Below are 72,089 nucleotides of genomic sequence, written 5' to 3'. Positions count from 1 at the left end.
TGCCGAGATGCGTAGGCAATCACCCTACCATCATGCATCAACACTGCGCCTAGTCCCTTATGTCGATGCATCACAATATATGGTATAAAGCCCCAAAATTGTAGGCAACACCAATACTAGGGCAGTAGTCAATGCAGTCTTGAGCTTCTGAAAGCTCAACTCACACTCGTCGAACCATCCGAAAAGAGCATCCTTATGGTTCAACTTGGTCAATGGGGCTAAAATAGATGAAAACCCTTCAATGAACCGGCGATAATAACCTGCTAAACCTAAGAAGCCCCAAATCTCTGTAGCTGAAGTAGATCTAGGCCAATTCTGAACTGCCTCAATATTCTTAAGATCTGCTTTAATATCCTTGAAAGATACAACATGGCTCAAAAAGGAAACCGAGTCCAACTAAAACTCACATTTCAAAAACTTGGCATATAATTGACAATCCCTTAGAGCCTGAAGCATGATCCGAAGATGCTGCTCATGCTCCTCTCGACTGCGGGAGTAATATATCATCAATGAAGACAATCATAAAAGAATCTAGATAGGTCTTTAACACCTGGTTCATCAAATACATAAAGTTTGTTGGGGCATTTGTCAAGCCAAATGACATCAATAAGAACTCATAGTGACCATATCGAGTCTGAAAGCTGTCTTAGGGACATCTATTGCCCTAATGTTGACCTGATGGTAGCCAAATCAATCTTGGAAAATACCTTGGCACCCTGAAGTTAGTCAAATAAGTCATCAATCATTGGTAACAGATAATTGTTCTTGATAGTGACCTTGTTCAACTGCATGTAGTCAATACACATCCTCATAGATCCATCTTTCTTCTTCAAAAAGAATATCGGTACACCCTAAGGTGCGACAATAGGTCTAATGAATCCCTTGTCAAGAAAATCCTGCAACTGCTCCTCAATTCTTTCGACTCAATTGGGGCCATACGGTATGGTGGGGTAGAAATGGGCTGAGTACCCGAAACCAAGTCAATGCAGAAGTCGATATCTCTATCGGGTGGCATCCCTGTCAAATCTGTAGGAAACACCTCTAGGAACTCGCATACAATTGGTTTCGAATCCATGGAAGGAACCTCGCACTAGAATCACGGATATAGGCCAAATATGCTAGACACCCCTTCTCGACCATACGTCGAGCCTTCACATAAGAAATGACCCTACTAATAGAATGGCCAGGAGTCCCTCTCCACTCTAATCAAGGAAACCCCAGCATGGCTAATGTCATAGTCTTAGTGTGACATTTCAAAATAGCATGACAAGATGACAACCAATACATGCCCAAGATCACATCAAAATCCACCATATCAAGTAATAGAAGGTCTACTCTAGTCTCATAACTCCTAATAGTGACCAAACAAGTACGATATACCTGGTCGACCACAATAGTATACCCAATAGGCCTAGATACATAAATAGAAGCACTCAAAGAATCATGAGACATATCCAAATATGAAGCAAAACAGGATGACACATATGAATAAGTGAAACCCGGATCAAATAGAATTGATACATCTCTATGGAAAACTGGAATAGCATCTGACGACCTACCTCAGGTCTAGCTGGGAATGCATAGAAATGGGGTTGAGCCCCACCACTATGACATCCACCTTTGGGACGACCTCTAATTGGCTACCATTCACCTCTAACAGCCTGGCCATCACCTTGGGCTACCTAACCCTCACCTTTGGCTGGTTGAGCAGGTGGTGGAGTAACCGATGCTGAAATTATGGCACGAGTAACCTGTTGTGGTTTACTTCTCCTCTATTTATGATAGTACCTCCTAATATGATCTGCGTCGCCACACTCAAAGCAACCCTGCAGCTAGTGTAACTACTGAGTTTAGATGATCCCTAATGACCTGAATGACCACCATAGTAACTCTATAGCAGTGGTGCACTAATAGGAGCTGAAGGTATACGGAATACTAACTGCTCAAGATGAGACCCATAAGAACGAAGACTACCCGAAGCACTATGTGCTACCTGAAGCGCAGACTGAATCGGCCTGGGTGGATGGCCTCTACCAAATGAACCTCTACCTCTAGATGAGGCACCACTGAAACCACTGGAATGACAAGTCCTCTTCTCAGACGCCATATCTTTGCCCTAACTACGAAAGAAAGAAATATCATCCTCAATCTCTCTAGCCATCTGTAGCCTGATACACTATGTAACGCCATCTATAAATATCCTTAACATATCTCTCTTAGTAGGGATCAAGATAGCTCCATACCATGATAGATCCACAAATCTGGTATCGTCAAACTAGCTGTGTAGATCCTCTCTCTAAGTAAAATAGATGAACTTCTCCAAAAATAGTTGTGAAAACTAATCCCAAGTGAGTGGAGGTGAACCTGCTGGTCTACCCCGAACATACTCCTGCCACCATCTCTTGACAGAACTAGTCATCTGAAACATTACGAAGTCAACTCCATTGGACTCCATTATGCCCACATCGTGCAACACCTCAGAGTGTGATATATGGGACACATATTCTCTACAGTGTGAGTAGCGGGAGTTTAGGCTCCTCCCCCATCCTGAGAGACAGCTAGTTCTATCGGAAATGCATCGGCCTAGGCCAAACTCTCCATAGGACCCACTAAGCGGACTAGTGCATCCTGAAGCACATAAGTAGTAATAAACCCCTCCAGGACCTGAGCTGGTCAACCTGCCATGCCCGGATAAGGGATCTCTTCCTCCTGCTCGATCTAAGGCTCTATAATCAATGTTGGTGTGCAGGCTCTAGGTTGAGCTCTACCTCTACCTCTAGCTCTGCCTCAGCCTCGGCCTCTACCCCTGGTAGTGCCTACAACATGGGGCTCCCGCTCCTGCTCGGCTATGGATGTTGTGTGTGTCCTCACCATCTGTGAGAGAACAAGAATAGAATGACTCAAACTTTAGAAAAAGAATAAAGTTGCATGATAAAGTGTTCTAACACAGTTTCTGACCATTGAACTATATCAGAGCACGTGTCAACATATGAATTCCCTATTGAACTTTACTGGAGGGAATTTTACTGGATTGGATCCCACCCTCAGGGGGTCGAGATCCAGTCTAGTAAAATTCCCTCTAGTAAATTTCAATAAATTATTTATATGTTGACAAGTGTTCCAATATAGTTTCAATGGCCGGGATCTCTTTGGTTTTTAACTATAGTTAAGTTTCTTCTCTAACTTTTCTCTATTCCTAATTTCCCTCTACGATTGTCTAAGGTAAAATTGGCTTATATTAAATGATCGAACGATAGGACGACACGTGGAACCGAAGATAGATGAAAGAGAAATCAAGTGAGAACCGGGACCGGGAACAACAGCTATAGTTGGCACTAGATAAACCCCGAGACAAACGTGATCAACATGAGCGGGTTGAATGTTTGTCACCAGATGGCATTTAATAAAGAATATTCCCTAGTATTAAAATAGGCAGCCATTGTAGAGAATTTTGGCATTCATAGCATGTCGTTACATATTCATCAATGACCTCCTTTATTGTCATTTTCAATCCTAGGATCTTCTTTCCTAGGTATAGCTATAAATAGTAGCTTCAACAATCATTGTAAGGAGACGAAATCTCTGGAAAACTTCTGCTATACTCTATTCCCAAGCTAAAGAATACAACTTTGCTTTATGTTTGATATTGTTCTTATTTCTGTCCTCGGAAGTGTCGCTCTCGGAGCCAGGCTTGCCATTTCCTTTTGATTTTTACACTAACTCTTATATTTAATCTAATTTATTTATCATTTTAGATCAGATTAATTCACTTTTCTATAAACCACGTAATAAATTCAATTGTACCGTTTTACGGATAAATAGTTTGGTGCCCACCGTGGGGCTTAGAAAACTGCGTAATTGAGTTGATCCTTGCATCTATTACTAACTGGTTTGATGCTTTGTTTCATAGCAAAAAAATAAATAAATAAATAGCTGCTAACAATGTCAACACTGCACACAACCTTGAGGTGCAAGAATATCTGCCTCAACATGAGGATTCAGTCATGACACCTGCAACAAGGGGGATGTAGCAACTCCAGTCTATGGCGAACAATATCCCCGACATGTGCGAGAAATAAATCTCGATGACACAGAGGACGAGCATGTGCAAAAACGGTAAGGATATTGAGAGATCAGCAAAAGTCCATCATGGGCCTTCTCTCAAGATAGGACCAGGTCATGACGGAACTAAAGCGAGCATTATCAGGCACTTCCGACAATGCAAACGAAAGAGGCCCATCTCCTCCCGACGCTCCTGCAAATCAAATAGCTCAAAAAGTTGATAATAACACCCCGAGGGGTGAGGTCAACTTCGACGGAGCTAGGGAGATCATTAGCGGATCCGCTAACAACAATGGTAATGATCCCTTCAATTTCAAACTCATAAGATTCATGAGGGAAATGAACTAGCGAGTGGATCAGAACGCGAAGGAGTTTCATGCCCGAATGGATCAAATTTCGAGCTCACCACTAGTTTTGAAGGGCCCATATTCGAAAATACACCCAGTTACCGTTTAAGCCGAGCACAGCATCGGAATTGATTCCGAAATGGTTCAATATGCAAGACATACCAAAGTATGATGGGACTTCAGATCCTCTAGAGCACATCACAACTTATACAATGGCGGTGAATGGAAACAACTTGGCTCAGTATAATATTGAATTGGTTCTGCTATAAAAATTCGGAGAAACCCTCACGAGAGGGGCCTTGACATGGTATTCGCTTTTACTCAAACATTCAATTGATTCTTTTGAAATGCTCGCAGATCATTCATAAAGGCGCATGCCGGGGCCAGAAAGGTCCAAGCTCGAAAGGCGGATATATTTAGGATTGCACATGGAGAGTCCAAATTGTTGCGAGAGTTTGTTATTTGGTTCAAGAAAGGGAGGATGTTGCTACCGGTCGTACCAGACGAGTGGGCAATGGAGGCATTCACTAAGGGTTTGAACCCGAAGAACTCTGATGCCTCCTAAAAATTGAAGGAAAGCCTGCTCGAGTTCCAATCGACCACATGGGTGGATGTCCATAACCGCTATGAATCGAAGATAAGGATAAAAGATGATCAGCTCGGGTACCCGACATCAACCAAGAGATGGGACCGAGACAAGAACAGGGATAAGGTCAAGGATAATTTGATACAGACCGGTGATCTTCCAAAGGACAATTCTCGCCTTACCAGAGAGCCTAAGGATGCGATAGCAAAGGGTTTCGGTCCTCGGATAGGTTTGCTGCTGGTAGAAGAACCAATCACGGTCAGAACAACACGTCGTTACAAGAAAAAGAGGTATCGGGGACTGAGGATTTCTCATATCTCAGGCTATCAGATTATTTCAACATCAGCGTAGTGAAGCTAGTATCGGCAATGAGAAACATCAAGGAAGCACGATTCCTCAAGCCAATCAGAGCCAATCCTAGCCAGAGAGATACCAACTTATGGTGCGAATATCATGGAACTCATGGTCACATAATTAGGTATTGCCGACATCTCCACGAGGAAGTGGCAATGTTGTTGATGAACGGCCACCTCAAGGAGTTCTTGAGCGACCAAGCTAAGAACAATTACGGTCGCAGCCAGGACAATGCAGAACCCTCAAAGATAAGGGAAAACCCTCATCACCTAACTATCAAGATGATTTTTGGAGGGAATGAAATCAACGGTGTAACTTTCTCGGCAGCCAAGAAAACAAAAGTATTAGTGACTCAAAGCAAGAGACTCTGGGAAATCGCCGAAGACGGCATCACCTTCATGGAGGATGATGCCAATGGACTTCTTCTTCCACACAAAAACACCCTGGTAATTTCTCTTAATGTTCTAGATTTCGAGATTAAACGTGTTTTAGTTGACCTGGGAAGTTTAGCCAACATCATTCAATAGAGAGTGTTGGAGCAAGCCAAATTAATCGGAAGTATCATTATGGTAACAAAACTCCTCATCAGGTTCAATTTAGCAAGTATGACAACCCAAGGGGAGATCCTGCTATCTAGAAATGCCGAAGGGGTCACAAAGACCACCTTATTTGAAGTGGTAGACGGCAACATGGGCTACAACATAATTCTCGGTAGACCATGGTTACATGAGATGAAGGTCATACCATCAACATATCACCAACTACTAAAATTCCAGACCCAGAGGGAATCAAACAAATAAGAGGAGACCAACCGGCAGCGAGAGAAATAAATGCAGTATCAGTTTCTAGCAATAAAGGGAAGGAACTCAACAAATAGAAATTAAAGGAACCGAAGCCTACTCCCATACCGAGCGAAGATGATAAAGGCGAGGAGTCATTGGAATCCAACCAGGTACCGAGATACTTTCAAGTATCGGAAGAGACAGATGCAACCAAGCCCATGACAAAAGAACTTGAACACGTGGCTTTGTTCGAGGAATTCCTGGAGAGAAAATTTCACTTGGGAATAGGACTCAATCCCAAGCTTAGGTCATGATTTATTAATTTCCTTAAAACTAACATTGATTATTTCGCATGGTCGCACACGGATATGATAGGTATCCCACTAGAGGTGGTCGTGTGCAAGCTAAGCCTAGACCCAAGCATCCCACCGGTAAGGCAAAAGAAGAGCCCAATAGCCGAGGTCAGAAACAGGTTTGTTAAATAAGAGGTAACTCGGTTACTTGACATAGGTTCAATCTGGGAGGTAAAGTATCCCGATTGGCTAGCTAATGTAGTTGTAGTTCCAAAAAAATAACAAATTTTGAATGTGCATAGATTATCAATACTTGAATAAGGCGTGCCCAAAAGACTCATTCCCACTTCCAAACATCGACCAAATGATTGATACAACAGCCGGGAATGAGGAATGAGTTTCCTTGATGCTTATTCCGGGTATAATCAAATTAAGATGAACCCGCAGAACCAGGGCTTAAAAATGTCGGAGCCATATTGGCACATATTGTTATAATGTGATGCCCTTCGGCTTAAAAACGTCGAAACCACTTATCAGAGGCTCGTGAACAAGATGTTCGAGAAACAAATAGGTAAAATAATGGAATTATACATAGATGACATGTTGGTCAAGTCTTTGAATGTAGGTAACCATTTAAAACACCTCCAGGAAACATTCGATATCCTGCGGAAGCGCAACTTGAAACTCAACCCCGAAAAATGTGTGTTCGGGGTTAGCTCCGGTAAGTTCTTGGATTTCTTGGTTTCACAAAGGGTCATCGAGGTAAATTCCATTAAGATCAAAGCCATAGAGGACATCCCAGACCAGCTGACAAACGTGAAAGAAGTTCAAAGGCTAACCGGAAAATTGGTCGCTCTAAGCAGGTTCATCTCTCGATCTTCCAAAAAATGTCATCACTTCTTCTCACTTCTGAATAAGAAGAAGAAGAAGAAGAAGAAGAAGAAGAAGAAGAAGAATTTTGAATGGACTTCAGTATTCCAACAGGCCTTAAAAGACCTAAAACGTTACCTACCAAACCCTCCGCTACTATCAAAACCGAGGGAAGGTGAACAACTGCTAATATACTTAGCGGTCTTGGAGGTAGTAGTAAGTGTCATTCTAGTTCGGTATTATGTTAGCAAAATTTTGTTAGGAGCGGAAACTTATTATTCGCACCTCAAAAAACTGGCCTCAGTTCTCGTAGTCGCCTCTTGAAAGCTTAGGCCTTATTTTCAGTGCCACTCGATAGCCGTTGTGACAACTTTTCCCTACGGAATGTCCTTCACAAACTTAAGTTTTCAGCGCGGTTGGCCAAATGGTCAATTGAAATTAGCGATATTGAATATAAGCCTAGGACTGCGATCAAATCACAAGTTTTGGCCAACCTTTATGGCCGATTTTAGTCCTAGGTTATTGGATTTGGCTGCAGAAGAAGTGGTTATGGTGTCGGAAATGACATCAGGAGATTGGACCTTGTTCATGGACGGAGCTTCCAATGTGAAAGGGTCCAGGCTCAAGGTGGTTCTAATCACGCCTTCGGGGAAAACCCTAAGGCAGGACATAAAAGCTATTCTATTGACTATCAATAAAGCCGAGTATGAGGCTTTGATTACAGGACTCGAACTGGCCTGGGGACTTGGCTCCGAGGTCATTGAAATCAAATGAGATTCCTAATTGGTAGTAAACCAAGTGTATGGAATTTTTATACAAAAGAGTAACGCGTGCAATAATATATGATTAAAGTTCAAACTTTGCTTACACGATCACACACATCCCGAGAGAAGAGAACGTAGAAGCAGATGCATTGGCCAATTTTGGGTCGTCCATGGAGATGAAAGGATATGACTCTGGTATTGTCATTCAACTTAAGCATTCGGTACTCGATGTGGACGGCTATTATGAAGTAAATACAACCAACCTAGTATGGGATTGGAGGAATGAGTTCATCGATTACCTTCAGCATGGCAAGCTACTCGAAGACCCGAGGGCATCCCAGGCACTACGCGTCAAAGCGGCTCGCCACAGCCTCTTGGGTAAACAGTTATATAGAAGATCGTTCCAAGGCCCGTTGGCCCGATGTTTAGGAGTGTTGGAGGTAGACTACGTCATGAGAGAGGTCTACGAAGGAATTTGCGGGAACCATTCCAGTGCAGATCCGTTGGTGATAAAGTTGATTAGGGTAGGACACTAGTGGCCCCAGATAGAGCAAGACACAAAGGCGTTCATTCAGAGATGCGACAAGTACTAGCGTCACGCACAATTGGTACACCAGCCGGTAGAGCTATTACATTCGGTTTTGTCTCCATGGCCATTCATGAAATGGGGGATGGATATAGTTGTGCCATTGCCACCGAGTCCCGAAAGGTAAGATTCCTTTTAATTTTAACTGAATACTTCACTAAATAGGTTGAAGAAGGTCCTTACCAAAATATCGGTGTGCCCGAACTGGTCGACTTCCTATGTGAAAACATAATTTGCCGATTTGGAATACCAAAGGATATGGCCTGTGATAACGAAGCACAATTCATAGGCTCCAAAATCACAAAATTTCTTAAAGACCTAAAAATCAAAAAGATTACTTCCTTACCATATCATCTGAGCGCTAATGGTCAGGCAGAATCAACCAATAAGGTGATTATTCAAAAGCTCAAAAAGAGGTTAGAAGCAGCTAAAGGCAAACGGCCGAAACAGTTACCTTAAGTACTATTAGGCATACTAGATGATGGCAAAATCAAGCACGGTAGAGACACCTTTCTCTCTCGTATACGGCTCAGAAGTTCTGATCCCGGTGGAAGTAGGAGAACCAACCTTACAATTCTTCCGAGCAGACGAAGATGCAAATGATGAGGCATTGCTGGTAAAGTTGGAATTGCTTGATAAACGCAGGGACTTGGCACACGTGAGGATGGTGGCTCAGAAATAAAGGATGGAAAGATACTATAACCGGAGGGCCAATCTCTACTACTTTAAAGTAGGAGACTTGGTTTTGAGGAAAGAGACTCAGAACATTAGGGAAATCAATGCTAAAAATCTGGGTCCAACTTGGGAAGGTCCCTACCAAGTTTCCGCTGTCACTAGAAAGGGATCATACCATATAGAGAATCAAGATGTAGTCAAATTTCAAGAAACAAGAATGTGACTCTTTTTAAAAGGTATTACTACTGATGAATCCTACTTATACTGAAAGTATGTGCTGCACTCTTTTTTCCTTCGACCAGTTTTTATCCCAATCGGGTTTTTCTGACAAGGTTTTTAACGAGGCAACAACGGAAAGCATACTACTTAAGGAACATCATCAGCAACGTTAAGACCTTTAAAAGACAAGGAACTGAAACAACAAGACAATATGGGATGGTTAGATAGTCTTTGGCTCGATAGCAAAGTTCCTAAAGGGAAACGAAGCTTGCCATCGGACCAAATATTATCCAACTGTTCACAAGTGTTTTTCCTCAAAGTAGTAAGACTTCCAGTGTTCCAATTGGTATACTTCGCATTCGAACACTAGGGGAATAGTATGAGAATACGGAAACATGATTACCACAAAAATTGGGATTGCAAGACCCGGGAACAATAATGTCTCATCTGGACCGGGGATTTCATGACCAGCCCTATAGAAAAAGTTGTACTAATTAGCCACATGTATTGGCAATTTCTTTTTTTAACATTCGAACGCTTATGTACTTTTAAAGATGAAAGGAATAAAATAAAGTCCTTTTGTTTTATCTTGTTTCTTGTCCAAACGGTGATTTAATTTTTCATTTGAAAGTTAACAAAAAAACTTCAAATGCTTGTGCCGGAATGAACAGGAGATATCCTCTTCAAGGGCACCGTAATCATAAGAGGGCCCTATCTTATGAAATCCTTATAGTAAAGGGTTGGTTCCGGAAGAATTTATGCTCAGAGCCCAAAAGCTATCGAAAGACAATACACACAAAGCCTTATTTAATTCGACGCAAAAGGAATGAACTTTGCGTAATACTTACACAAAAAGCCTTTTGTATTTATCAATATGCCAAACAGCATAAGTACAAAGGTACAAAGGGAAGACATCAAAAGAAAAAGAGGAAAAATCTTAACTTCATCGCCACCGAAACTTGGGGGAGAGAGGCATCTACGCTCCCCCCCCCCCCCCACTCCCCGGAGAAATGGGCGGGTCTGCCGCCAGTGTAGGATCTTGGCCTTCGTTAGCATCCTCTTCAAGTTCCTCCTAGTACTAGAAAAGTCAGTTGCGTCAGGCTGAGCCAGGAAACGTTCTTGAGCAGCTAACTCTAGTGCTCAGGCCTTGGTAATCTCATCATCAATATCAATAACGCCTTCTTTGGCCTCCTCCAAGGTTTTCCTCCTTATATGGTACATAGAGTATGTCTTTTCAAAGATGAGGGAATCTCCTTAGTGCTGGAGCTTTGCCTTAAGTCTGTCAACCTCGGCCAAAAGGCCATCCTGCTCGGACCTTGTGGCACCAAGGCTAAGATCAAGATCACGGATTGTAGATATGTGAACCCTATTTTGATCCATGATTTTATTATACCTATCTTCCATCCGAGCCCGCTTCTCCTCGGCAGCAGCAGCCTCTTCAGTTTTGGAGTTCAAGGCTGCCTCCAAAATATTTGCTCGTTCAATAGACGCAGACTTACGCTTGGTAGCAGCAAGAGCAATGCCTTGAGATTCAGCCATCCTAGCCTTGGCATCGTAATGTTGTGCATGTAGTTGAGTGGCTTCTTGACTATTAGTCATCGCCTCCTGCTCACTCTATTGCAACCGAGCCTCAAGCTTGGCCGCTTCAGCAGCCTTTGCCTTTAGTACCAGGACGCACACAACGAGATGATTCCTCTCGGCCAACAGTTGATCCCGCTCGGACATAAGTCCTTCTTTATCAAGGATCAATCTATGCATGCCTTCGGTAGTAAGGAAATTGACCTGCAAAACTTATACCAGAGTTAGAAAACCCATTATAACAGATAAACAAAAAATAAACAGTAAGTGAACAAGTATGTTACCGCTGCCGCATTGTGCATGGCGTTGTTCAACATACACTCCCTGGAAAGGGAATGTATCTTATTCTTATATTTATCTGAATCCAGCGGCTTCAGGTAATTGGCAAGCTCCACCGGCCTAGACAGCAGATAGCACTCCTTCGGAACCGAGAGAGTGACTCTCCTCTTTCCTTGGGGATCCAAAGAAGGGGTTGAATAATTGTGCCCCAAATTCCCGTGATCGGGAGACTGGGAGGAGAAACAGCTTCTTCTCGGACATCGGTGGATGTTGAAAGAGATGTAGTAGTTGCTAGTGATGAGGGCACAACTGGTGTGGAGGGGTATAAAGCTGATGGTGTTGTAGGTTGAGAAGTAGCTGCAATAGGGGCAGTGCTAATTATTGGTTGCTTATCAACCAAAGGTAGAAAAGTCCCAGTTTCCGACCTTACAGGACCGGGAGAAGCAACTGGGACCGAAAATCGAGAATCGACATTCTCTACCATCTCGATTTTTTCCCAAAGTGATCGAACCTCGGCATTCTCTACCATCTCGATTTCTCCCCAAAGTGTTTGGACCTTGCCTTCGGTTGGGGTTCTAAGCTCTCTAGATTGAGCATTCTGTTGAGCTGATGAAGATCGTTGTCTCCACTGAAGGGGAGCCTCTTCATCATTAGCTTTCCCATCATTATCAATGACCACAGTAGTTGCGGCTAACTCGGTATGGCCTTCTTTATTTTCTTATTTTTATCCCCATCCGAGGAAGAATGTCGTCTTTTTGGTTGCTTGTTATCTGGTTGGGGACTCTGGGTGGAAGCTCCTGAACCGGAGTCTAATCCAAGGGCACCACTCCGAGTAAGAGCTTTCTGCAACAAATCTCGCAGCCTCTGCAGGATCGGCCAAAACCTTGACTTCGGGGCAGGTAACAAAACCCTGCGGGAGCCCTAAATCGAGTAAAAATATATGGTTAGCAAGTTTCTTATGTACTTACAGAGGCGGAAAGTAGAAAGAATCAGTTTACCGTGGTTCTTGGCCTTCCACTAGTATTTGGGGCGAATTCTGTCCACCGACGGGAATTTGGCATGGTAAGATCCAGAATCTTCTGAACCCGTTGGTACAGGCCTTCTACCCGCGGTGGTCTCCATCGAGTAGCTAAAATAACGAGAAAAAAAGGGTTAGCAATGACAGGTAACAGTCTTTTTACGGAGAAAGAGTTAGATGAAAAACTTACCTAAACGACTCCATGATTCGAGAAAATATTGAGTTGTGGCCGGGATGATATCCTTGGTAACAATGAAGACAAACCTCTCCATCTACCCACGGTCATTGACATCATCCATGCTGGTAAGCAAAGCATGGTGGTCGTGCTTGCTAAAATTTATTACTCCCCCACGGAAAATTTTGGGGGAGTAGAGGTTCATCATATATGCTAGGGTTAGGGTTTTCCCCGTCTCCGTGCACAGTTGGCGCAGGCAAACTGTCGTTCGCCATACATAGGGGCCCACTTATACCAAGAAGACCTGGTACCGATGGCGAAACTCCAAGATCACGGGGTCAAGTCCCCCGCTCGAAGAAAACGGACCCAAAGTAAAGGGGTACGTACAGACATTCGTAAACCCCTTCTTGGTAAAGGTAACACACTCCACCAGGTCAGGAGCAATGATGTTTAGGTCATGGTAGTCACAATTGTACTTCACAGTAGAAATAATAGAAGGACGAATAGACGAGGGATACCTACTAACAAGACAAGTTCGAGGATTCGCGGAAGGGAACTTCTCTTGAAAGTCGTTAATAGTGCTCAAGTGTTTGGGTATGATTGTGCTCACCGTATGAGGATCAACATCAATATCAACCTCTTTGTCTTTGCTTCTCTTTAGGCCTCCACCGAAGGGAAGACCAGAGTTTTTAGAGGACTGAGTAAAAGAAGCCATGATAACAAAGTGTTTATGGGTTAAGAGCAAAGGAAAGAGATGAAAGCAGAAGAAGGTTAGGAGCAAAGAAGATAATAAACTTATGAGGGCTTTGGATAGTGAAAGAGGTAAAATGGTGTGTATAACTAAGGATATAAACGGCAGAAATCATGGCCATGATTACCTCGAGAACCGGTGAAAATATTGTTGAATCGTGGGGCAACAGATATTCGGGGTATTAAATGCAAACATACATGTGTCCTATCAAGCGTTAGAGACTATTCAGAAGGCTTCAAAAAGATTTCCCGCCAAGAAAGGAATCTTCACCAACTTCTTGATGACACAAAGATGTGTCATCGGAAAGCAGGGGGAATATCTGTATAAGGTAAAATTGACTTATATTAAATGATCAAATGATAGGATGATACGTGGAACTGGAGATAGATGAAATAGAAATCAAGTGAGAATCGGGATCGAGAAAAACAGTTGTAGTTGGCAACGGATAAACCCCGAGGGAAACGCGATCAACGTGAGCGGGTTGAATGTTTGTCACCAGATGGCATTTAATGAAGAATATTCCCTAATATCAAATAGGCAGATGTTGCAGAGAATTTTGACATTCAGAGCCTGTCGTTACATATTCATCAATGGCCCCATTTATTGTTATTTAAGAGGGGCTCGATCACAGGATCTTATTTCCTAGGTATAGCTACAAATAGTAACTTCAACAGTCATTGTAAGGAGACGAATCTCTGGAAAAACTTATGCTATACTTTATTCCCAAGCTAAAGAATACAACTTTACTTTCTGTTTGATATTGTTCTTATTTCTATCCTTGAAAGCATCGCTCCCGGAGCCAGGCTTGCCATTTCTGTTTGATTTTAGTGCTAAGTCTTATTTTTTATCTAATTTATTTATAATTTTTTTCGCTTGTCTATAAACTACGTAACAAATTCAACTGTAATGTTTTACGGGTAAATAGCAATAACACACACCAAGTCCTCTTCTTAATTTTCACTTTCTCCTCTTTTCATTCTTTTATCATCAAATCCTTTAGAATTTTCAGCCAAATAATTTTCCAATCATCTCTCTCCCTTCTTCAAGATCTGTACAGTTTATATTTCTCTCTTTATAGATTTGATAATTGTTTGTTCTCTTTCGTGCTCGAATATTCAAGATTAATTTTCCTCTTGTCATATCGAGTCCCATATCTGGCACTATTTTGGTTGAAGGTTTGAATGCAACATATTGTCCTTTCCTAAGAATATATTTATTCATTAGTAATATGATTTATTTCCATTTTACAATTGAATTACATGTAATACATGAATTAAATTATTCATAATTGTTAATTCGTTACGGAACATCTCGGAATTAGTAATGTCGAACATGCCGAAAAGTTAAGGAGAAAAGAGGTCCTAGTCTGGATTAGAGGTATCAAACGGGTCGGGGAGACCCGGGACCGGCCCGGCCTAGACCGATTGAAACCCGGACCGGCCCAGCCCGGTACTTAGGGGGCGGGTGGGCTGGGTTACTAGGGTTAGGGGGTTGGTCCGTTCACTTTAATTCATTCGATTAATCGGACCGGTCAAACCCGGTCAACCAAAATTCCTATAGAACTGGTTAACCGGCCCGGTCCGGTTTAACGGCTAGATTTTAATTTTTTTTAAAAGGTTTTAGAGTCTAAGGCAATGCAAAACCTTTGAATTTACTCTTTTTTCATTAGTTTACTTCTTGTTAAATGTAAACCTTTCAATTTGTAAGTTTGAATTTTGAAATAAATGTAGCACTTGCAATTTATAAGTGCAACTTTTTCCCATCTTCATTGTATTTTTTATATTTTTACTTTATATTAATATAACTTACAATAGTTATACAAAATACAAAAAAATAATTAAAAATTACACTAACCCAGCCCGCCCCTTGTACTCGTAACCCTTACAGTTCAATTTTTTACCTGGATAAACCCAAACCCGTTAGGTCTGGTAACCCTTAATCCGTAACCGGCCTGATTCGAAACCCGAACGGTTTCAACTTTTTCCTACCCAGCCCGGCCCGACCCACCCGTTTAACAACCTTAGTCTGGATTCTCCAGAGAGGAAAATAAAAGTTAGAGAATAATTAACTAAAGTTAAAGACCAAATAGATCCCGACCATTGAACTATATCAGAACACGTGTTAACATATGAATTCCCTATTGAACTTAACGGGAGAAAATTTTACCGGACTAGATCCCAACCCTTAGGAATCAGGATGGTTACCAACTTACCATAAGTTACCAAGGGATTATCTTCTTCTTGAAGGTGATCGAACTCTACTTTCTAGATACGGTGAAGGAAACACCACACCTAAAAAAATACAGAAGAAAAATATTTTCCGTTGCCCCCTTATTATCTTCCTTAGAAACCCAAGGATTGTAAACATATCGTGCATGATTCTCTTCAAAAAAATTCGTTGCAGAAAAAGTGCATAAAATTCTCGCTTTATGTTGCGTGCATGGTTTAAATTATGCTTTAACTACCCTCAGCTGGACAGAAACACGACAACTATACTATTTCATTTATTCATGTTAAATTTTACAAACTAGATCCACACCTAGGCATCTACATCATATACGTACACCTTTTGGGACGAAATGTCAATCGTTGGCAACCATGGCATCCATGTTGGAACCATTTTCAATTCTTCGTATCAACAGTCTCTTCTCGGGAAGAAGGTCCTTCCCCTGAGGAGAAGCATCAGCATCAACGATAATCATGTCTTCCTCCGAAAAATCTCCTCTTAAAACACCCATTGCTACTTCGTTCTCAACCATCTGCTGAATCACTCGTTTAACGGGTCGAGCTCCATAGTTAGGGTCGAAGCCCATATTTGCCAGTAGACTGATAGCTTCCTGCGTGTAATGAAGATCAATTTTCTTCTGTTTGAGTCTGTCTTTCACCCTTCTCATCTGCGAAGAGAAAAAGAGAACTAGTCGTCAGGTTCTAAGAAACTCTAATATCAGCAGTATAACTTCAGAGGGAGACCTTCGCTTTCTCACGATAGAGAGAAGGTTTTATAGAAAATGAAATAGATAATCAGCCGCATGTAATACATAGCACTCAGCAGTTCCACCTCGAATTATCTCATGAAACAGAAGAAAAATCTCTTCAAACAGAAAAGATGGACGAAAAAAAGATAAAAGAGAGCAACTAATATAGTAATGATAATGAAAACACAGAGTTTTGTTCTACAAATATTTTCATCAGTTAACGATATTGTCAGGTAGCCTCGGTAACTTTCTTTCCCATGAACCTCACCAAGGTTATGCTATGGCTGCAGATGCGATGATAAGGTTAAAATAAGAAATAGCCAAACACTTTCCCCAAATTAAGAACCACAAAGAACAGATATCAAATTATGTTTCATCTTGGAGAAAGCTTAACCACCAGATGAAATGATATATTTTACATTATACTCTGTTAGAAAACTACTGCAAGAGCAGACATTAGACAGGATGCGCAGTGCGCTGCAGTTCTCAAGCTTGACATACTCAACCATGCACTCATCAGAAAGCAGCAAGGAGGACAAACTAGGACGACGACCACCAAGCAAATGAGATGTACTTATGTGTAATTTTGAGATCTAATGCACACTAAAACATTTTTTTGTTCTCACACAGAAAAACTGAAATTTACAGAGATAACGCACAAACAGTAATCTGCTGTAGTGCTTATAAAACTCTTAAAGTCAAAGTAATCAGAAAGCAGATGACACCGCAGCAAACAGAAAACAACACAGAAGAAAAACATATGAAGTCAGGAGAATCAGAATTCAACAGATTACAGATCTGTATTACCTGGAGCTCAACAATTCTGCTAACTTGCTTAAGGTCCAGAGGTTGGAAAACAATGTATTCATCAATCCGATTCATGAACTCAGGCCGGAAAGTCCGTCTTGCCAATTCAATAACCTGCTTTTTCATCGCATCATAAACTGCCTCCTGGCTATCTCGAGTGTTTTGCAGCGTCTCAAGAATGTAATGTGACCCGATGTTTGATGTCATTATTACAACAGTGTTTGTGAAACTAACAGTCCTCCCTTGAGAATCAGTTATTCTTCCATCATCCAACAACTGTAAGAGAATGTTAAAAACATCATGATGCGCTTTCTCAATTTCATCAAAAAGGACCACAGAGTAAGGCCTCCGACGGACCACTTCAGTGAGTTGCCCACCCTCTTCATATCCAACATAACCTGGTGGTGCACCAACCAACCGTGAAACAGCATGTTTTTCCATGTATTCACTCATGTCAATACGCACCAGAGCATTTTCAGTATTGAAAAGGTACGCAGCAAGAGCTTTTCCAAGTTCAGTTTTGCCAACTCCAGTGGGACCCATGAACATGAAGCTTGCAATGGGCCGATTTGGATCGGACAGGCCTGCCCGAGATCGCCTGATTGCATCAGCCACAGATTTTACTGCCATTTCCTGACCAACAACTCTTTTGTGAAGTTCATTCTCTAGAAAGACAAGCTTGTCCCTCTCAGACTGCTGAAGGTTTGATAGTGGTATACCCGTCCACTTGCTAACAATTTCAGTAATATCAAGATCTGTTACTTCTTCACGAAGCAACGAACTCCCAGACTTCCGGTAGTCTGCCAGGTTTTTCTCTGCTTCTCCTAGCTGCCGTTGAAGGGAGATTAGGGTGCCATACTTGAGTTCAGCAGCACGATTCAAGTCATACTCACGTTCAGCAGCTTCCATCTCTAAGTTCACCCTGTCAATCTACGCAACGGAAAAAATTGAACAGTAATCATGAGAAAACAAAGAAAAACTGCAACTTTGATTTGACCTCATCAATGAAAGATGCAATTTACCTCCTCCTTTATAGAACGTATACGTGTCATCAGATCTTTCTCGCGTTCCCACTGTTCGTTTAACTCTTTCTGCTTTGCCTTAAGGGACTTCAAATCACTTTCTAGCTTGTTAAGTCTTTCTTTAGATGCTTTATCCGTGTCATTTTTCAGGGAGAGTTTCTCCATTTCCAACTTTAGCACTGCCCTATCTATCTCATCCAATTCAGTTGGCTTTGAAGTAATTTCCATTTTTAGTTTTGCAGCAGCTTCATCAACAAGATCAATGGCTGAAAAGAAAGAACTGAGCATAAGTGAAAAGCCCCAAGTAACGTATGTCAGATCACGCACAGCTAAAAACATTTAGAAGAAGCTTGAAAATCTGGACCCATTGATCCACTCAATGCAATAAAACATGTAAAGAAGCCATAAAAATAAGCTACTTGTAACCCTGTAACTTTCTTATTATGTAAAAGTAACATTAGGCTGCTGTATTATTTGAAGATATCATGAAAAACGTTCACAAGAATTTTATAGGAATGAAAAGCAAGTATTTCAGACAACTTGCAGTTCTAAGGATACATTAGCCTACCCTTGTCCGGCAAAAATCGCTCAGTGATATATCGATCTGCAAGAACTGCAGCTGATACAAGAGCGCTGTCTGATATTTTAACACCATGATGCAGCTCATATCGTTCACGCAATCCACGGAGGATGGAAATTGCATCTTCCACAGATGGTTGGCCACAATATACTTGTTGAAATCTGCGCTCCAGAGCAGGGTCCTTCTCAATGTACTTCCTATATTCATTCAAAGTGGTTGCTCCGATACATCTAAGTTCACCCCGACCAAGCATGGGTTTCAACAAATTCCCTGCATCCATGGCCCCACTAGTAGCTCCTAGACACAAAGCATAAGCAAACACAATGATTAGGAAGGTATAAACAAACAAAAGTTTTAGAATATAACGTATCAACATAATTTGACCAAGTAACATTCGCTGAATTAGTTACTAATATAAGCCAGCTACAAACAGAAACTATATCTTGGGTGTAAAGGTACCTTCTCCTTTACTCGGTTGCATACATAAAGGACATCATCAGTAATGTTTTATCAGCTTTATGGAACAGAAAAATAAACCTATTCCAATCATTTCCAAGGTCCAGGCTCAAATTAACAGAAAAGTAAACTTTAGTTCAAGCATTTCCCAGCTCCAGGCTCAAATTTAAAAATGGATCACCTAAAACACAATCACGAAGCAATAGTGCTTTTTAACCTCACTAGAATGAAGAACAAGTGTTTCCCAGTGACATCAAATGAATTAAATCATGAACTTTGGATTGTTTAAGATTGAATTAAGCAAGGATAAAAATCATCCAACAAAAAGAGCAGTCACTACTTGCTGTCCACACGCCATGAGATTTGAAAGCAGACAAGCAGTTTGAGTCAGCACTTTTCTTTAATATCGAACTCTATAAATAATAGAGATTTGATCTTAGAGAGAAAGAATACATTTGGCAAATTTTCTAACCAGTCGGTAGAAATAAACTTCTTCCTTCATGGAGAAATGGATATTAAAAAAAAAGTACCAGACCTGCACCAACTACAGTGTGTATCTCATCAATAAACAATATTATCTGCCCATTGGATGAAGAGACTTCCTTTAAAACAGCTTTCAGCCTTTCCTCAAAATCTCCACGGTACTTTGCACCAGCAAGCAAGGCACCCATATCGAGAGACATCAACTAAATAAAATGAAAAGGAAAAAGGAAATCAAATTACAGTATTAGCACTTAAAAGTCGAAATTAACAAATCCTAGTAGACAATTAAGGTTCAAGCTACAGAAGGCTTTCCTCGGAATCCCACTCTCAAATTTGAAACTTCAGAAACTTATGTCCAACTACTTTACTTTAGGAGGCATCATAATTTAGTTCCACTCTTTTTAGAGAATGAGGTGGTTCGTTTCCTTTTCTCCTACCCCTTTGCTGAGTGAGGGGTTGGGGGTTTCAGAAAAGAGACTAACTCATCGGACTAGCTTAGATGATCAAAATTTAGTTTGACATTTGAGTGCAATGTTATGCATATCTCACTTAGTATCAAACTCGACTGAAATTGCTCCCAGAAATGATTAAAACAATATGTTACTTAACCACGGTCGTTCATTTGAGTAAAGACTGCATCAACTGTCTTTAGCAGACTCATATCTTGAAAAGAAAATTATGATCCAATAATACTGGCGTCATACAAATGAATCACTGCAACACGAGAAACAGAACTATTTGCAGTAAGCAACAAGTTACGGCTCATGGTTCTCAAGAGAAAGGCAGCAGGTTTTCAACCATTGATTTATTTCTTCAAGACATGCCTTTCCCAGATACTATCTTTTTCAAATTGAAGAGAAAGCAATCCAATGCACACTACGCAAAGGCCATCTTCCAAGATCTTGCATATGCACAATCACTTGACCTTTTCACAATAAAATAAAGTCAATCAAATTAAGACCAAGGAAGAGAAGTTATAACCTTCCGATTCATCAAAGGTTCAGGAACATCACCGCGGACTATCCTTTGAGCTAACCTGCATGGATGAGGAGCAGAAAGCATAATCATTCCGAGGTTAATTGTCATATAGATTTGGCTGATACCATCTTTCACCTCTCTTTTTCCTGATTTCTTTTAAAGACTAAAAACCGTGTTAAAATACCAAAAGAATCAAAGTAATTATAGGTTAATATTGCCTAGTCTCATTGTATCTGAATAGGAGAATATGTAAAATATTTTATATGATATTTTGGAGTATTCTTTACTTAACTACAAGAGAAAAATCACTATTCATATCATTAGCATAATATAAATACTTAAGCTTATATCACTAGAATAAGAATCCTTTATAAAAAACACTCTCATTGTGTCAATAATCAAGTCAATAAGTACTCTCTTCTTTTCTCATGATACCAAAACCTCTATTCTCTTAGTAGAGACTCAATAACTTCTGTCTACCGGCAGCCCAACCCGCCAACATTTTCTTCGGTTGCTGCTCCACCCTCTCTGGAGGCTATTCTAGCCGTTGTGTGCATCATTCCAGTCAGTGGGAGTAGAATATGTCCTAGTCCTATATGTAGTAGGAGTAGAATATATATTATATATAGGGCTCGTTGTATCATATATTTAAAAAGATAGATTTTTCTCCCATGCATTCTCACAATCCTTACCTTCTCCTTCCAGGATGGTGGGAGAGAAATATCTTATATCAAAGGAAAGGAAGAACAATTTCTTGTTCGACTTCTTTTTAACATGTTAAGAGCATCTTTGCCTTAATAATAAGGTTGATTTTTAAAATTTGGATAACTATATCAATCATTCTAATCAATACCTCAAATCCAACCTAGTTGGGATCGTTATATGAATCCTCTATCTATTTTGCTCTCTTTTGAGATAACTTAAGGGTGTTTGTTAAAACTAGAGGGTCTCTATATCTCACATTTGATATACAAATCTCTAACCAAATTAAAAGCTCCTGGAAAACACACAACCTAATGTAAGAGCAATAGCGACTAGGCTTCAACTCTAGCTAATTACTATTGCATGCTTTTGATAATTTGCTTTCATTGTGCTATGTTCATAATGAATCCACGCAGATTCTGTGAGATTGTAGGTGATTCTAGATGACTTCTCTTCATGTAATTTTAGATCTAGTTCATACCTTTTCAACAGCTTTAGTCATCATAGTCTCACCAATAAACCAATGCACTTGGAAGGCCTAGGAAAGACATGATGGAAATGTGGCCATCTCTCAATTTACTATCACTGTGTGCTACATGCACCTTCACATGGACACAACCATTTTTGGTGTGTATACATCCATCTGACGCAACATATTTGCGATGCTCATCTTGTCAATGTAGTGACTTGGACTCAACCATTTTTGGGTCGTATAGTACATCCATCTGACACCACATATTTACGATGCTAATCTTGCCGATATTGTGGGTCTTAAAATTCCAGCCTTTACTCCTATATAACCCTGTTTATATCACCAGTTTCCATAGACCTTATGTTCTACTTTAGTAGCTATATCATTATCGCAAAGCATTTCCATGGGCTTCCTTCAATTCGGCCATCATATTATTGTGTTACATATTCATCTATCATGTCATTCTATTGAAAGATCGAGTCTAGATATCTGAATTTTTTGTCTCGACACTAGTATCCTATCTAACCTCACTTCAAAAGCTAAACTTGCATTGCATATCTTCTGTTTAACTTCTACCTATTGTAAAATCCTTATTCTCTAGCGTGCTTCTCCATAATTCCAACTTTTGATCGGCTCCTAACTAATTTCGTCAATTAACAATTGACTCTCTCGGGTATGATTGTTACTTTCTTGCCCTGCCCATCGTCAAATAACAAAATATCATCGACAAATAGCATATCCCATAATGCCGTCCTATTTGCTACTGAATAACTTATTCCATAGCCAGGGTAAGCAACTATGGGGCAGCTCCCTATTATGGACTCACGGTTACAAGGAACTCCTCAATATCTCCGCCCACTGGTCCCTCACTTGTGACCACTCCTTCATATATATCTTTTATGGTACTTATATATTTTGAGTAGAAATTTCTTTGTTCTCAAGCACCCACTAAACGACATTTTTTCCCAACTCATCATATGCTTTCTCTACGTCTAGAATTATTCACTTCCGGTGCAGAAACACATTCGTCTGGCAGTTAAACCAAACTAATTATTCCGATATGTAAGATAAGTAAGTTACAACTAGCACAACTGATCTAATAAAAAGTAAGTATTGATTAACTTTTTAAATATCCAAACCACAAAGGCTCTAAATCTCATAACGTACTGGTAACAAGTAATAAATAAAAAGCCTCCTTTGCTGGAAAAAGATCATTACAAGAGACAGAACTGATTGACTTTTATCAGTTAATCTGTCAAAAACACATCCCCATTTCACGAAGGCTGGAAACATAACATATTGCATAAAGTAGATGACGTGAAAAATGCCACCACTTGAACAGGACTCTTAAGTACACGCAAATATTACAGCTAACACTACCTTGGACCTATGTAAAAAGTTAAAACGAGGTCACACAGAGGCTCTACAAGCTGCCACAATTTTGGCATTATATTAATTATTAAATAGAAATTTGATCATTCAAAGGCTCTGCAAGCCACCTCAATTTTACAGGCTTACGGGTAAGGTAGTTTCAAATCAAAGGGAAGTTAACACAAATTCAGTGATTCACTAACAACAGCATTATTTTGATATATATTTTCAAGAAATGTTGAATGCATCCATCAGAACTCTTCACTGAACCTTGTCAGCGATCCTGATTCTGCAACATATAGGCAGACCCCTTAGTAAGAAGTTCTATAACTACATTTCATTACCACGCCACTGCTCATTAAAAATAAACACAAGGAACCATGGTAAACAAAAAAGATTATAATTGTTTCATTCCATCCTACAATTACTAATTTTCAACAACTCCACATAACACACCCTGACCCATCTCACAATTCAAATAGTTAACAGGAATAACGTATTGTCCAGAAACAATATGTATTAGCAATGATTTTTTCCTGTAAACCCCACATACAGTCTGCTAAATATCACAAACCTCTCTGAGTGGATAATCATGCTATTCCGAGCATATCTTTTCTAGAAACATAACTCTTTTAAAGTTCAATGTTTGGTTTGCCAGGCAGCATTATTCAACAAAACTAATTAAAACAGCATATCCAACCAAAAGAATATCATTGTAGACAAGTAATAATAAAAATGTCCTCCACAGATCTGCTATTCCATTACTGTTTTTGGATTGTTTTCAACTGAACCAGGATCCAGACAAATAAATATAAGGAAAAACATGTTCATACATCACCCCGTGAGACCAAAAAAGGCTAGAGATCATACCCTTCGGCAATTGCAGTTTTCCCCACTCCAGGCTCACCAATAATAACAGGATTATTCTTTGTCCTCCGACTTAATATTTGGATGCAGCGCCGTATTTCATCATCTCTTCCTATCACCGGGTCAAGTTTTCCACGTCTGGCAAGTTCAGTTAAGTCATTTCCATATTTCTCAAGTGCCTCATACTTTCCCTCTGGGTCTGAAAAGAATCAGAACGCTATGTATTAATAGCAGCAAGAAAAAATGAGTGACACCTCAAAAAGCACTTTCAGCAGCAATTTCAGTATCTAGTAGCAGACATAATGAACCAAAGGCACAAAGACCATTACATGTTTCATTATGTCATTAAGGTTTCACCCTACATACAACTTTTTCCCGAGCCAATCAGATAACATTATGTTCCTCTACTTTTGGAGAGAGAACAGACTTTAGAAACTGAACATCAGGCATTGTCAAGACTGCTCAGTTTCATTGGACTTGGTAGGAAACCATAATCTACCACAGTGAACAGCTGAATGATGGCAAAAACAAGAGCAACAGCAACTCTTTCCAATTTAATGACCATCACTTAAATATATTGTCATGATTAAGGCAGCGAAACTTGTTGAAATTGATAGACTTGGATTTGTCGAGATCGTCCAGTCATTTGCATTTACTGGGTTAACTCAGTTGCTATGAATGAGTCACATTAGGAGAATTACTTCACCATATTCTGTATTTTACCAACATTGTAACTAGTTTAAGTTCTTAATCAAACTTGAGGAAATAATCAAGTTTTTCCATCATTTTTCATTCTTTTATTTCTAGTTTTCATGACATTAAAACCAGGGAAGAAACTACTTACTGAAAAGCTATAGCGGCAAAAAATTACAGAGGCTGACAGAATGAGTCATAGTCACTGACTGTACCACTCAATTCTCTTTGCATCGACTTCTAGACCTCACCGCCACTCGAGGAAGACTCATAGAGCCCCAACAAACCCATTCACCCTAGAATCATGTTGCTAGAAGCATTGTTATCGATGGCAAATGTACAAATCAATCTTTTCTATGTTGCAACTTTACTGTCCACACTAAAATTTCCAGATCAAAATCTCCACCATCTACAATTGGAAGTGCTTGGATGTACTTGCTTCCTTCATGATCACACTACTGGAAAAGACAGACCTCAATCCTAATCAGAATTGTGTCTTTTTTTACTCACCCATTTTCAAGAAAAGTTGCAAATGTTTATAATCCCCCAAAAAGTAAAGTTCGTCCCAGCAAATGTAACCTCCCACTCATCTCTATACTTTTCACCAAATTCTATGAAATAAAATTTCCCTCCTGACATCTACTAGTCCCTAACTTCTTAAAACACAAGTTTGTCCTGTCCGAGTCTAATCAGTTCATAAACATCCTCCTACTAATACAGATGAGATTTTTCTCATGATACAAGTACATCGCCAGCATTCAATGACTTTCTCCTCCTCCTCCATCACTAATCCTAATCATGCCTTCAACAGACATAACAACTCCATTCATTACCTCACGCAAAGATATTCGTACTTCCCGTATCATTTTGTTACTTTCTTAATCAATGTGTCAACTTTTTCTAGTGTTTCCACATTTAAAAGACGTTGGAAAATTATTGATACATCTAATATGGAGTCATTCCATGATAGAGGAGATTGTTGTTATTCATACCAATAATTCGTAGGGATTTTTTTTAATAACCACGGTGTTCTGGCGCTTGCGCACACCTCCACTAATTCTAAAGGATACCTGCTACCTCCCACCAGCACAGATACGGGCTAACTCTTATTAGAATCTTGTCAATATTCTAGAATATTCTAGGATCTTGTAAATAGAGTATAGCTTGATTGTATTTTCATTGTGATTAATTCTCTTTCCTTTTAGTATAAATTCACACACAACTTTGTGATTGAATTTCTCTTCAATGTATTAATTTGGTACAGCGGTCGTACATTTATAGAGATGAGTATATACTATAGGATAGGGACTAAGGAGATCTAACTACATAAGAACTTCAAAGTATAACTAGGTTTAGGTACCCGACTATATCCTAAGTTTACCAGGACTCAAAGTTGATACAATACTCCCTTGCAAGCTGAGGTGGATAAACCACATTGAGCTTCGACCAAAGGAACTCAAATCTAGAGGAAGCTAGTGGCTTTGTGAAGACATCACCAAGCTGATCTTCGGAGGATAAAAATTGAACTGTGAGATCCTTTCGAGCTACTTTGTCTAACAAGGTGAAAATCAATTTCCGCATGCTTGGTTCGTGCATGAAACACAGGATTACCGAAAGATAGGTAGTCAAACCATAGAATTGGAGCTTTGGGAAGTTAAACACCAAGCTCAAACAAGAGAGACAGAATCCAAGTCAGCTCGGCAGCTGCATCTACTAAAGCTTTATACTCTGAACCTGTGGAAGATCTACTACAATGCGCCGCTTTTTGAACGACCATGAGAATAGCTTCACCCAAGATAATGGCATAACCGTAGTGGACTTACGATCATCGAGTGAACCTGCCCAATCTGAGTGTGTGAAGGCTTGAAAAGTGAGTGTAAGAGACCTAGGAATGTGAAAACACATACGTTGGGTATGCATCAAATAGCAGAGTATGCGCTTGACTGCTGCCCACTGACTCATAGTAGGATTGTGCATGAATTGACAAGCTTTATTCACCACAAAAGCTAAGTCCGGCCAAGTGAGAGTAACATACTGTAAGGCCCACAATATGACAGTACAAGGTAGGATCATGAAAGCTAAGACTTTCTCCATTGTGAAGTTTGACATTCACTTCCATGGGAGTAATTAAAGGTTTGCAGTGCTACATACGTGCTCTTGCAAGAATAGTCTTAATGTGTTCAGCTTGGGACATAGAGATGCCATGGTGATCACGTGAAACCTGAAGACCAAGAAAGAAACTGAGAGGACCAAGATTACATATGGAAAAGACATCTCCAAGTTTGAGGAAAATGGATTCTAAAAAGGAGGTACCACTGCCAGTGACTATGTATCATCAACGTATACTAAGAGGTAGGCGACAACACCATTTGAGTTGCAGACAAACAGGGAAGTGTCCGATCTAGAGGTGATGAAGCCTACGCTGAGCAAGAACTTATGGAGACGCATATACCATGCCTTGGGAGCCATTTGAGCTCGTATAGTGACTTCTTACGTTGACAAACATGATGAGGAAAAAGAGGATGGATGAAACCTGAAGGCTGGCTCATGAACACATGGTCTTGAAGCTCACCATGTAAAACTGCATTTTGCACATCAAATTGTTGGAGAGACCGCCCATGTGAAGCTGCTAAAAATAGAACAATGCAAATGGTTGCAGCCTTACAACTGGACTGAAAGTCTTAGAGTAGTCCTGGCCTTCAAGTTGATGAAAACCTTTAGCCACAAGATGAGCTTTTCATCTCTTAATTGCCCCAATAGAAATTTTTTTAAATGAGAAACACCCATTTGCATCCTAAAACATTCATTGAAAGATTATGAGGAACCAAAGACCAGGTATTATTTCGTAGCAAAGCATTCATTTCAGATTGTAGTAGGTCCTAAGAATCTGCGTAAGTACTCGTTGATGGGGGTGACCAAGATGAAGATGTCAGCATGAAGGTGATGTGTTGATGGATAGAGAAGCTGTTGGAGAGGCTGGAACTGGCTGGGAGATGGAAGAAGAAGAAGACTTGGATGGAAGTGTGTATAAATCGCCATCACTCTGCCCTGTAAAAAGAGGTGTCCTGGATTGTAGATCCTTGACAACAAAATGAAAGGGATGAAGTTCGAAGACATTATTGTGACGAGCAAAAGTTGAACAAAGAGTAAACGTTTGGTAATTGAAGGAACATGAAGGATATTCTTAAGATAGAGAGACCAAGAGGGTGATCAGAGAGAGGAGTTACCAGTGCGATGGATAGAAAGGCCATGTCTATAGCCAATTTGGACCTGATCTGAACCCCTATAATCTTCAACTTGATGAATATTTGTGAGATCCAAAGTGATGTAGCGAGTGGCTCCAATGTCCGCAAACCATTGCAAAGTTGAGGGTAAAGGAGCTTGGTTAGACAAATAAGCCATAGGGTTAATCAAGTGATTGTACCTCTGGAAGCAAGTTGATGCAAGATGGTTGGTACCATTGCATATTTGACACCGGGTTCGCTGATCATATTGAGACCAAGATTGTCCATTGTTAGAGAAATTCCTTGAGGATGAACAACCACCTCTACCCCCTCTTTCACACGAAGATCTGCCTCGTCCCCTATTTGAATTGAAACCATTATTACGATCAGATTTGTAGTTCGTTGATTGAAGTTAGCTGTGGGTATTGTTGAAGAGCAGGTGGTTTTGGGGTGGTTAAAGAAAGTGAGGAGATAGAGGAACCATGTCTAAATTGATGGTTAAGCAAGAGGCTGTGAAGTTCTGAGAATGTGATTGGTTCATGTCGTTCTGAGAGAGTTGTAACAATGTCCTTGAAATCAGATCTCAGTCCCTTAAAGATGTACACATTTTGATCGGCAAGACGAAGGGGCCTTGCAGCAACTGCCAACTCGTCGGAGATGAGTTTGGCCTTGTGCAAGTATTGAGTAACCGAAAGATCTTCTTGCTTCAAGTTTTAAAGTTGCATATGAAGATTGAGGATTCGTGCATTTGAAGGTTCGGATAGGGCTGCCTCAAGTGCATCACAAACTGCTTTGGAGGTATTTAAACCAATTTTCATGGGCAACATTTCTTTGGAAAGTGATGAAATCAACAGGCTAAGAATCAATTGGTCCTGTTAGATCCATTATACATAGGTTGTATTTGGTATTTCTTTGCCTTCAACCGTAGTGTGTGATGGTGGGCAAGGATTAGTTCCATCAATATAGCCGTGGAGTTTTTGTGGAGATTTTGTCCTCGAAGAAAATGTAATAGTTGCGTCTTCCAAAAAAGAAAAATTTTGGTAGAAGTTAATTTAACTGAAATGAAGTGATGAGCATGGTCAAGGGGTGCATGCGAGGAAGATGACGAAGAAAGAGGGTTAACGAGTGTAGGTGATGGAGGGGAGGAGGAGGAAGATATCGACATGGCTTCTGATACCATATAAATTCACACACAACTTTGGGATTGAATTTCTCTTCAATATATTAATTTGGGACAGCACAGATGAGACTATACCATTAGGATAGAGACTAAGGAGGTCTAATTACATAAAAACTTTAGAGTATAACTAGGTTTAGGTATCTGACTCTATCCCTTTTCCTGTGGAAGTTTACTAGGTCTCAAACTTGATCTAATACTTAGAATATGTGCACTTAGCTATTTAAAGCCCACTGCTTAAGGTAATAATCAAGCTGAGTTCTCTCTCAAACTCTTTCTTTCTCACATATGTTCACCAAGACTTGGACATACAAAAAGAAATCACCTAGTGTCTTTTGCCTCCGCAGGAATTTGAATCTGAAACTCATGCTAATTCTGGTAAGTGTTTTTTGGACGTCGCTACTTATATGGTATCCACCCACACAACTGTTTAACTTTTTAGCGTCAATGTTTTAATGTACACTTTATAAACAGGATATCTGAAATGCCTTCTTGCATGGAGAATTAGCCATGGAGGTGTACATGAAGCAACCACTCTAGCTTGTTGCTCAAAGGATTCAGGCTTAGTATGCTGTTGACAGTCACTTATATGGTCTAAAACACTTATAGGGAGTGTGGCTTGGAATTTCTCTAATTCAGTTCGTGGTCCAATATCATGGGAAGTGTCCAAAGTGAAGCTGATCGTTCAATTTCCTTTCATTATTGTTTACCCTCAAAATCGGATAACAATTGAATTTATAAGTGGTTTTAAGGATACGCGGATTAATTTGACACAAAGCTATAAATTGGATTAGATTGAACTAGTAAAGATAAAATGAATTCAAACCATGCGAATAAGACAGATTCAACCTTAGTAAAATTGTTCACCCTCGATCCCGGGCTTGCTATAGTCAACACTGATGAACAAGTGAAAAAAGCTAGATAAAAGAGAAAATGATAATATATTTCCTTGGAACGCGTGTTTTCAATGTGTTACATGAATTATCAAACCCCCTTTATATAGTAGGGGAGTCCTACTTTAGGTACAACTCTGTAAAAGGTAAAAGGTCTTCTGATTAACTGGTTGAAGGTTCCTTATCGATACGTGCCGAGATCCCCGTCGTGATACTCGGCCGGTCATGGATATTTCGGCTTTCTGTTGGCTACGCTTGATCGTCCGATAATGTTCCTCGAAGTTGTTCGAGGTTAGGACCGATTCTGTAATTATGACCTCGATATTCCCGAGGGCAGGCATCGTGTCCCAGGGCTCTGGCTCAATGGGACTTTCGGCTTGATATTTGTCCCTTGCCATCACATCTCGAGCCTGGCTTCTCTTGTCGGAAATCGAGGTGCATCATGGGCTCGGTTTTACCCGTATACAATTATAATGGTCATGGTTAATCAGTGTTTAAAAAAGCGTCCGCTTCCTCGCTTTAAGCGAGAAGCGAAGCAAGAAAGTGCACGCTTCAACAGGGTGAAGCGACTTAGGTGTAGAAAAGCGACCGCTTCCCACTAAAAAACGAGAAGCAGGAAAGCGATGCGATGCGAGAGAAGCGATCGCTTCTGTGTTTTAAATCAGACTCAACCCTATTTTATTAAAAACAAGATGTCTGGTCTTTCATTAAACGAACAAATGCGACTAGGGTTTTAAAGCAGAGACACTAGTCGACTTCTTCTTCTTCATCAACTTCTGAAAGCATCGACAAGCATCGACTGGGGTTCTTCTTCTTCTTCAAGAGTTCAACTTCAACTTCAAGTTCAAGTCTTCAACAGCAACAGGTATGTTCTGATTTTCCTCCTTCTTCTTCTTTTCTTTTTCTTTCACTGTTTAAACGTCCAAAAAGCAGCGAAATGCTGGCAAATTTTTTTTTTTAACCTTCGGTTCTTTCTCAGAATTGATGCCAATTTTTAACAGAGAATTACTGCCTAGTTTTTTTTTTTTAACTCTGCCCAATTTTTAAAAGAGAATTACTGCCCTTCCTCTAATTTTTATATCCTTTATTCTTAGTTCTTATTGTCTTTCTTATGTGTTATGTAGTTGTTCTTTTAATGGCACCAAAAGAAGATAGGAAAGATCCGGCTTGGACTTACTCTGAAAGAGTTAGCGAGACCAACAAAACAAGATGGCAATTAGATGTCTTTTTTGTGACAAGATTTCAAATGGGGGAATCTATCGGTCAAATAGCGCATCTAATCGGTGGTGATCCAAATGTCGCATATTGTCCTAAAGTTCCATCGCATGTGAAGGCAGAATTGAAAGCATTCCTTCAAAAAAAAAAAGAGTTAAAGACTCAAATGATTCATGAACAAGAACTGTATAATCATGATGATGACGATGATGAAACAGAAGAAGGTGACGATGCTTCGTCGCTTCCACCAAAATCACAAAAGCAGGGAAGGATGCAACCAATGTCTTCTAGCTGTGGATCTACTGGCAAGACCAAAGGTCCTATGGATTGTTACTTCCCGCAAAAATCTGGGGATAAGGGAGGAAAAAGTGGTAATCCTCAAATTGATGCCAAAGCGATTTTGAGGGTTCGTGCAGTCACAATGTTTGCGTGGTGGATGTATGATGCAGGTCTTCCTTTTAATTGTGTTAATTATACTGACACTTTTTCTGCTTTTATTGATGTCGTAGGCCAATATGGTCCAGGAATGAAGCCTCCAACTTATCATGAAGTTAGAGGTCTATATCTAAAAAAAAGAGGCGGCAGAGTTGAACAAAATCGGGGAGGATCACAAAGTAGAATGGAACAAGTTTGGTTGTTCCATTATGATGGATAAGTGGACGGCGAGAAATGGAAAAATGATCATCAATATCTTGGTGAATTCTCCTAAAAGAAGTATGTTTCTTGAGTCCGTTAATGCAAGCGACTCTTTGACTGATTCAACCAAAATATACTCCTTGTTCAAGAGTACAATAGACTCTATTGGAGCAGAAAATGTTGTTCATGTTGTCATGGACAACGCCAGTGAAAATGTTAAAGCTGGTGATTTGATGTCTGTTGGGTACGCGCATATTTATTGGACTCTGTGTGCAGCACATTGCATTAATTTGATTTTCGGTGACATTTTCAAGGAAAGACCCATCAGTTCAGTCTTTAATCAGGCAATTAGAGTGCATTCCTCTATTGTTCAAAGGCCTTTGTTATTGAATATGATGAAGAGATTCACTAAACAAAGAAGCTTGGTGAAACTGCAAAGACAAAATTTACTACCGCTTTCTTGACTTTGCATAGGATGTATGAGCAAAAAAGCAATTTGAAGAAGTTGTTTGTTTCAGATGAGTACACTAACGGTGCCTATGGAAGGGAAGCTCGAGGGAGAGAATTTGCAGATATTATACTTTCTCCTTCATTCTTGAACAATGTGGTTCATGCATTGAAGATTGGTGGTCCTTTAGCTAAAGTGCTTTGTTTGGTGGATGGGGAGCAAAGGCCACCAATGGGCTACATGTACGAAGCAATGGATAGGGCAAAGAAGGCTATTCAAGTCTCTTTTAGTGATCAAAGAAAATACAAAAGTGTATTTGAGATCATAAATAAAAGGTGGGATAGTAAGCTTCATAGCTCTTTGCATGTAGCTGGACTTATTTTGAACCCGGAACTGTTTTATGACAATGAAGAGAGGATTCTAGGAGATGAACATTTGTGGAATGGATACTATGAATGTACTGAGAAGTTGATACCCAAAGAATCCGTGCAAGATAAAATAACAGAGCAATTTAGTATTTATAGGAATGCTGAGCAACTTTTGGAAAAAACATGGCGATTAGACAAAAAAAGACGAAGTCACCAGGTGAACGAGTGCTTATATGTTGTTTTATAGTTAATAAGTTATTAATTTATCAATATTATGTTTTGAAAATTTGTTCTACTTCTACAGTTGAATGGTGAAAGCAATATGGCCATTTCACCCCAGATTTACAAAAGTTTGCCATTAAGGTTCTAAGTCTAATATGTAGTTCATCCGGGTGTGAAAGGAATTGGAGCGTGTTTGAACATGTAAGAACTAAGAAGAAAGATTTAGTATATTGAGATAATTAAATTATATCTCAATTGTCCTAATCTTACTAATTACTTATTATTTGCAGATCCATACCAAAAAGAGGAACAAAGTAACCTTGAAGCGTCTCAATGATCTAGTCTTCATTAAGTACAATAGAACATTGAGGCGTAGTTACAATGCTCGCAATGTAATTGATCCAATTAGTTTGGACAACATCAATGATGCTAATGAATGGCTAATTGGAGTCCCGGAAGATCATGCAGATGAAGAAGTATTTGAGGAAACTTCTGATTTCACTTGGGGTGATGTTGCGGAGGCGTGTGAAATTGGGGAGAGGATTTATGGTTTGAAGGGGAGTACCTCAACTTCAAGTTCACAGAGGAAGGGAAAAGAGGCGGCTACTTTGTCCCTAGTTGATGAAGAAGAAGAAGTTGAAGAAGATGACGAGCAATATAATAATGATAGTGGAATACAAGAATTTCACAATCTTGTAGAAGAATAGGATGCTCATTTTGTGCTTTAATTGATGCTACTATTTAGTTTTTACATTGAAGTATTGAACATTTGCTTACAATTACATGTGTTGTCTATGCAGTATTTATTTTAATTTTTTTTTGAAAATTCGGCTTCACTTCAAAAAAGTGAGTGCTACGCTTCTCGCTTTAATCGAAATGGGGGTTGTCGCTTTTTCTCACTTCACGCTCTTCACAACAATGTGGTTAATGTATTTACTAGTGGACTATGTTGATGACATTTTATTATAGAAGGCAATGACCAAATAGTTTCTTAACTCTAGCAACACTTGTTCAATTGCTGTAAGGCTCAGGATTTGAGAAAATTACAGGAGATTGAGGTAGCACAATCAAAGATAGGCATTGCTATCTCACAAAGCATGCTTTTGACGACTATAGTAAACAAACGTGTCAGATTGCAAACATGTTCACACCCTTAGGATCGAGATTTCAAACTCATTCCTAGACAGGAAGAGCCGCTGGAAGATCTTGATAAATATCGGAGCCATACTAAAATCTATTTTGACACAATTAGATATCTTATTTGCACTGAGCATGGTCAATCATTTTGAAACTTCATGATGTAGTCACTAAGAGACAGTAATATGCATTGTCATATATATCAAGGACATCCATACTCCCTCAATGCAATTTTGCTAATTCCTCATTCTACCTTTTGATATCAAAAGTCATTCTTCAAATTCAGATTTAAATCTAAGTTCATGTGAATGGAGTATTATACCATCTACTTGGAATTAGCCTTTTTTGCCAAGTACTTTTTGAAATATTATCAGCTCTAAGCCTCTAACCACCTTACAAGACTCCCCCCCCCCCATCAATAGGAAAAATTTAATGTCCATGACAAACCAGAGAGACAATATTGCACGATCCACCCAATCAACCAAAGTAAGGATCATCTCATGCTGTGATAAAGTAAGATCCTTTCGCCAACTGGGATTTACCATTCAACCAGAACGAATGAAATCATAAGAGACATGGCCACGAAACATGAAGCTATATAAATATATACATACTTGGATCAGTTACTCTCTGACTTCCACGAACAGCATTGACAGCATCCTTCAAAGCCTTCTCCGTAAGCTGGAGATTCCTGAATAACTTTTGACCAAATCTTGTGTCTGACAAAAAAGATAACAACATATGCTCCACAGACACAAAGGAATCTCCCATTTCTTTCTTGTGCTTCTTCGCATTCTCTAGGAGAGAACTAAGATGTGACCCCAATATGGGGCCACTAGTATCACCTACTACCTGCAAGAAAAAATATCTGATTCTCTAGTCCAAGAACTCATCAGAATCCACAATCAGTCTCCATTTTTCATACCTTTGGCTGCTGAGATATAAATTGATCTGTTTCTTGCAGAACTGATGAGTTGTCCAACCCAGCCTTAGTGAATATTCTTCGAGCCAACCCATCCTTCTGCTCCAAAAGAGCTTTCATTAAGTGCTCAGTCTCAACTACTTGTTGCTTGCTAGTCCGTGCCGCCTCTACAGCACCAACAATACCCTCAAGAGCCATCTCGGTGTAGTCCATATTATTAATCTGTTAAATCTTCATACTAATTAACATAACAACAAATAATATGCCAAAACAATTTAAAATTACCCAAAATTAAAGATAAGTAATCATCAGGACAAATCCAAGAGAATTGACAAATGGCGATATGGTATAGGTAAATATCTACAATCATGGCACTCCTCATTCTAGAGAAGGCCAGGGAGACCAATGGACCTTTATAAATAGCTGTTTTTATCTGCACAACCCCCCTTAGTATTGTTTGAGTACATCAAAATTTCTTGTTTAAGAAGATATAACACGTTTGAGGAAGGAGATGTCCTTTCAGTCACCCGTCCTTTCATTCACCCCATAAGTTCTAAGCATCAATAGTAAACTCTAGAGTAGTTTTTATGGCAACACCAATAGCAGCCAAACAAAAAAAGAAGTAAACTGACAGCCTCAAGTGAAACAACTATCACAAAAGTCTAGTTTAGTGCATGTGTTTATACGTAACTTTGATAAAGTGTACTCCACAAAGGGAAGTCCAGTGCACGAAACATTGTGCATTCATGTAGGGCCCGAGAAAGGGTCGCACCCCAAGGGTGTGTGACGAAGGCAGCCTACCCTACCCCAAGGATGACCCACGAAATTGTCAAAAAATAGTAGAATGAAACCGCCTGTCCAACAATTAGAAAATGACAAAAGTAGTAACTTTTATTTTTTTTTTGGGGGGGGGGGGGGGTAGCCAGGTAGGTATAAAATAGACTCTTAAATACATGTATTTGTCTAAGCTATAAGAGGGTCCTACTAGCTTGTAAGCACATTTTGGCTTATCTACACGTTTGATAAACATCAAAAGTGCTCGTACGAGAAGAACTTGTAAGCCAAAATCAGTCAAAAGTTATACCTTATAAACATTTTTTGTTTGACCAAGCCTTTTACGATTTTATCCCTATGATCTTTTGTAATCTCCAATATATTCTTCTAACATAACTTTTAATTACCTCTATTTTTCGTCTTTTTATGTAATAAATACTTTAAAATTATAGAATTTGTAAATAACTTTAAGGTCATTACAGTTATTTTAGCAAAAAAAGTGTTTATCAACAGTTTTTTTACCAACCATACTAATTGATTATCAGTTCCACTTCTCACTTAACACGTAACTACCAATTTATAAAAATCCACTTCAGCACCTAAAAGTGTTTTCCACTGCTTGACGCTTATCAGAAGGATCTATGTTTGCCACGCATGAGCATTTTTTATCTTGTCAACTGTTTATCAAAATTTGGCTGCTAGATTTAGCGAAACTATGAAAAAGAAAAGGATTTAACTAGAACCACTAGGAAAGACCCATTAAATCCCAGAAACTCCATCAGACACCAGAAATAGACCAAATATATCATAAACGGCAAAAAATGCACCTCCAAATGCGACTTCGTATTCGTCAAATTAAACAACCAGAGTTTGTTAAAATAATTGACGACTACTAAAACTGCTCACTTTTTTGCAAACTTGAAGAACCAAAACTGCTCAGGAGTATATTAAGGGACTATTTTATTCTACCCCACATATAAGGGACCATTTTTGTTATTTCTCGTCCAAAAATACACAATTTAAGGCTTCCACTCTGCAAAAAAAAAAAAGGCTGGAAATGATGTTCCTTAACGTTGAGAAAATAGTTCTCTAACTGACAATATCTAAATAGAGATTACTTCACTTCGCATCAAAAGCTAAATAAAAGAACCAACAGCATTCATTCAAGTTTAATCTAAACGTCAATTAGAGTTAATTCTATTAGCACTTCCAATTGAACGGACAGAATAATGCAATTAGGAAGAAGAAAAGTCGTTGAACAGAGAAGAATGCAATTAGGAAGAAGAAAGTCGTGCCTGTCCGGAGCTAGCAGCAGTAGTAGAGTAAGAGTGCACGAAACTTTTGGACAACACGTTATAATTCGGCCAAAGTGCAGCAGTTGTTTCTGCAACAAAAAATCCACTATTGGGAGGTGGACACCTGCCGGTGCCGAGTAAAGTATTCTGAGAGAGACGAGAAACTGCAGGACGAAACCGCGAGAGTAGGCGGGAACGAGACGCCGCAAGGGCCGTGAGAGCAGAGCTAGAGCTTCTACGTGTTGCCATAGGTTTCAAATTCGCGTCTTTGTCTGGCTGATAATTGTGCAAATGTGACCCTGAGACTAACTGTAACCTTGGGGAAGGGGCAAAATCAAACTGAAAGTGGAAGAGTGTGGAACACTCGAGAGTTATTTTCCTTGTGAGAAAAAACTCAAAATAGTCTGGGCTCAAAATAATCCTTTTGTTTTTTTTATACTTGTGCACTAATAGTCTGCATTCGTCGAGAAAGTGGTACATTTTAAGTCCCAAACCTAACCATCGTGAGTCCTTTAACGGAACAAAAATTCCCACGTGCGCTGTATATGTTTCCCTCAAACTCTTGTTGCTGCAATATCGTTTGGGCTTCTCCTTGAAATGATCACTTCAAATCGGCATAATCATAATTTGGAAGTAATAATGTCCTTAAGGCCAGAATTGGCTCCAATTTATGGTTAGCTTTTCTTTACTCTTGTCGGACCCTGTTTACCCTTAAAATTGGATAACAATTAAACTTATAAGGTGGTTTTAAGGAGACGTGATTTCACCTAATACCAATTGATAAATGTAAAGATTAGTGATAGAAATTAACAACAAAGTAAAGCAAATCGGTGTTGAGACGTGATTCAACCCTCGCGTTAGAATGCCCTCGAGTTGATTGGTACCAGAACAAATATAATAAAGTAAGCTCATGAACAAGAGAATATAAGCTAGAAATACTATTATATGGCTCTAATATGTGAGAATCCAAGTCCCTTACAAATGATTAAGACCCTCTTTATATAGTAGATGAATTCTATTTACGGTATAATTCTAATTACAGAAGGAAATCTCATGATTAGCTAAACAAACGCCCCTGATTTGATCTGTACCGAGATTTACGCTGTTACCCTCGGCCAGTAATGGATATTCTGCCTTTCTGTTATTGTGTTATCTTCGGTCTTACTCGAGTTCGATCTCGATCATTACTAATCTCGGTCTCGACAGATACCTCGAATCTCGAACTCGATACCTTATCTTCGTGCCTCAGTCCGACGAGCTATGCGGTCGATCTTCGACCCATCCTCCTAGTTCTGATTGGTCAGCAAAATTATGCAAGCCTGATTTTGATCGTATCTCGTTTCTTGGAGTATAATGACAAGAAACGAATTGAGTCCGAGTTCCTTTGCTTGTTCTTTCCAAAGCACCAAATATTTCAATCTGTATTCTTCCTTGCTTACAAAAACAAAATGTCCAAAACATCTAAAGCTATTCCGCAAAAGGAAACTGCTCAGGTTCGGGCAAAGGAGATTGCCGAGCGCGCCAAGTGCTAGTCCTAGAGGGAGACCCTTGAAAAAACCTATGCTCGGGGCTTTGATATTTCGGTCGAGATCGATGGACCCTGAATGACCATTTGAACAAGTAGCTCTTAGGCTTATCAGTCGAGTGAGGATTCGCTCGAACTCGAAGTGAAGGTAGCCCTTAGGCTTTATAGTTGAGTGAGGATGTGCTCGACTTCGAAGTAAAGTTATCCCTTAGGCTTTATGATAGTCCCTGAGTGAGAATTTATCCGAACTCGGGTAGCCCTTAGGCTCAGTAGTCGAGTGAGTACTTGCTCGAACTCGAAGTAAAGTTACACCTGAGGCTTTATAGATAGTCCCTGAGTGAGAGTTTGCTCGAACCCGGGTTAAGATAGCCCTTGAGCTTTTATGATTGAGTGAGGGCTTGCTCGAACTCGAAGTGAAGTTAGCCCTAAGGCTTTACAGATAGTCCCCGAGTGAGAGTTTGCTCGAACTCGGGTTAAGATAGCCCTTGGGCTTTTATGATCGAGTGAGGGCTTTCTCAAACTCGAAGTGAAGTTAGCCATTAGGCTTTATGATAGTCCCCGAGTGAGAGTTTGCTCGAACTCAGGCTAAGTGATAACATCCAAATCCATTACTAAAAAGTAAATGAACACGGTCACATGCAATATAATATACCCAACTATGAGTCGGGGTCGAATCTCACAGAGAACAATATGTAGGCGATTAGGAATGTAAGAGAATTATCACTTATTATGCAATGTCAAACACTAAGAATAGATTTGAGAAAAGATTTATATCTAAATGCGGAAACGTAAACTAACCTAGAAAGCAAGTAAAATGATCAATGGCTACAAGTATGGATGCATCAGGAATTACACACAAGTAACGATCCAATGTATTTCCTGATTTTACAAATATGAGCGAGTTTATGTTAATTGGCCACGGGTAATAATTCTATATTAGCTTCTTCCAAAGACTAACAAGACTTCCCAATTGAATTATCCCTAAAACAATTAAGAGATTAAGCACACCCGATTATGGCTACAAGTAGTTCAATCATATCCCTTGGTAGAATTTATAAAATGAGGGTTAAAGCCTCAAGTTCTTGTTAATTAATATTTCCCAGCCCCAAATAATCTTTCCCAAAATTAATTTGGAGTTAATGGGCGAGTCCTAGGGTTAGCTAATCCCTTTGGAAACATTAAAAAACAAGAATAATTAAAGAAACAATAACTCACTTCATAAAAAGATAAAAGTCATTCAATACATAAGCACAACAAGGTATTTAATCCACACTTTAAATATGATTATTTCCATAAAAAAGATTCAAGTGTTAAATAAAATACTACACACTTAAATATTCAATACAAAGCAATGAAATGAAGAAATGAACATAAATGGGTAAGAAATTCTCAACCAATAGCTTCAAATCTTCAAGACCCAAGTGTGTGTGCAAACCCTAGCTCCCAAAACTTGTTCTCTCTAGTGTTAAGACTGAAAATAAGCCAAAAGATGTTTTCCCAATAGGCTTGGTCGTGTCTTAAATGGCTTGGGGAACACAGACGTGAAATTCCAATATTGCCCGGAATCTGCCCAGAAAATGTGTTATGCGTTCGCGTCTATACACATGCGATTGCAGTGAATAATTTCCCCCCGGTACGCGATCGTGCACAGTGCCCCGTGTTCGCATAGGTAAGTTGACCAGCCACTGACCAGGCTTTCTCCTATGCATTCGCATTGATACATACGCGCTCGCATAGCTTTGTCTTCATTAACTTCTGCGATCGCCTACAAGCTCTTGCTAGGGTATCTGGCAGCAGCCATTTTTCACCATTCTTGCACATTTTGACTTGGTTTCTTCCGTATCTTCTCCAAATCATATGATACTTGAAATATGCCAATAAACCTCAGAAAATGTCCTAATTTCTCAATAAAATTATACAATAACTTAAGTATAAAGAGAAAATAAGTTGGTAAAATACCAACTTATCATTAAGATAGCCCTTAGGCTTTTATGATCGAGTGAGGACTTGCTCAAACTCGAAGTAAAATTAGCTCTTAGGCCTTTTGTATTTGTTACCTATTTCGGACGTCTCCAATCCGTGTTAATCTGGCCGTAGCCTCTTTAGTTCGGAACTTGCCCTTTGGGCTTATTTTCCATTTCACTTTGAGCTTGCCCAAAGTGTCAGTTCCCGAGTGGGGTGGCTGTGGCCTGTAAAATCGAGGGTCGCCTTTAAGGTATTATGGTCTTGAAATTTTAGTAGTTCGTCTTCGTTTATTTTTCGGACGACAGTCCCCAAGAATGGGTCAGTTGTTCGAACTTCCATCATGATCGACCCTTAAGCCTGTTTACGCAATAAATCAAGAGTATGAAATAGGAAATTTTTCTTAAGGCATGAGATATCGTCAATGAAAAACTACTCCTCTTAATAGATGATTATACATGCATTCATGGTTGATGTTAGGGCTCGAGTAACTTATGTGGGAACGGTTCATTTGACTGTTTGACCCTTACAACATTTTCCTATCGAGACCCCGTTGTCACGAAGTAATTTTCTTGCAATAAAGTAGACATTCGAGGGTAATGCCCCCCGGTATTTGAGGCTCACTACAGGGAACCTCGGATACTATTGAATTGCTCTAAGTTAGCACGAACAATGGTTGCCTCGTTAAAAACCTCGCCGAAAAAAAACCCATTTGGGACAAAACCGGTTTAAGGGAAAAAGAGTGCAACGCGTGCTTTAAGATCCAAAGCTCCGTGCTAATTTTTGTCGATAGCCTGCAAGTATTAGTCGAAAAAATAGAAAGAAATGGAATGGGTCGTACCTTCATTCATAATTTGGATATTTAACGTGATCTTCCTCAGCATCAAGCCCCCATGAATTTTGACCTCGGTCATCTTTTCTCTCATTTCGTGCGAAGCTTCGCCCAGACCCGTTGCTTCTACAGTCTCCATTGTATGGTTGATATCGATCTCTATACGACCTTGGCTCTCGATCAATGTCCCTTTCGACCCAATCCATGCACTTGTTTAGATAAACGGACCCTGGAAGAGTCCCAGTTGGTCATCCTCGACCCTGATCTTCGACTGATATCGATTATGTATGTCGGCTCAGGTGACAGACGTGTACTTGGTTAAACTTTTCTTCAACTGTTGTGAAGTTACGAAACTCCGAGTGTTGAGACCTTGAGTGAAAGCTTGAACAACCCAATCATCGGTGACTGGAGGCAAATCCATTCTCTCCGCTTGGAAACGAGATACGAATTCCCTAAGCATCTTGTTATCTTTCTGCCTTACCTTGAAAAGGTCCGACTTCCTCGTTACAACTTTAATGGCTTCGGCGTGTGCCTTTACAAAAGAATCTGCAAGCATAGTAAATGAATCAATAGAATTAGGGAGTAAGTTATGATACCATGCTAAGGCACCCTTCGATAGAGTATCCCTGAACTTCTTCAGCAGTACGGATTCAATCTCGTCATCTTCCAAGTCATTTACTTTGATGGCGCACGTATACGAGGTGACGTGTTCATTCGGATCGGTTGTCCCATTATACTTGGGAATCTCGGGCATACGGAACTTCTTGGGGATCGGCTTCGGAGACGCACTAGAGGGAAAGTTGTACGCTTCTACCCTTTTGTCATTTTCCTCAATCTTCTTCTCCCCCGATTCGATTCGTTTTGTGAGCTCCTCGAGTATTTCTATAATAGAGGGGTCAGTCCCCGATTCATTGGCGTTCGATCTCTCCGTTATAGGTTTATCCTTATGTACAACTTCTAGTGGGGGCTCAGGTTCGACCCCACTTGGTGCATAGTTCTGGTTTTACAGTTGTGTTATAGCAGTTTGCTGAGCCTGTAACATCTCAAATATCAGCTGAAGGCTGATTCTACCATCTTCCTCGCCCTGCGTACTTCAACCACCTGATCGTACTTCCCTGTGCACGCTATTTTCGGGATCAACGCCCAGATTTGCATTTAGGGCGACATGTGAACTGACATCGATGGGATTTGTAATCAGTGCTCCCTCGAGATCAGCCTGAGGCACTTCGATCTCTAAGGTGGCTATATTATCGTTTTCCCTGTGAAATCCAAAATCGTTGTCACCATGTGTGAGTGCTACTTGTGAGTTTGACATGTTTATCCTGAAATCAAAAACACTTACGAGAAAAAGCATAAAGTAGTGTGTGTTATCAGAATCAGTATTAAGTAATCACTATTGTCCTTAGCCCCACGGTGGGTGCCAAACTGTTTACCCTTAAAATTGGATAACAATTAAACTTATAATGTGGTTTTAAGGACACGTGATTTCACCTAATACAAATTAATAAATATAAAGATTAGTGATAGAAATTAACAATAAAGTAAAGCAAACCGGTGTTGCGACGTGATTCAACCCTCGCGTTATAATGCCCTCGAGCTGATTGGTACCAAAACAAATAGAAATAAAGCAAGCTGATGAACAAGAGAATATAAGCTAGAAAGAGTATTATATGGCTCTAATATGTGAGAATCCAAGTCCCTTACAAATGGTTAAGACCCTCTTTATATATTAGAGAAATTCTATTTGAGGTATAATTCTAATTACAGAAGGGAATCCCATGATTAGCTAAACAACCGCCCCTGATTTGATCTATTCCGAGATTTACACCTTTTTCCTCGGCCAATAACAAATATTCTGCCTTTCCGTTATTGTGGTGTCTTCGGTCTTGCTCGAGTTCGATCTCGTCATTACTGATCTTGATCTCGACAGGTACCTCGAATCTCGAACTCGGTACCTTATCTTCATGTCTTGGTCCGACAAGCTATGGGACCGATCTTCGGCCCATCCTCCTTGTTATGATTGGTCAGCAAAATTAGACAAGCCCGATTTTGATCGTATACGGACCCCTGCCACAAAAACATTTAGTACAAGAAGCATGTTTTTGAATAAGTAAAGAGAACCCTTTATTGAGAAAGACACTTTACAACTTTGTTATTGTTTTTTTTAAAGTACGACTTGATCCACGTCCAAAAATCGGGACGTTTTCGGATATGTACTATTGTTAAGTTCTTATTGTATAGTATTTTTGTTAATCGTATCATAATATACTTTTTGTGATTTTAAAATCGATAACTGGGCCATCTATTGTCTGTATCAAATTGGGGGAATTATAAAATGTATGCTAGAAAAGCACTATGTTGGTGGCAAACATCGACTATATTGATTATATTAATATGGAAAAATCGAACCTTAATGAGTTCAAGAGATGGCAAAAGATTTGTGGATATTCAAAGGATTCAATAACTTTTTGGCATAGGTATGGAAGATCCGTTAATAAATGGAGGTTGGTATATACAGATAATGAAGCCTATGCAGTTGGTAGAAACATCTCGAGTGACAATGTGATTTGAGATTTACTTTATATACTTGGACTCATAATTCAGTATAGACAATATGGGTTCGGTATATAAATCAAATGCTGGAGATAATGGCAAACATCAATTTGTGCAGGAAAATTCAGTTAGTGATGATTTTAATGACTCAAAGATGATTTGTGTGGTGATCTACTTGTTGATAAACATAAGAATATTGCACAAAGTATTATGGATGAAAGAGAGATTCTTTGTGTCGAATTGAAGAGAAAGATGGTAGCTCCAGGAGGGGAATTGTAACGCCCCGTAAATTTGGATTAGGAATGAATGAGTTAACGGAGTAGTAAGGTTATATTTTGGACACATGAATTCCTATTGGGATGATTATGGGTGAAAATAATTGTTTCAAAATCAAGATGGAAAGGGAGGTGCATAAGATTTGACAAAAACGACTAAGTTTGCAGAAGGTCCGTCTTTCATTATGGATTAGTGAAGATATGTAAGAAATTTGGGAAAACTCAAAGCATGAAAATTGTAGGACTTTGAAATAGCTTTCCAACGATATATTATGGAGACCGAACGGATCTCTGTACAAAATGTTATGCTCGTTTAACAGAACAGTGTGTAACTACCGCGTTCGACCGCGACCGCGGTCGTGAGGCACTGCTCCAGCTATTTACTGCGGTCGGGACTGCGGTCAGGCCTATAGGGGCGCGGTGAACTCCTTGGAAGTCATTTTTAGCCCTATTTCATCCCCCACATCCCCAAAATATAAAAACTTGCTCTAGAAAGGGAAGCTCTCAAAAACCTAACTCCTTAAAGGTCCCTCCACTATCCAAGGTAAGTTCTAATGGTGATTCTAAGTTTATTTCAATTCCCCAATACCTTAGTAACATGGCTAAACCCTCCATATCATTAGATATTCGATTGGGACACCATTGTTGAGAGAAGAAACCCTAGAACTCGAATTCAAGAAGATTGAACGTCAAAAAGGTAATATCTTCACTCTCTAATTGATTCTATTATTGAATTAATGATTATAGACTCTAGTTCATGAGTTATTAGTTGATGGTTTTGATAGAAAATCATGAACGATTATAGGTTTGGGTTGTTGATTGTTGATTATTAATTAAAGGTGTTGTTTACCTTATGGGTGGTAAAGAATGATATTGATTATAACCATTTGAGACTTTAGAATTTATCTAGAAACAAGAGAATGAGTTATTGGGTGTAGAAATACCATTAATAAGGACTATGAAGCTTTATGCCACCAAGTGTTTGATAAAATGCCTAAGTAACCAAAACATGAGTATTATTGCTAATATGGAATCCATTTGACTTGTATTGATATAGATTAAAGTTGAAAGGGTTGGCGAATATTGTATTACACTCAAGAGCAGGAAGTTAAGGTATGTGAGGCTAACTCTCTATGTTTGGGAATGTTAATGATTCTCCCTACATTACGTTTCTTTTACGACGTATCAATTGCCTCAGAAATATAGTTAAGCCTATTTCCTTGAATAGTTGTAGAACTTCCATTCTCTAGTTTCATAACCCGTTCATGACTTTCATTCTAAGCGTTGTGAGCTCAGTTCGTATTCAATATAGACTTGAGTTTGGTGTCTCTGAGTCTCAGTATAGCTTACTTAGCATGTCATAAACAGTTAAAGTTTCGGTGTTCATAATCAGTTCAAGAATACATGTCTCATTCTAGTCCTATTCAGTATTCTAGTATTATGTAACTCAATATGATTCAGTATTCCAGTATTATGTAACTCAGTGTAATCCAGTATTCTAGTATCATGTAACAGTGTGATTCAGTATTTCACTATCATATATTGCAGTATGATTCTCAGTTCCTGATTTTAAATCCCTGAATGTTGAACACCTATATTTGGGCTGGAGGCCGCAGTTAATGCTTTATACATCTTTGGGTCTGAGGCTGCAGTTTATGCTTTATGCATCTTTGGGCCTGATGTCGCAGTTATGTATACGTATACTTGGGCCCGAGGCCACAGTTGTGCCTGTGTGTGTGTGTGTGTGCGCACACACACACACACACAGACACATATATATATATATATATAATATTTGCCTGAGGCTGTAGTTTAATATTTAGATAAACAGGTTGTTCATCATTCAGAAGAGGGAGTATTCATATCCTTACCTCCTTTGTTCAGTTCAGTTATCAGTTATCTTTTCAGTTATCAGTTCAGTTATCATATCAATTCTCATTTATCAGCTTAGTTTCAGTTTCAACATTTATAATTCTTTCTTTCAGTTGCTTTACATACCAATGCAATTCAAATGTACTGACGTCCATTTTTCCCGGGGCCTGCATCTCAGAATGCAGGTAATGATTTACAGGTCGATGATTCAGAGCGCTAGGATTCTCGTACCAGCTATTTGGTGATCCCCAGTTCTTTCGGTGCATTATCATTACTTTACAGTCTTTCAGTATTTGTAGACAGTCAGTGTTTTCAGTACTTCATTAAAGGCTTCATAGACTAGAGTAACAGTTAGACAGAGTCGCGTGCTTTTCATATTAAGCTATATTGGATGCAAATATGTTTCAGAATTGTATTAGTATTTCCGCACTTTGATTTATATCATTCTGACTTTCAGTATATCAGCATGTGTTAGTTTATCTTCCGCATTCAGTATGTTATGATATCACATGTTGATTCAACCAGCCAGTTGGTTCGCTCGGTCACATGTAGTTAGGCACTGAGTGTCGTGTTACGTCCAGGTTCGGGGCGTGACAAGAATCTAATTGTGTTGATTCTACAGACACAAAAGGTTTGCATAGAGATTCTGAGATTGAGAAATCAAGTTTCCCTCAATTCAATCAACATACAGATGGAGATAATTCGATTTTAGCTCTGGAGTGTACTTCAAGCAAGCAAGATTTTAAGAATAGAGCAACTACTCATGAGATTAAGAATGAAAAGTATACTAAGTAGAAGAAAAACGACAAAGAAAGAATGAAAGTTGTTTGTATATATCCAGAGTGCGAATGAAAAATCATGGTATATAAAATGCAAAGGAACACAAATGATTCAGATCGAAAAGTGAAAACCTACACATAGTTTTAAGCAGTGGAATTATGAAAATAAAAAAATAATATCATACTTCACTGCAAGAAAATATCTCAAAGAAATTAAATTAAGCAGGGGTTGGAGCTTACTTGAGTTTAGAGATAGGGTGAGCGTAGATCTACGACCTCAAGTGACTTTATCTCAAGACAAAAGAGCTAAAATGAAAGCTATTGTGTTGAATGATGGTGATATTAAGGATCAATTCAAGATGATGTGGGATTATTGCATTGAAATTGATAGGACAAATCCAAGTAGTACAATTAACGTGAAGTTCACTGATTATGAAGTACCAAACAAGCCATATAGATTTAAGAGAATATACATCTGTTTTGCTTCTTGTAAGTGAGGTTGCAAGACTAAAATGTATTAGAAAAATAATAGGTGTGCACGGTTATTGGTTGAAGGGTCCAATCGGATTGATGGTAATAATAACATATTTCTCATTGCATACGCAACTATTGAGAAAGAAAGTAGACAGATATGGGTATGATTTTTAAACTATTTGGCAGCTGATTTATATATAGATGAGAAAGGGAAACGATTCCAAAATTTGATCACGCCCAACTATAGTCCTACAAAGGATAAGCGGTCGCTGCAAATATAATATGGTCTAAAAGTCCGGAGTCGAATCCCACAGAGAACTAAAGTTTCACTATAACTATTGACTATCACTAAGAAAACAAGCTCGAACAATTTCTAAGTTATAAATATAAATATTCTTATATCTAATTAACTAACAAATTAAAGTAGTAGATTAACAACTAAAGATACTACGTGTTTGGAGAAAGATTAAGGAGGTCCAAAGTTATGATGTCCCCAATTGTCGGAATCATTCCCGCTACATCTTTTATAATTTCGCCTAAGTATTCTCTACTGATCGTGAGTAATTTGGGTATCGTAATTAGCTCTCCAGCAACTATCACATACTAGACATAGTCTCTCGAACTACGCTGGCTGGCAATAATTCACCGCTCACTACTATCGCACCAAGGTTTCGTTATCTCTAATCCCGCCTTTAAACCCTCTGTATTAATCTCTCACATACGTTATGAGTGATATTGTTCAAAAACTGCCTAAATATGTACCCTCTCTCAAGAAATACACACTAAATAGGTACAGTCAATTAATGGTCATTCAACCAACAACAGTAAACACGTAGTTGAATAAGTAGAGAAATCTAACGGTTCGATTATATTTAAATATAACGAGAATTTATCTTACAAAAGGTTCCATCAAAACCCTAGATAACAAATTAGCTATTCATAATAGTATGCAAAACTACAATACTAGAATTCATAACCAATAATGAAAATAGGAAGAAGGAAGTGAAAAACTCGTAGAAATATTCTCCGCCTTGCTCCTAGCGTGTTCTTGCCTCCTTGGGTCGAATCCCCTCTCTAAAAACAACTTCCTCTATAATGTGTCTGGTCTAACCTTTCTCAAAATTTGATCACGCCTAACTTTAGTTCTAAAAAAGATAAGTGATCGCTGCAAGTATAATCCGGTCTAAGAGTCCAGAGTCGAATCTAACAGAGAACTAAGGTTTCACTATAACTGTTCAATATCACTAAGAAGACAAGCTCGAACAATTCCTAAGTTATAAATATTAAGATTATTATGTCTAACTAATTTACTAATAAATTAAAGAAGTAGATTAACAACTAGGGATACTAAGGGTTGGAGACAAGATTGGAAAATTCTAGAGTTATGATTTTCCCAATTATCGGAATCCTTCTTGCTACATATCCTATAATATCATCTAAGTATCCTCTACTGATCGTGAGCACTTCAGGTATCTAATTCTCTCTCGAGCAACTACCACAATTTACTAGACATATTCTCTCAAACTACACTAGCTGGCACTAGTTCACCGCTTACTAAGATCACACCAAGGTTTCGTTAACTCTAATCCCACGTTTAAACCCTCTATATTGATTTCTCACATACGTTAGGAGTGATGTTATTCAACAACTACCTAAATATGTACCATTTATCAAGTAATACACAGTAAATAGGTACAGTCAATCGATGGTCATTCAATCAACTAAAATAAGCATATAGTTAAACAAGTAGAAAAATCCAAAGGCTAAATCATATTAAACGTAATTAAAAGTCATCCTTTAAGAGGTTCCATAAAACCCTAGATGAGAAAGTTTAGCTACTCATAATCATACTAACACTCATGATAATAATTGAAAGCATTAAAATACAGATTAAGGAATAACAGAGAAAAAAAACTATTGTGATCCGCGCTCCAGAGTGTTATGCAGCCTTTTGCCTCTCCAACAGTGTCTTTATCTCTAAAAATGTCCTCTCTTATGATGTCTAACCCTAAAAAACTAAATTTAAGGAGTATTTATAGGGTAGGAGCTGAATTCTACATGTCCAAAACTAATGAGGAATTAAAATTTGCTGGGATGGCATCGTCGGCACCATTGTTTCGGCCTAAGGCACTGTCTGAGGCGCCAATGACAGTGCCCTGGATAATGCCTTGCACTGTATATGGAACTGTTGTTTCTGAACAAGACACTGTCTGGGGTGTCAATGACAGTGCCCTGGACAATGCCTTGCACTGTCTATGGCACTGACTTTTTGTTGCCTTGCACGTCTTTTTTTATTACTCCATTTTGTAGCTTTGAGGTATCATGATGCAACTTTTCTCCAATTCATGTCCAAGCATTCCTACACATGAAATAAGCTCTATTAAGCGCAATTGTCACATAAATTAGCATCCAAACAACAATCAAGTAGGGTAAATAACGTTAAAATATATGAAATTATCGCACGACATCAATGTCTCACAAATAAAAAGTTCTTATTGAAGCTTTTAATGAATTTTTACATATGTTAGCCATAAGTTGTGTGTGAGACACCGTTATAATAATTTCAAGATAGCTTGTTTTTATGGGTTCGCATTAAAAAAAAGTCTTTTGGGCTACTGCAAAAGTTACTACTGTGAAAGAATTTGATGCTTGCGTGTTGCATATGACAAAGTTAGATCCGAATGTTGATACTTGGCTCAATGACAAAGAACCTATTTAATGGTCAAAGTCTCATTTCTCTTCAGATGCCAAGTGTAAAATTTTATTAAACAACTTGTGTGAAGTGTTTAATAGCATGATCCTTTATGCCAGAAGCAAACCTATCTTTGACACTTTTAGAGAAATTGTAGTATTTGCTCATGACTAGAATGCTAGCTAATAGGAAAAAAGTGTAGAAACAGAGTTTGGGTGATATTTTTCCAAAACTAAGGACATATTGCGCAAAAATTGGACTGCAACCAGTTAATGCATTCCTCGAAAATCTAATCAATGGAATTATGAGATTATAGGAGCTACCGTTATTGACAATTTGGTAGTTGATTTGGAGAAACAAACATGCAGTTGTAGAAAATGGAATATCATGGGAATTCCTTGCAAGCATGCTTGATTGATAATATTGGAAAACCAAGTTTGTAAAAAATAAAAATAAATGTATGTTTTCATAAATTTGAACTATCATTCTTTCACTAAGCTAAATACTAAATTTTTAACAAATTCAGTTAGTGATGTTATTCAATAATTCACTTTCTGACTCATATTTCAAACTAACATCATATTTAAAACTAACATCACGCTTCCAATTACTTTCTAAGTGATAAAATTAGCATATTAACATTGCGGATTATGCTTCTATTTAAGTAAAACATTTTAATATTGTTGAAATATGTTGTTGACTATGTGGATGACTGTTACATGATAGAAAGATATAGAAAAATTTATAAACATATAATTTTACCGATAAATGGGCCACAAACTTGGGCTAAATCAACTACAATTCTTCCTTTACCTCCAAGGATTGTAAGAAACAACGAGAGAGGAAGAAAGTAAAAAGTTAAAAGAAAGGAAGCCGATGAGGTTGGAGCAAGTCGAACAAGGACGAAAAGGAAGAAATAATCTCTAGACTGTAGTATATGCAACAAGTCTGGCCACAACGAAAGAACTTGCAAATTTAATGTTGTGCAACCAAAGACTGCTTCAGTCCGTAAAAAATTACATGCACTATCTTTGGAACTATATTAAAGTTAGTTGTTTACTAAATGATCTTAAACTAAAACAAAATATGTATGTATTCATGGTTCGGGTTAGAAGGGGCAATTCAAAATGAGACCACAATAATTTGGACAAGAAGAAGCAGTTGAAATAGATTCTAATTGGAAATACTCTCAACACACATAACAAAATTAAAATGGATCACTAATAAATTAGCTTTTTCTAGTGCTAATATGTGTTCAATGTTAATAGTAGTTTATCCTTATTCAAGTGCTTATCTATGCATTTTTTAGATTTTTCTACCAGCTTCTTTGGTAATGTTACTATGTTGCTTTCAGATATTTGGTGATATAGTGCTGATAATGTGTTACGGTTTTTGTAATGGTCCAATCGAATATTTTGAGCTCTAGAATTTTTGTTTGAGGCCTTGAGTAGAGGGATATGATGCATTATGACTTGCGTGTATGGCTGGTTTTGGCTTTCGAGGGATTCGGGATTGATTTGGAAGAGTGATACTCAATTTGGGAGCTTTAAGTTGGAAGAGTTAACCAAAGTTTGACTTTTGAGTAAACGACCTCCAAATTAAAATTTGATGGTTCCAATAGGTTTATATGGTGATTTTAGACTTAGACGTATGCTTGAATTTCGATTCGAAGGTTCCTAGAAGGTTTTGGCTCTATTTGCCAAAAGTTGGCAATTTAAAGGTTTGAAGAGTTCATAGGTTTGATCGGGAGTTGACTTTGGGGTTACAAGAGTCCGGTTGGTATTCCGAAATTTTGGTTAGGTTCATTTAGTGAATTGAAACTTGTGTGCAAAGTTTAATTGTTTCATAAGGAGCCATCATGATGTTGGAATGATAGATGTTATTATAAGAAAACTTGATGAGAGGTAAATGATCATCTCAATTACCCATCCAGCATACAAGATCGCAACATATCTTCGAGCGTCTGAATAGTGCGCTTGGCCTGCCCATTTTGTTTCTAGATGAAATGATATGCTGAGGTTTACTTGAGTATTCAAACCTCTCTGAAAGGACCTCCAAAAGTTTGTTGTAAACTTAGCACCCCTTTCAAATATAATCGAGATTAGAACACCATGAAGTCAAACTATCTCATTTATATACAACTTTGAAAAATCTTCGTCCATATAGGTGGACCTAACGGGTAGAAAATGATCCAACTTCATAAGCCTGTTGGCAATCACCAATATAGAATCACTCACCAATATAGAATCATACTTAAAATAAGAGCGGGGCAAACCTATATTGAAATCTATGTTAATCATCTCCCATTTTCACATCGAGATATGTTCTGAGCCGATCCCCCGGGCTTCTGGTGCTATATCTTGAAAAGCGGGAAATTGGGACACTGAGCAAAAAACTCTGCAATATTCTTTTTCATAATATTCCACCAATAAACCGCCTTGAGGTGATGATACATCTTAATCGACCCAAGATGAATAGAATACTGTGAATGATGAACTTTTACCATTATTCATTCTCTAAGCTTCCTCACATCTGGAACACCCAATCGGCCTCGATATCTAAGGACTCCGTCTTTATTAAGCTCTAATACCGACTTCTTTTGTTACTGAATTCCCTCTCTAGGCTTTACTAACTCAAGATATTCATATTGTAGCTCTTTCACCTTCGCTATTAAGGATAATTTTGCTGTATTCTGAATGATAACGCTCCCACCATTTGAGTTTAATAATCAGACCCTTAAACTAGACAACTGATACAGATTTTTGTTCATTTCCATCTTGCCGGCTTCTACATGTTTCAGACTACCAATAAACTTGTGACTAAGAGCGTCGGTTACCATATTAGCCTTGCTAAGATTGCACAGATTATTGACATCATAATCTTTCAGCAGTTTGAGCCACCCTCTTTGCCGTAAATTCAACTCCTTCTACTTGAAGATGTACTAGAGACTCTTATGATCGATGAATATATCAACATGAAACCCGTACAAGTAATGGCATCATATCTTTAGTGCAAATATAACGGATGCTAACTCAAGATCGTGTGTCAGTTAATTCTTTTCATTCCTCTTCAACTGCCTCAAAACATAAGTAGTAACCTTGTTGTGTTGGATTAGAACGCAACCTAATCCAATTCTTGAAGCATCACAATAGATAGCATACCATATTGTACCTTCTAGAAGAGTCAAGACATGTGCTAATGTCTACCTATTCTTCAGCTCTTGGAAACTCTGCTCACAAGCATCGGACCACTAGAACTTAGTCGCTTTCTGAGTCAGCTTCGTAAACCTCTACAAATCTCCCGAAATAGCCAGCTAAACTCAAGAAACTATCAATTCAGCAAGAATTCATACTTAGAGAACATAGCATACAATTTACGTTGTTGGAACATTCGTAACACCGTGAGACTATATGGCTAAGTACTGAATTCAGCAAGAATTCACACTTAGAGAACATAGCATACAATTTACATTGTTGGAGCATTTGTAACACTGCTCGTTGATGGTTTGCATGTTCCTCTTCTGACCGTGAATATACCAGAAAATCATCAATAAACACGATCACTAATATATCGAGGAACGACTTGAAAATCTGATTCATTAAATCCATGAAGGTGGCTGGTGCATTGGTAAGCTCGAACGACATCACGAGAAACTCGAAATGACCATACCTAGTTTTGAAGGCCATCTTCAGAATATCCTTCTCCTTAATTATCAACTGATGTTACCCTGACCTTAAATCAATCTTCGAGAAGCACTTGGCACCCTATAACTGATCAAATAGGTCATCGGTCCTTGGGAGCAGATATTATTCTTTATAGTAATCTTATTCAGATGCCGATAATCGGTGCACATACTCAACAAACTGTCTTTCTTACATACTAACAACACTGGTGCACCCCACGGCGAAGTACTAGGCCTAATGAAGACTTTCTCCAGCAATCCTTTAACTACTCCTTCAATTTCTTCAGCTTGGCAGGAGCTATTTGGTAAGGAGGGACAAATATCGATTGGGTTTCCGGAAGCAAATCAATAAAAAATCAATCTCCCTCTCTGAAGGAATACCAGAGAGTTCTTCCAGAAACACATATGATTTTCACTTACCACTAGAACAGACTGAAGAGTTGGTGATTCTTCATCCACGTCTCTAAATCGAACTAGACGATAGGTGTATCCCTTAGAGATCATCTTCCTTGCCTTAAGGTAGGAAATATACCTACCCTTAGGGGTTACAATGTTAGCCTTCCATTCCAGGATTGGCGTGCCCATAAATTAAAGTATAACAACCTCTGTGCTACAATCAACCATGGCATAACAAGATGCTAGCTAATCCATGCCCATGATAACATCTAAATCCACCATTTCTAGCTCAACCAGATCAGTTAAGGTATGATGGCAAGAAATTATCACCGCACAACCAAGATGGACCCCTCTAGAAATAACCGATTCACGAATCGACATAGATACAACAAATGTCATATGTAATAACTTAGGTTTTATCCTGAACTTAGCACCAACAAACGGAGTAACAAATGACAGTGTAGAGCCTAAATCTGTCAATGTTTATCATTTGAGGAGACAAACAATATACCTGCAATAACGTCTGGTAAAGACTCCAAATCTTGTCAACCTACTATGGCATAAATATGGTTCTGGGTACTACATAAAATAGATGCTCATCCTCTACCTATACTTTACCAGCTGGTGCCTGTGGACCATTCGCTGAAGGACTTGCCGTCGATGATGAAGATGCTACTCACCCGGTCGGCTAAGACCTGCCACCTTCGCCCCTTCTCGAGCAATCCCACATCATATGGCCTGAAAACACACATTAGCAATATGCTTTGAACCTTGACGACACAGTCTAGGATGTGTCTTACCATATTGACTGCATGGCGGCAAAGGCAACCTTATTTGACTCAAGCTCCCTTGAGGATGAGAACCTGGTGCCCGCGAACTCTAGCCCGTCTAGACTGGGCATAGCAATAATACCTGGGCCCTTGAATTAAGGCAGAGCCCTATTAGTAGGATAAGTTGGTCGCCTAGGAGACTGTGTTCTGAAACCACCCTGCAACTCTCCATAGTACCCAACAAATCTGACTCTCTTATGTTGCTCCCTCTCTATATCCCGAGTAACCCAGAGCTTGCTCTTACGGTCCTGTAAGTTCTGAGCAAATGCCAGTATCCGAGAGATATCCATATCCTGCTATAGAGATGCTACTATACAGTCTTGAATCAAATACGGCTAAAGACCAGCCAAGAACCGATGTACCCTATCTCGCAGCACAACCAGTAGTCAGAGCATACTTGCTAAGGAATCAAATTTGATACTATTTTCTTGCATGCTCATATTTCCATGACTTAAATCTATAAACCTATCAATCCTGGCCTATCGAATCTCTACTAGCAAATAGTTATCCAAGAAAGCCTCTGAATAATCCTTCCATATAGCTAGAGGTGCATTCTCTCTCCTGGACCGCTCCCAATCCTCACACCATAACACAACCACATCCTTCAATATATATAATGCCAACTCTACTACTTAATTCTTGGTAGCATGAATCACTCAGAGTGTCCTCTAAAGCAGATCAATGAAGTCCTGAGGGTCCTCATTTGGGTCAGATCCTGTAAATAATGGGGTGTCTAAACTAATGAACTCCCGACTCTTGAACTACCCGACCTCTATGAAGGTCCATCACCAAGGCCTGCTCCCATTTAGCATTGAGTCTGTGTGTCCCCTAACCGAGTCAACAACTATACTACACTCCGAATATTCTAGTCAGATGTACCAGGTGGAGGAACTGGAGGTGTTGGGGCCCCTCTAAGCTCCTCTGGTGCTGGCGGAGTCGAAGTTGTCTGAGAGGGCGTCTCGCTCTAGGCCTCACTCTGACCAACACCGATGGGTGGCACTCTACTAGTACCTTCTCTCACCATCATATATGCCCTCTTGCTAACAATCATCTTTCTAGTTGTAGGCATTTCTGTAATACAAAGCAAACACATGTGCCCATTATCCACTATATTTCCATAACAACAATTCTGATACCACAACCACGCGTAGCCCACGGCTCAACAACACCAAGTATAATAACAACAACAACAACAATAACATGGGAGTACGATAAATAAATCAACATAAGAATTACAACCACACAATAAAATAGAGGAATAAGCTCAACAATGAAAGAGATAACAAGTAATAATGACTTCAAATAAGAATAACTCAACAATGAGAGAGAGAGTATGTAACAACGACTTCAAATAAGAGTAAACTAACAATGGAAGAAATAACATGTCAATAAAAGAGACAACAACTTCAATTAAAGCATATAAGAGTATATTTGACAATAAAAGATAGAACATATACTAACAACTTCAAATAAAACATGTAAGAGTAAATCTAACCATGGAGGATATAACATGACATATAAACTTCAAGTAGATGTATGAAAGAAGCCTAAGAGTCTAAACCGGTTAAACCTCCATATGTAAGGCCAAGTACTCACTCATCACGTCGTATACACGTCTTTCACATAATTCAAATAGGCAAATCAAACTAATCTCTACGGTAGTTAGCAATTGCGAAGTACTAGCACTAGCAACCCCAAACTTCACCGAAATGATCCAAAACCACCCCGAAATTCATCTAGAACCTCCCAGACACAAACCATATGTGCATTTCAATCATAAAGCAAGTTACGGACTTGATTGCGCACTCAAAATACTGAAACGATCTCGTCTTGACCATGGTCAAAATCCAAATTTTTTAGCTTAACTAGTCCCTCAACCAATGATCCAAAACACACTCAATCCCCTCGGGACCCCGTCAAATCATACCAACAAGTCCCAAAATATAACACGGACCTACTCGAGGCCTCAAATCCCGCAATATAATATCAAAACCACGAATCGCACCTCAATTCAAGCTTAATGAACTATTTCAAATTTCCAAATTCCAAACTTACACCGTACACATCTAAACAACTAGGAATCACCTCAAAATTTTTGCACACAAGTTTTAAATGACACAACGAACATATTCCAACTATCGGAAAAACAATCTGAGCCTGACAAATCCAAAGTCAACTCCCGGTCAAACTTATGAACTATTCAAACATTTAAATTGCCAACTTTACCATATAGAGCCAAAATCTTATAGAAACATCTAAATGCAAATCCGGTCATACATGTAACGACCCAGCCGGTCGTTTCATGAGTTACCGCTCTGTTTTCCTCATTTCTGCTTTTTATTATTTTTTTAGTTGTATTATATGTTATCGGGTTGATTGGTTCGGGTTCGGAGATATTTTGGTAAGGTTTGAGACACTTAGTCTCTTTTGAGTAAGCTTAAGTTGAAAAAGTCAACCGGATATTAACTTATGTGAATAAGGGCTCGGATGTGAATTCCGATAGTTCGAATAGCTTTGGGAGGTGATTTGGAATTTAGGAGCGTGATCGAAATGTGTTTTGGAGGCCCAGAGTAGATTTAGGCTTGAATTGGCGAAATTGGAATTTTGGCGTTTTCCGGTTGATATGTGAGATTTTGGTATAGGGGTCGGAATGGAATTTCGGGAGTTGCAGTAGGTCCGTTGTGTCATTTGGGATGTGTGTGAAAAATTTTAGCTCATTTGGACGTGTTTTAATAGACTTTTAGATCGAAAGCGGAATTTGGAAGTTTTTGGAATTTTTGGCTTGAATCCGATGGGATTTTGGTTTTTTGACGTTGTTTTGAGCGTCCCGAAGGTTGGAACAAGTTTGAATGAAGTTATGGGATATGTTGGCAGGTTTGATTGAGGTTTCGAGGGCCTCGGGTGAGATTCGGGTGGTTGAATGGATCATTTCAAGTTGGAAAAGATTGCAGAAAATCTGCTGTTAGTGTTGCAGACAATTGTGCTTCACGTTCGCGAGTGGACCCTCGCATTCGCGAAGGGTTGGGTGTGAGGCAAGAGCTTTGACCCTCACGTTCGCGATGAGGGTCTTGTGTTCGCGAAGGTTCGAGTAGCTGAGGCATCGCATTCGCGAGGGGTGGTCACATTCGCATAAGAAGATTTTTGGTCAACGATATTTTTATGCTTCGCGAATGTGAGGCTTTGACTGCGTTCGCAAAGAAGAATTTTAAATCGCTGGGCAGAACGTTTAAAAGGTCATTTTTGCAGTTTTTGGCCTAAGTTCACCATTTTTGACTCGGTTTTGGAGCTTTTTGAGAGAGATTGAAGAGGGAATCAAAGAGAACTTCTTGGAGGTAAGAATTATGGATTTAATACTCGATCCTATTGTGATTTCTACCTAATTAAACATGAAATTTGGAGGATTTGAAGCCTAAATTGGGGAGTTGGGGCTCGGAAACTTGAGACCTTAATCTAGGGATTTGAGGGGCCATTTGTGGTCGGATTTTGGTATTCTTGGTATGTATGAACTCGTGGGAGGATAAGGATTCCTTGAGTGATTTTTATCGAATTTCGATACATGGGCCCGGGGGTCGGGTTGGATCAATTTCGGGATTTTGGTATAATTTGATTATTTTCGCATGGGCTTCGTTCCCTTAGCATATTCTAATGTTATGATTCTGATTTTAGGTAGATTCGACGCAAGTTGAGGCCGAGGTGAGAGGCAAAGGCATCGCGGAGTAATAATTCATTCGGTTTGAGGTAAGTAACCATTGTAAATCTAGAACTGAGGGTACAAAACCCTGGTATTTCGTATTGTTTTGAGAAATGAGGTGACGCACATGCTAGGTGATGAGCGTGTAGGCATGCATCGGTAGGGATTGTGACTTGGTCCGTCCCGTAGCGACTATTAAGCCGATTGATACTATATTATGTGTTGTATGCCATGTTTGGGCTTTGTGCCGACCTGTTGAGACCCTTAGGGGTCCTCACTCTATATGTTTAAAAGCATATCTTCAGTCATGTTTTACCTGTTTATTGTTTAAACCTGGGTTTTATCACTCTACTTCTTAAAAAGGTGAAAACTGTTTGGGCTTAGTTTCCCTGATTTTCACTGTTATGCCCGAGTGGTTGTGAGGTTAATGACTGAGAGAGGTTGAGGACCTAATGGTGAGGATTATATATATTATGAATCGGGCTACACGCCGCAGCAATATTATATGTATATATTATGGATCGGGCTACACGCCACACCAATACTTATATGGATCGGGCTGCACGCCACAACGATATATATATTGGATCGGGCTACGCGCCGCAGCGAAATGACGCTTGGGCTGTAGGAGCCCCTCCAGAATTTGTACACCCCCAGTGAGTGTAGTCGACTATAAACCATGGATCGGGCTGCACGCCTCAGTGATTATTATGATTATGACTATTATGAGATATTATTGAGCCAGAGTGTTGAGTATGAGTACTGTGTGACGAGAGCTAAGTCACAAGTGACCGAGAGGCTATATATATGAGTGATACCTTGCCCGAGGGGCCTATTTATGACATTTTGCTGATTTCACTCTTCTTTTTATAATAAGCCTTTGTTAAAAACTGCTAAGTAAATGATTTCAAAGTATTTCATCTGAAACTGAATTTTTACGAAGAATTTGGCTTTTTGAACTGTTGAGTTGATTTGATACTCTGTTGTATACTCTTACATATGATTTTTAACTGCTCGTCACTGCACTCAGACCTTATTTGCTTTAGTTACTTATTGAGTTGGCGTACTCTCGTTACTCCCTGCACCTTGTGTGCAGATCTAGGTGCCCGAGCGGCAGAGTGAGGGTCCTCAGCATTATCAGAGCTTACCAGAGACTGCAAGTTAGCTGCACGACGTTCGCAGCCCTACTTTCCTCCTTCCTATCTTTGTTTTTTACATTTTAGGGCTTATTATGTAATAGCCAGTCAGACTCGTTGTATTTAGAGGCTCTAGACTTGTGACACCAGATAGTTGGGTTGTGTTGGTTTAATGTTTTACTGTTTCCACACATTTCGGTGATTTAGATATTTCTTATGAAAAATTGAGACTTAATTAAATGTTAGAAATATGTTTATATTAAAAAAATTGACTATGGATACTTGATTGGGTTGGCTTGCCTAGTATTGTGATAGGCGCCATCACGACCGAGTATTTGGGGTTGTGACAAGTTTGTATAAAAGCCTAGGTTATATAGGTCTCGCGAGTCATGAGCCAGTTTGGTAGAGTCTCGCGGATCGGTACAGAGATGTCTGTATTTACCTTGGGAGGATGTAGAACCTTTAGGAAAAACTTCTCATTCTTGAATTCCTGTCGTGCGAATCTGTTGAGTCTAGTACTAAACTTCTGTTATTCTATTCTCTCACAGATGGTGAGGACACGTGCTATCAGCCAGGATGGACGACCACCAGTACTACCAGTTGGGGCCACTAAAGGCCGAGGTCGTGGTAAGTGCAGGGGTGTAGCCCGCACAATAGCTAAGACAGCACATGTAGATCCACCAGTCGCCCCAGTTCAGGATCAGGTCCCAGTTGCGGACACTCCAGCAGCATCAGCTCAGGCACCAGCTATGCCTATTGTGATTCCAGGCCTTTAGGAGGCTTTAGCTCAGATTCTATCAGTATGCACTGGGTTGGCTTAGTTAGTCTCTATTACTACGTCCGCAACTACTTCTCAGCTGGGAGAGGTACTCAGACTCCCGTTGCTCGCACACCTGAGCAGGTTGTGTAGGGACTTCAGACATCGGGGGAACCTCCAGCCTAGCCGGTTGCACCAACTCAGGAGTATGTTGTACCAGTTATGCCGGACGGCGAGCATCATCGATTGGAGAGGTTTGGTAGACTTCAACCTCCGACTTTCAGTGGTACTGAGGGCGAGGATGCCCATGATTTATTGGACAAGTGTCAGAGAATTCTTCATACATCGGGTATTCTGGAGACCAGTGGTGCAGCATTTACTACTTTTTAGTTTTCTAGTGCTGCCTTTACTTGGTGGAGGCTTATGAGAGGCGTAGGCCTGTTGGTGCAGCGCCCCTTTCCTGGCAGCAGTTCTCCATTCTCTTTATGGAGAAGTATGTGCCATAGTCTTGCAGAGAGGAGCTGTGCAGGCAATTCGAGCAGTTGCATCAGGGAGATATGACTATAACACAGTATGAGATGTGGTTTTCTGAGTTAGCTCATCATGTGGTCTGGTTGGATCCCATAGATCGAGAGAGGATCAGAAGGTTTGTTGATGGCCTCACATATCAGTTTCGGATTCTCATGACTAGGGAGAGGGTGTCAGGTGCTACTTTTGAGGAGGTGGTTGACATCGCCCGCGAGACCGAGTCAGTTCGTCGCCAGGAGCGAGAGGAGAGGGAGGCCAAGAGACCTCGGGGATCTGGTAGCTTCAAGGGGTCAGTTTCAACACGGCAAAGGTTGTCCATTCAGGCAGGCCTAGTCAGCACAGTTCTTATCAGGGCCATTCATCACTCAGTGCCCTTCCAGCCCAGAGTTCGTCCTGTGCTCCATCAGTTCAGGGCTCTTCTATGCCAGGTGCATCTGCTAGTCATCTCGGAGCTAGGGGTTCCCTTCAGTCCCCGTCTCCAGCACCGAGGAGTTGTTATGAGTGTAGAGAGTTCGGGCATATGAGGAGGCAGTGTCCTCCTCGTCTTCTTGAGGGTCCATCTCAGTAGAGGGGTCAACCCTCGACTTCATCTCCAGTTACTTTACCACCTGCTCAGGCAGCTAGGGGTGGGGGTCAGTCAGCTAGGGGTCGCCCTAGAGGGGGAGGTCAATCAAGTGGTTGTCAGGCTTGTTTCTATGCACTCCCAGCTAGACCAGATGTTATTGTTTCAAATACGGTGATTACATGTATTGTTTTAGTCTGCCGCAAATATGCCTCTGTGTTATTTGATCCTGGTTCCACTTTTTCATATATGTCATCATATTTTATTTGTTATTTGGATATGCCCCGTGAGTCTCTTATTTCATCTGTTCGTGTATATACTCTAGTGGGCGATACTATTATTATAGACCGCGTGTACCAGTCGTGTGTGGTGACTATTGGGGGTCTGGAGACTCGAGTGGATCTTTTGTTTTTATATATGATGGATTTTGATGTTATATTGGGCATGGATTGACTATTTCCATGTCGCGTTATTTTGGACTGCCATGCTAAGAGGTGACTTTGGCTATGCCAGGTGTGCCACGGATTGAGTGGCGAGGTTCGACTAATTTTGTCCCTAGTAGGGTGATTTCATTTCTGAAGGCCCAGCGTATGGTTGCGAAGGGTTGTCTGTCCTACTTAGCCTTTGTGAGGGATGTCGGTGCAGAGATTCCTAGTATTGATTTTGTTCCTGTTGTAAGGGATTTTTCTGATGTATTTCCTGCAGACCTACCGGGTATGCCACTGGATAGGGATATTGATTTTAGTATTGATCTGGTGCCGGGCACTCATCCCATTTCTATTTTACCGTATTGTATGGCACCAGCAGAGTTGAAGGAGTTAAATGATCAGCTTCAGGAACTCCTTGATAAGGGGTTTATTTGGCCTAGTGTGTCACCTTGGGGTGCGCCTATCCTATTTGTGAAGAAGAAGGATGGCACGATGAGGATGTGCATTGATTACAGGCAGGTTACAATTAAGAACAAGTATCCCCTGCTCGGATTGATGATTTGTTTGACCAGCTTCAGGGAGCAAGAGTGTTCTCCAAGATTGATCTCCGTTCGGGTTATCACCAGTTGAAGATTAGGGACTCGGATATTCTTAAGACAGCTTTCAAGACCCGATATGGTCATTATGAGTTCCTAGTGATGTCTTTTCGGCTGACCAATGCCCCAACAACATTCATGTACTTGATGAATAGCGTGTTCCGACCGTATCTCGACCCATTTATCATTGTTTTCATTGATGATATTCTGGTGTATTCGCATAGTCAAGAGGAGCATGCAGAGCATTTGAGAGTTGTGTTGCAGAGATTGAGGGGGGAGAAGCTTTATGCAAAGTTCTCTAAGTGTGAGTTTTGGCTCAGCTCAGTGGCATTCTTGGGGCATGTAGTGTCCACTAAGTGTATTCAGGTTGATCCGAAGAAGATAGAGGCAGTTCAGAGTTGGCCCAGACTGTCCTCAGCCACAAAGATTCTTAGTTTTCTTGGATTGGCGGGTTATTACCGCCGGTTTATTCAGGGATTTTCATCTATCGCATCGCCCTTGACCAAGTTGACTTAGAAGGGTGCTTTATTCAGGTGGTCGGATGAGTGAGAGGAGAGCTTTCAGAAGCTCAAGACTGCCTTGACCACAACTCTAGTGTTAGTGTTGCCATCAGCTTCAGGTTCATATACCGTGTATTGTGATGCTTTGAGAGTTGGTATTGGGTGTGTATTGATGCAGAAGGGCAGAGTTATTGCTTATGCTTCTCGTCAGTTGAAGCCCCATGAGAAAAACTACCCTGTTCATGATTTGGAGTTGGCCGCCATTGTTCACGCATTGAAAATTTGGAGGCATTATTTGTATGGTGTGTCTTGTGAGGTGTTTACTGATCATTGTAGCCTCCAGCACTTATTCAAATAGAAGGGTCTCAATTTGAGGCAGCGGAGATGGTTGCAGCTGCTAAAGGACTATGATATCACTATCTTGTACTATCCGGAGAAGGCCAATGTGGTGGCCGATGCTTTGAGCTGGAAGGCGGTGAGTATGGGGAGTTTGGCATATATTCCAGTTGGGGAGAGACCTCTTGCAGTTGATGTGCAGGCCTTGGCCAATCGGTTCGTAAGGTTGGATATTTCGGAGCCCAGTCGGGTATTGGCTTGTGTGATTTCTCGGTCTTCCTTATTTGATCGCATCAGAGAGCGCCAGTATGATGATCCTCATTTGCTTGTCCTTAAGGACAGAGTTCAGCACGAGGATACCAGATATGTGACTATTGGTGATGACGGAGTATTGAGGATGCAGGGCCGGATATGCGTGCCCAATATGGATAGGCTTCCGGAGTTGATTCTAGAGAAGGCCCATAGCTCACGGTATTCCATTCATCTAGGTGTAACAAAGATGTATTAGGATCTGAGACAACATTATTGGTGGAGGAGAATGAAGAAAGACATTGTAGGATTTGTGGCTCGGTGTCTCAATTATCAGCAGGTGAAGTATGAGCATCAGAGACTGGGTGGCTTGCTTCAGCGGATGGATATTCCAGAGTGGAAGTGGGAGCGGATCACCATGGACTTTGTAGTTGGACTCCCATGGACTTTGAAGAAGTTCGATGCTATTTGGGTGATTTTGGATCGACTGACCAAGTCCGCGTACTTCATTCCTGTGTGTACTACCTATTCTTCGGAGCGATTGGCAGAGATCTATATCCGGGAGCTTGTTCGTTTGTATGGTGTCCCAATTTCCATCATTTCAGATAGGGGCACTCAGTTTACTTCACAGTTTTGGAGGTCTGTGCAGCGAGATTTGGGTACTCAGGTCGAGTTGAGCACAACTTTTTATCCTCAGATGGACGGGCAGTCCGAGTGCACTATTCAGATACTGGAGGACATGTTGCGTGCTTGTGTCATTGATCTTGGAGGGTCATGAGATCAGTTTCTACCGCTCGTAGAATTTGCTTATAACAATAGTTACCAGTCGAGTATTCAGATGGCTCCTTATGAGGCTTTATTTGAGAGGCGGTTTAGATCTCCAGTTGGTTGGTTTGAGCTGGGTGAGGCTAGGCTATTGGGTATAGACTTAGTGCAGGATGCTTTAGACAAGGTGAAGGTGATTTAGGAGAGGCTTCGTACAGCGCAATCGAGACAAAAGAGTTATGCTGACAGGAAGGTTTGGGATGTGTCTTACATGGTTGGTGAGAAGGTTCTATTGAAGCTTTCACCCATGAAGGGTGTTATGAGATTTGGTAAGAAAGGTAAATTAAGTCCTCGGTTCATTGGGCCTTTTGAGGTGCTTTGGAGGATTGGGTAGGTGGCTTATGAGCTTGTTTTGCCACCCAACTTGTCGAGTGTGCATCCGGTATTTCATGTTTCTATGCTCCAGAAGTATATTGGCAATCCATCTCATGTTTTGGATTTCAGCACAGTTCAGTTAGATGATAATTTGACTTATGATGTGGAGCAAGTGGCTATTTTGGAGCGTCACGTTCGAAAGTTGAGATCGAAGGATATAGCTTCAGTGAAAGTGCCGTGAAGAGGTCAGCCCGTGGAGGAGGCTACCTAGGAGACCGAGCGGGAGATGCGGAGCAGATATCCTCACCTATTTGAGGCTTCAGGTATGTTTCTTAACTCATTCGAGGACGACCGTTTGTTTAAGAGGGGGAGGATGTAATGACCCGGCCAGTCGTTTCATGAGCTACTGCTCCGTTTTTCCTATTTCTGCTTCTTATTGTTTTGTTCAGTTGTATTATATGTTATCGGGTTGATTGGTTCGCGTTCGAAGACGTTTTGGTAAGGTTTGAGACACTTAGGGGTCATTTGGTATGAGGTATAAGAAGGTATAGTGGTGGTATAAAAATTTAATACCACCATAATACTCTGTTTGGTTAGCAAACTAGGTATAAGTTATCCCAATGTTAATTTTAACACCGGGATAACTTATACCCTATAGAGGGTGGGGTAATTAGTACCGGTATAACTTATAATTTCTTCTTAGAAATTATGCAATTGTCATTCTTAATACAACATACTAAATAGTGAATAAATAACAATCACAACATAACTAATCCCAGCATAACTTATCCCAACATAACTTATACCGGCATAAGTCGTATTCCAACCAAATGACCCCTTAGTCACTTTTGAGTAAGCTTAAGTTGGAAAAGTCAACTGGATGTTGACTTATGTGAATAAGGGATCGAATGTGAATTCGGATGGTTCAGATAGCTTTGGGAGGTGATTTGGGACTTAGGAGCGTGATCGGAATGTGTTTTGGAGGTCCAAAGTAGATTTAGGCTTGAATTGGCGAAATTGGAATTTTGTCGTTTTCCGGTTGATAGGTGAGATTTTGGTATAGGGGTCAGAATGGAATTCCGGGAGTTTCAGTAGGTCCGTTGTGTCATTTGGGATGTGTGTGCAAAATTTCAGGTCATTTGGACGTGTTTTGATAGACTTTTAGATCGAAAGCGGAATTTGGAAGCTTTTGGAATTTTTGGCTTGAAACCGATGGGATTTTGGTGTTTTGATGTTGTTTTGAGTGTCCCGACGGTTGGAACAAGTTTGAATGAAGTTATGGGATATGTTGGCAAGTTTGGTTGAGGTTTTGAGGGCCTCGGGTGAGATTCGGGTGGTTGAATGGATCATTTCAAGTTGGAAAAGATTGCAGAAAATCTGCTGTTAGTGTTGCAGACAATTGTGCTTCACGTTCGCGAGTGGACCCTCGCATTCGCGAAGGGTTGGGTGTGAGGCAAGAGCTTTGACCCTCACGTTCGCGATGAGGGTCTTGTGTTCACGAAGGTTCGAGTAGCTGAGGCATCGCATTCGCGAGGGGTGGTCGCGTTTGCGTAAGAGGATTTTTGGTCAATGATATTTTTATGCTTCGCGAACGTGAGGCTTTGACTGCGTTCGCGAATAAGGATTTCAAATCGTTGGGCAGAACGTTTAAAAGGCCATTTTTGCGGTTTTTGGCCTAAGTTCACCATTTTTGACTCGGTTTTGGAGCTTTCTGAGAGAGATTGAAAAGGGAATCAAAGAGAACTTCTTGGAGGTAAGAATTATGGACTTAACACTCGATCCTATTGTGATTTCTACCTAATTAAACATGAAATTTGGGGGATTTACATGAGACATTAATCTAGGGATTTGAAGGGCCATTTGTGGTCGGATTTTGGTATTCTTGGTATGTATGAACTCGTGGGAGGATAAGGATTCCGTTGATGTGATTTTTATCGAATTTTGAGACGTGGTCCCGGGGGTCGGGTTGGACCAATTTCGGAATTTTTGGTATAATGTGATTATTTTCGCATGGGCTTCGTTCCCTTAGCATATTCTAATGTTATGATTCTGATTTTGGGTAGATTCGGTGCGAGTTGAGGCCGAGGAGAGAGGCAAAGGCATCGTGGAGTAGTAATTCATTCGGTTTGAGGTAAGTAACCATTGTAAATCTGGAACTGAGGGTACAAAACCCTAGTATTTCGTATTGTTTTTGATAAATTAGGTGATGCACATGCTAGGTGACGAGCGTGTAGGCGTGCAATAGTAGGGATTCTGACTTGGTCCGTCCCGAAGCGACTATTAAACCGCGTATTTTATTGCAAATCTTATGATATCATGTATTTTAGAGATTGATATGTTATTATGGGCTGTATGCCATGTTTGGGGCCTTGTGCCGACCTGTTGATGCCCTTAGGGGCATTTTTACTGTTTCCTCACTCTATTTGTTTGAAAGCATATCCTCAGTCATGTTTTACCTGTTTATTGTTTAAACCTGAGTTTTATCACTCTACTTCTTAAAAAGTGAAAACTGTTTGGGCTGAATTTCCCTGATTTCCACCGTTATGCCCGAGTGGCTGTGAGGTTAATGACTGAGAGAGGTTGAGGACCTAATGGTGAGGATTATATATATTATGGATCGGGGTGCACACCGCAGCAATATTATATATATATATATATATATATATATATATATATATATATATATATATATATATATATATATATTATGGATCGGGCTGCACGCCACACCAATACTTATATGGATCGGGCTGCACGTCGTAGTGATATATATATTGGATCGGGTTGTGCGCCATAGTGATATGACGCTTCGGCTGTAGGAGCCCCTCCGGAGTCTGTACACCCCCAGTGAGCGTTGTCGACTATAAACCATGGATCGGTTTGCACGGCACATCGATTATTATGATTATGACTATTATGAGATATTATTGAGCCAGTGTTGAGGGTGAGTATTGTGTGACGAGAGCTGAGTCACAAGTGAACGAGAGGCTATATATGAGTGATACCTTGCCCAAGGGGCCCATTTATGACATTTTGCTGATTTCACTCTTCTTTTTATAATAAGCCTCAGTTAAAAACTGTTAAGTAAATGATTTCAAAGTATTTCAACTGAAACTGAATTTTTACGAAGAATTTGGCTTTTTGAACTGTTGAGTTGATTTGATACTCTGTTGTATACTCTTACATATGATTTTTAACTGCTTGTCACTACACTCAGACCTTATTTACTTTAGCTACTTACTGAGTTGGCATACTCACGTTAGTCCCTGCACCTTGTGTGTAGATCTAGGTGCCCGAGCGATAGAGTGAGGGTCCTCAGCATTATCGGAGCTTACCGGAGACTATAAGGTAGCTGCACGGCGTCCGCAGCCCTGCTTTCCTCCTTCCTATCTTTGTTTCTACATTTTAGGGCTTATTATGTATTAGCCAATCGGACTCGTTGTATTTAGAGGCTCTAGACTTGTGACACCAGATAGTTGGGCTGTGTCGGTTTGATGTTTTACTGTTTCCGCATATTTTAGTGATTTAGATATTTCTTATGAAAAATTGAGACTTAATTAAATGTTAGAAAAATGTTTTTATTAAAAGAAATTGACTGTGGATACTTGATTGGGTTGGCTGCCTAGTATTGTGATAGGCGCCATCACGATCGAGTATTTGGGGTCGTAACAGTCCAATTCCAAAATCACCATTCGGATCTAACGAAATCGGAAAAACTCCGATACGAGGTTAAATTCATGAAAGTCAAACTCTGTCAACCTTTTCAACTTAAAGCTTCCAAATTGGGAATCATTCTTCCAAATCAATCCTGAACCACTCGAAAACCAAAACCGGCAATACACACGAGTCATAATACACCATATTAAGCTATTCATGACCTCAAACTATCGAATTAACATGCTCAAAACGACGGGTCGAATTGTTACTGCTATCTTGTTTGCCTCCCTATTAACCTGCTGAAGGTGGACAATCCATAGAGTCAAGAAAAAACATGCAACCGTTTAACATGTATAAAGATGGTGCAATTTGAAAGGTTGAGTTAATTTGATCAATTAATACCTTCTACAATGAGAGGGTCCTTTAAAAAGTGCAATCAGTTCCCCATGCAATGCCAAAATTGTTGTGAATCTCTTATGATTCCTCTGCCCCTCCAACATTTGTCAGTGTATTGTGAGCTCCATTGATATTCAGTTTGTATGTTGAGAACGGAGGAGACCATTTGATTTGGATAATGTGCTTAATGGTATTAATATTACTTTGATTGGTAAAACAAATGGATTCAATTGCTTGATTAGTAGTTTTGTGAATACTGACTGCATGCAATTTGGTTAGAACGTACTATATATTTTCACATAAATATTTGACAACAACAAAAAAGATGCCCGCATTTACATCATTATTCTTTGTCTTTTTCATTGAAAGAGATAGACTTGAAATGCATTTTCTGGCCTAGGTTGGGCCTAAAAGATATTGAATGAAACTTGAATAAATGTAATTTATAACTACAAGTTCCTCCCATTTGATAGGGTACATCTTTGCATATGCTATGGATAATTGTTTTCTAAAAAATTGTTCATTTACTTCTCATGAATGAATAGCAGTAACACTATTTTTGATTGGGATCTTTAGACATTATCATACTAGGTAACAATCATGCTATCATACTGAAGACGCTCAAACTGCCTGTGGTAATCCTCCCTTAGAGTGAAAGGAATGCACTTCTCTAGAAATAGCTGTGAAAACTGATCCCAGATAAGTAGAGGTGAACCAGCTGGTCTAGTAAAAACATAATCTCTCTACCATCTCTTGGCAGAACCAGTTATGTGGAACACTGCAAAATCGACCCCATTGGTCTCAATACCCATATTGCACAATACCTCGTGGCAACGATCCAAGTAATCATGTGGGACCTCAGAAGGTGAACCATTAAAATGAACAGTGAAGATCTTGGTAAACTTATACATGCTCAACAAGGCCTCAAAAAACATAGGGGGCCTATCACAGGCCTGTGCCGCAACAATCGGCTAAACAACCCCAACTGGCTGGGCTGCTGGAGTCTGATATTGGAGAGAAACCTGCTCCGAGCTTTAAGTAGCGGGAGTCTGTGCTCCTCCCCCAACCTGAGAGACGGCTGGTGTCGCACCTCCCTTTTACCGCGCCCGCGGGGGCGCGTGGGGAGTTTTCTCCAATTAAAGGACAGTCGAAACAGGATTTATTTAGTTATTTCAGAGTCGCCACCTGGGAATTTTAAGGCGTCCCAAGTCACCAATTTTAATCCCTGAATCGAGGAGAATATGACTCTGTTTATTATTTTGCGAACCAGAAATCCTGAGTAAGGAATTCTATTAATCCGGAAGAAGGTGTTAGGCATTTCCGAATTCCGTGGTTCTAGCACGGTCGCTTAACTGTTTTTATTATTGGCTTTAATTATCTTGTTTTTTATTAAATATATTGATGTTACATGATTTTACTACCGCTTATACTTATTGTGATTGAAAACCCTTCTTTGATTCGAATTACTCGTACGTATATTCGTGTTATAAATTTAAAAATGCGGAATTGTGTCACGCGTACGTGTACACAATAACTTTTGATAATATATTCATTTAAGCAATCATTTTTCGAGATTGTGTAGAATCAAGAATATTTATTTTTCTTAAATAGTGAACCATACACCTCGGGTTTTTATGAAATTGATTTAACGCTTTTGGAAAAATCCTTTTATTAAATATTCGCTCGAAATTGCGCGTACGCATAATCCGAATTTTTTTTTTAAAAATATAATCAGGGTACGCGAACGTATCCCTAATTGCGAGAAATATTTGCAATAATATTAGAGATTTTTCCATAAATTGTTTATTATATTATGAGAAATCTTCATTTAAGATATCCTTTAATTCTTGAAAAAGAATTCACAATTTATTGAATGTTGCCCGTTGATTATGATTTCCGAGTATTAATGTTCATCCCAAGACTACTCAAATTCTCGGTGAAAGAATAAAAATTTGATTTTTAGCAAATACAACATATATATGTATGCCAAAGGATAAATAGTATATGAAAATAACAAATTCTTATTTCCAATTACCATTGATAAAAGTGTGGCAATTGGTGCTTATACATCTCGTTTCATTATCAAATACTCGCTTTTGATCTAATAAGCCTAATTATTTGGTCAATTTATTTTATGAAGGCAAATAGGCATCGAGTTTATAGGAAAGGAGTTATTATACAAGTTACTTCAATAAAATTACCTTACATACAACCTAACTGTATTTCGTAAACATTCATAATGTTTTAATATCGTAACAAGCTATATCATATCACCTTTCACCAACGCTTATACACACATCTATTATCTTTATAAACATATACCATCAAGACCATCTAAACCTTATTTAACAATAAGAGTTAGTAATGTAGTTTTCTTGATATTTCTACATTACTCTTTACTTAACTAACAACACCATAAAATTTAAATAATGGCCCACTTTATGCCATGTTTCGTATCTTGAAAATCTTAATCACAACCATACTTTAATGAAAATTTAGAAAATTAACCTTGTTACAACACTTATACAGTCTTCAATAAAAGATATTTAATTTACAGTCATTCTATCAACATATACTACTTATCTGATCCAGAAAACAAAACTGAGTTTTTAATTAAAGAACTCATATGAATAAAGATAGTATTACAATTCAATCTTCATTTTATCCGTCATACTGAATCTCTTTCCAACATAGAATTTAAAAGGATATGTACCTGGAAATGGAGGTAGAAGAAGTAAGTTTCAGCAGTTGCAGCAGTAACTAAATCAGCAAAATACCAGTATTCCCACAGATTTAAACAATAATAAGACCCAAAGAACCCAGATGCACAGTGACAGCACTCTTTAAGAAATTTCAGAATTTTTAACTGAACAATGATATTGAACAAATCCGAACAGATTTACTGAAAAGAAATAATATCAGATTTCAGTTTTCTTTCAGTTTCCTAAAATCTGCCTTAAGCTCGATCTCTCTGTCTGAAACCCTCTCTCTGAAAACTGATTTTTTCTTCTCTTCTTAAAGTCTGTTTTTTAAACTCTCTCTAAGCTCTCTTTTCTCTGAAAAAACTCCTCCCTTTCTGCCTGTCCAGCTCCTGTGTTTATACAGGGCTGGTTGCACCCTTTTAATGCTGGATGGACCCTTTATCCCTTTAAAAATTAGAAAGTTTCCATTAAAAACTACTTTTTA

At 39.6% G+C, this 72,089-nt stretch overlaps 2 protein-coding genes across 2 annotated transcripts; one reads left to right on the top strand and one right to left on the bottom strand.

Annotated features, from left to right (window-relative positions):
* Positions 1-5,363: 5,363 nt before the first annotated feature.
* Positions 5,364-5,876, top strand: LOC138886068 (uncharacterized). Its single transcript, XM_070167095.1, has one exon. The coding sequence runs from the start codon at positions 5,364-5,366 to the stop codon at positions 5,874-5,876; it is 513 nt and encodes a 170-aa protein (XP_070023196.1).
* A 9,776-nt stretch (positions 5,877-15,652) lies between these two features.
* Positions 15,653-37,478, bottom strand: LOC104245745 (chaperone protein ClpB4, mitochondrial). Its single transcript, XM_009801403.2, has 10 exons — positions 37,056-37,478; positions 34,990-35,208; positions 34,679-34,916; positions 24,055-24,250; positions 20,643-20,697; positions 19,714-19,864; positions 18,711-19,019; positions 18,143-18,408; positions 17,121-18,050; positions 15,653-16,232 (listed from the first exon to the last, which is right to left on the bottom strand). The coding sequence occupies exons 1-10, from the start codon at positions 37,302-37,304 to the stop codon at positions 15,921-15,923; spliced, it is 2,925 nt and encodes a 974-aa protein (XP_009799705.1). The 5' UTR covers positions 37,305-37,478; the 3' UTR covers positions 15,653-15,920.
* Positions 37,479-72,089: the final 34,611 nt, after the last annotated feature.

Source organism: Nicotiana sylvestris, chromosome 2, assembly GCF_000393655.2.
Source record: "Nicotiana sylvestris chromosome 2, ASM39365v2, whole genome shotgun sequence".
NCBI classification, from domain to species: domain Eukaryota; kingdom Viridiplantae; phylum Streptophyta; class Magnoliopsida; order Solanales; family Solanaceae; genus Nicotiana; species Nicotiana sylvestris.
Note: the sequence above shows the minus strand (reverse complement) of the source record. Positions and strands in the feature narration are given on the sequence as shown.

Coding starts and splice junctions, on each gene's coding strand:
- LOC138886068 (XM_070167095.1), top strand. CDS start 5,364: ATGAGAAACATCAAGGAAGCACGATTCCTCAAGCCAATCAGAGCCAAT.
- LOC104245745 (XM_009801403.2), bottom strand. CDS start 37,304: ATGGCAACACGTAGAAGCTCTAGCTCTGCTCTCACGGCCCTTGCGGCG. Junction 20,698..24,054: donor AAAACTGCAATTGCCGAAGG/GTATGATCTCTA, acceptor TCATCCATGCAG/GTTAGCTCAAAGGATAGTCC. Junction 18,409..18,710: donor GCGATTTTTGCCGGACAAGG/GTAGGCTAATGT, acceptor CTTTCTTTTCAG/CCATTGATCTTGTTGATGAA.